The sequence below is a fragment of the Arachis ipaensis genome, chromosome B3, assembly GCF_059453495.1.
Source record: "Arachis ipaensis isolate K30076 ecotype BB chromosome B3, ASM5945349v1, whole genome shotgun sequence".
NCBI classification, from domain to species: domain Eukaryota; kingdom Viridiplantae; phylum Streptophyta; class Magnoliopsida; order Fabales; family Fabaceae; genus Arachis; species Arachis ipaensis.
Genome location: NC_142438.1, coordinates 143,105,347 through 143,166,005, shown reverse-complemented (window position 1 = coordinate 143,166,005; position 60,659 = coordinate 143,105,347). Strand labels below are relative to the sequence as shown.

General features: G+C 31.9%; 5 protein-coding genes across 13 annotated transcripts; 2 read left to right on the top strand and 3 right to left on the bottom strand.

Annotated features, from left to right (window-relative positions):
- Positions 1 to 3,783: 3,783 nt before the first annotated feature.
- LOC148572668 (plant/protein) lies at positions 3,784 to 6,024 on the top strand. The gene is made up of 4 exons (XM_088510236.1): positions 3,784 to 4,185; positions 4,356 to 4,482; positions 5,062 to 5,227; positions 5,639 to 6,024. Exons 1-4 carry the CDS (start codon positions 3,964 to 3,966, stop codon positions 5,856 to 5,858), a joined length of 735 nt encoding a protein of 244 aa, XP_088366362.1. The 5' UTR covers positions 3,784 to 3,963; the 3' UTR covers positions 5,859 to 6,024.
- Positions 6,025 to 12,642: 6,618 nt separating this feature from the next.
- Positions 12,643 to 15,978, bottom strand: LOC107633881 (putative pectinesterase 52). The gene is made up of 5 exons (XM_088507682.1): positions 15,743 to 15,978; positions 15,491 to 15,650; positions 14,885 to 15,115; positions 13,442 to 13,674; positions 12,643 to 12,823 (listed from the first exon to the last, which is right to left on the bottom strand). Exons 1-5 carry the CDS (start codon positions 15,976 to 15,978, stop codon positions 12,643 to 12,645), a joined length of 1,041 nt encoding a protein of 346 aa, XP_088363808.1.
- Positions 15,979 to 23,123: 7,145 nt separating this feature from the next.
- On the top strand, positions 23,124 to 29,173 carry LOC107631630 (chloride conductance regulatory protein ICln). Of its 2 annotated transcripts, XM_088508280.1 has the most exons (9): positions 23,124 to 23,297; positions 25,135 to 25,397; positions 25,507 to 25,761; positions 25,864 to 25,986; positions 26,074 to 26,188; positions 26,278 to 26,337; positions 26,427 to 26,486; positions 26,589 to 26,674; positions 28,895 to 29,173. In XM_088508280.1, exons 3-9 carry the CDS (start codon positions 25,600 to 25,602, stop codon positions 28,964 to 28,966), a joined length of 678 nt encoding a protein of 225 aa, XP_088364406.1. In that variant the 5' UTR covers positions 23,124 to 23,297; positions 25,135 to 25,397; positions 25,507 to 25,599; the 3' UTR covers positions 28,967 to 29,173. The 2 variants fall into 2 exon arrangements, with proteins under 2 accessions (XP_088364406.1, XP_088364407.1); XM_088508281.1 differs by lacking the exon at positions 23,124 to 23,297 and having other exon boundaries at positions 23,310 to 25,397; positions 25,507 to 25,760; positions 25,868 to 25,986.
- A 117-nt stretch (positions 29,174 to 29,290) lies between these two features.
- On the bottom strand, positions 29,291 to 36,031 carry LOC107631628 (dentin sialophosphoprotein-like protein). Of its 8 annotated transcripts, none has more exons than XR_015907242.1 (9): positions 35,783 to 36,031; positions 34,397 to 34,515; positions 33,236 to 33,756; positions 32,774 to 33,125; positions 31,395 to 32,057; positions 30,836 to 30,984; positions 30,304 to 30,439; positions 30,052 to 30,217; positions 29,291 to 29,728 (listed from the first exon to the last, which is right to left on the bottom strand). XR_015907242.1 is itself a non-coding variant. In XM_016335121.3 (8 exons), exons 2-8 carry the CDS (start codon positions 34,418 to 34,420, stop codon positions 30,104 to 30,106), a joined length of 1,959 nt encoding a protein of 652 aa, XP_016190607.1. In that variant the 5' UTR covers positions 34,421 to 34,515; positions 35,783 to 36,031; the 3' UTR covers positions 29,795 to 30,103. The 8 variants fall into 8 exon arrangements, 4 of the variants coding, with proteins under 4 accessions (XP_016190607.1, XP_088364403.1, XP_088364404.1 ...); XR_015907244.1 differs by having other exon boundaries at positions 31,395 to 32,051; XR_015907243.1 differs by lacking the exon at positions 29,291 to 29,728 and adding an exon at positions 29,795 to 29,910.
- Positions 36,032 to 39,402: 3,371 nt separating this feature from the next.
- Positions 39,403 to 44,508, bottom strand: LOC107631631 (uncharacterized). The gene is made up of 5 exons (XM_016335132.3): positions 42,459 to 44,508; positions 42,200 to 42,362; positions 41,101 to 41,264; positions 40,297 to 40,555; positions 39,403 to 40,041 (listed from the first exon to the last, which is right to left on the bottom strand). The coding sequence occupies exons 1-5, from the start codon at positions 44,090 to 44,092 to the stop codon at positions 39,934 to 39,936; spliced, it is 2,328 nt and encodes a 775-aa protein (XP_016190618.1). The 5' UTR covers positions 44,093 to 44,508; the 3' UTR covers positions 39,403 to 39,933.
- Positions 44,509 to 60,659: the final 16,151 nt, after the last annotated feature.

The window sequence follows — 60,659 nt, the reverse complement described above, 5'->3', positions numbered from 1 at the left end:
CCGACTTCACCGGTCTATGTACACCCTAGTTTCTTTGGTATGTTTTTTTTTATTATAGTTTAATATCAATGAACTTTTTTTTTATCGATTATATCTTATCTGAAAATATGCGAATTGTTTCGAATTCAGGGCTAAAAGACACATATATTATATCTATTCTAATCCGAAAATTTTAATGCGGATTGGATTAAAGTTTTGATACTTCAATATTTGATACTTCGTGTACATGTGGCTAACAATGGATGCAACCAGAGCTGCTTACGCCCACACAATGAAGCCAGTAAATAGTGAGGAGTATTGGGAGCCAACTGATGCCCCAAGGCCATTGCCTCCACCAATTAAACGACCAGCACATCGACCAAAGGTAAAGAGAAGAATCGATCCAGTGGAAACTGAGATGAATCCCAACAAGGTAAAGAAAATATTTGAGGTCACTTGTAACTAATGTGGCCAGAAAGGCCACTACTATAAAACATGCATCAATCCTCCAACAGATCTAAACTAGAAACCAATGACCAAAAAAGAAAGGAGGGCAAATGGAGTGAAGAAAAAAGCTAACTCGGTTGGAGTTGATGTCTCTGAAAACACAATCAATGTGCAGGTATGGAACTAAGTAGGGATCGATTTGTCTTTAAAGTTAACTGATTAGGGGTTTAAATGTCTCAATTTATTTTGGTCAGGGATTTAGCTGGCTATAAAAATGATGGTAATGTTCATTTGTTGTATATGATAGCAGGAATGAGGAGATGAAAACTGCAATGAGGCCACTAACGTGGCTGGAGTTGGTGTGAACTCTAAGGTTGTTTTGTTAGTTTTGTCCTAGCTGAATAGCATTTGTTATATGTAGTTAACTCTTGGTAGTGCTGTTGTTATCATTGTTAGGCAAAGGCTAAGAAAAATAAGAAGAAACTACCAAGAGGAGAGAAAAAAACAAGTGATGTAGGTCCAGAAGGTCAACTTCAAGAGATTCCTTTGTCACAAAATGCCCCACAATCAGAGGAGGTAAAGTTATCCTATATACACTTTAAAACTAGTTACCTTAGCTTCATAAATTATCTGAGACATCATAAAAATTCTTTGTAGGTCCAACATGCTACAAATTCCGGTAACATTCAACAAAGTCCATCTAATGTAGCCTTCACAACTCAATCCAATCCAACCTGAAGGTTAAAGAACCCTGTTGTCAGGCCTCCACCTCCACCAACCCAATATGTGCAATTTAGTCAACCACCTATAACAGATCAATCTAACCCAACAGCCAACATGTCAAGTTTTATGCCCACACCTCTACCAGCACTAAGGCCGACACTCTGGTTCAAATCTCAACCAGGACAAGGTCCAGCTCTGAGGTCTCATACTTCGGCAAATCCTACTCATGGCCCAATAGCTCCTCCAACAAACCCAACAAGTGGAGGTGATGCAATATCAGCAGAAACAATAGATGCTGCAAGCTCCGGAACCGCTTCAAGGCATTTCAAATTTGTGCCCACTCCCGAGTTCAAGCATCCAGGACTTAGGCCACCTAAGAAGACATGAACTTGGACCACCTTTTGTTGCTATTTTGTATCTTGGCTACAAGCCTTTAGAAAACATGTTTTGGTTCAAAAAAACCTCTATATTTTACTATTTAATACTACTGGTTTTAGGTATAGGCCTTTTGGTTGAGGTCTCTATATTTTGGTTATCTGACTCAGGGCCATGTTGCTGCCCATATTTTGAATGGCATATTATGTGTTAAGTTGTTTCAACAACAGTACTGCTCCTTTATTATGAATATATTAACATGCATTTTTTTTTAATGTAGATACTTACGGCTACTTAGCTAGCATGTATATTTTTTAAGTTTATTTCATGACATATATGCCAATATTTATCAATATAGGGATGAAATTTAACACATTCATCACAGGCCATGGTTCAAATTTAACAAATTCACCACAATAATTTTCATTTCATTCATCATCAAAAGTGTTGTTCACAACTCAACTCTATGAATATAACAAAATTTAGCTATCAAAATTCTACACACTTGCTCTGAACAAGCTTGCAATTACAATTCCACCCAGAAATGCTAACAAATTAAACTCATACCTAATACATCTATTTTCACCCATTTTCAATCTGCAGTAATCTAACTGATCCTCCAAACCAATTAATCTTTCTTCCAACTCATTAATTTTGTTATCCATCACATAACCATGGCCTTCCAATCGATTCTGCTTCTGCTTTGATGTCCCAAATGAGACAGCCTTGTTAGCATCCTCACCACATGAAGATACATAATCATCTAGCCATGCAAAGAAGTTGCAAAGCCATTTTTCACTCTACAAAATGTTTAACATTTGTTATCATATATGGAATAGAAATTGAAAACAAAAAATTAGTTAAACCCTAAAAAACTACCTTGAAGTTTGGGCAACAAAAGAATAATCTGTCTGGATTCTTCACCGTCCCTAACATGAACAATATTGCATGAGAACCACAATAACAAATTGGGGCAACCCATTTCTTCTTCCTCGGAGCTCCAGCACTCCCACTAGGATTCAAGCTCTAGCCTGAATTGTCTCTACTTCGTGGGTTTGATGATGAACAACACTCTCCACTACCAATCATGGTTTCCTAGGGTTTGTATTTGGGTTGGGAGAAGAGTGACAGATTAGCTGCGTGGAATCACTTTGAAACCATTGTGTTTCAGTGAAGCCTAAAAAGAACGTAGTTTTTGGTTTCTAAAGTGGGACAGATCCACCCCCTACCATTCTTTAATGGCACGGCGAGAAACTCGAAAATGACGTAGTTTTATGTCTCTAAAGAGAAACAGATCGACCCCTATCCATTCTCTAACGGTCAACGTGAAACTTAACAGAATGTTAACTTCCAACTCAACAACGTTAACTGACACGTAGACAATTTTCGTTTGTTTTGATCAGAAAAAATGACAGAAAGACCGGAACGTTTTACGAAAGTATGAAACAGGGATCGATTTGTCCCTTTTTTTTGGACTAGGATCGCGATGTCCATAAAAAGAAGGACAGGGACCAGACTTAGTGTTGATTCTAATATATAACACACTATTTTAATCCTTATAAAAAAAAATAACCCTCTGTCTATCACACATAAAAGGAAAAAAAATGACAAAGAAAAAGAAGCAATAATAACACTAAGAAGGACCTTGTGTAGGGGTGCACAAGACCCGGTCCGGCCCGAAGATCCGGACCGGACCCGATAACTTCGGGGCTAATTTGGCTCGGTTTTGTTATGGTCCGGTTAGACCCGAGGTTTCAATAGATGGCCCCGGTTATTTATTAAATCGGGTTCGGGCCAAGCCTTGAGTCACCCGGCCTCGGCCCGTTAGACCCGTGTAGTTGTTTGCTACTTAATATTTTGTTGTTATTGGTTGGTATGACACTATAAATTATTATTATTATGTTAATCTTGTGTTGGTTGTTAACTTTGTTTTAATTGTCTTTTGAACTTTGAATGTTTAATGTGTAATTGATATAATTATTATTATGAAACTTTAAATTATTATTATTAGATTCTAAATTATTATTATGCGAATGTTGCATTGTTATGGAATAATTATTTTTCAAAATTTAGAGGTTCAAAAGATGTAAAATTTAATTTTTGGTGATGTCATGATAAAGTTGATCAAGAATCGGACTTCACCCGGTCTAGACTCGGCTTAAGTGTGGCCTGAAAGGCTGAAAGTAACACGATTTCATCGGATCTAAAATCGAGTAAGGATTTCATAAATAGACCCGGTCATTATTTAGGGTCGGATTCGAGTTACGGCGAACCCAACTTCACCCGACCCATGTGCAACCCTAACCTTGTGGATGCTATTACCGTCGGGTTCGTGTTGGAGTGATTCAGTGAGAAGAAGAAAAACTGAACAATTTTAGGGTTAGCTTTCTGATCCAAATCCTTCTTTTTTACGCTCAGAAGCTGCAACCTCTCTTTAAAATGAGCTTGTCTCTCATACAAGGCTACTCTTCTGCCGAAGAAGATGATCACCCCCACCTCCATGATTCTTCTTCCGACGACGACGACGCCGCCCACCACGATGCGGTCGCTGCCGAACCCTCAGCGGCTTCCCACCCATCACTGGGCGACCGATCCATCTTCGACCGCCCCCAACCTTCCTCCGCTTGCGGTCTTCCTTCTGCATTTGATGCATTCTCCGAAGTAAACACTCCCATCCAAGTTCCAGTCTTTTTGCTTCACCCACAATTCTCTATTTCTGAAACTTTGGGAATTAAATAATAATAAACATTTTTTTTCTGTAGTTAAAGTAATTATCTTCAATTTTATTCGGTATTGTTGAAGTTTGGGTGTTTGTGTAAACTTGATGGGAGGTTGCAGGGCCGCCCCAATTTCTGAACAACAGCGTGGAGGAGTATAATCCGGCGAAAGATGCTGAGCCGCAACAAGGGAGGCATGGCAGCAGGAGGAATCGTAGGGATAAAAAGGATTTACCAACAGGTATCTATTATATCTCTAAAAAGGTTCATGCTTGTTATCTTTGGTTTATATATGACAGAGTTATGGTTATCAGAGAAGAACATTAAACTAAAAGCTTTCAATCTAACTTTACCGTAATTAGTCTTATTCCACCATTGATTTGGAATGGAGATTTTATACTTTGAACAAAATTAACACACGTGAAGGGATTGAATAGTTCTTCTGAGTTTCTGGTTTCCCCTTTGCTTCAGTTGTGTGTTTGTTATAAGCTCTTTTTATTTAAAAAAAATAAAAATCCATACTTGCTTGTCAAGTTTCAGTTGCTTATGTTCAAAATGCTTCTGGATGGCCTCAATTGAAGTGCTGGCCTTAGGTGCTATTTGGCAAGGGGACACGATCAATGATCAGTGAAAATGATATTTTTTTCCTAGGGTTGGTAACTAGGTATATTACTCTGAGGTGTTAACTCAGCTGGCAGCTACTGTAGCTGATATGAATGAAGAGTCTTTAGTTAACCTTTTGGACTTTAATTTGGTTCCAATAATTGGTGTGTTCTTGTTCATTTCAAAATTTTAATATTTGTTGATACACTTGTTAAAGGTGCGGTGGTAGAGGCAAAGCCTCAACTGGTTGGGATCCATGAACGAGTAAGAAGTGACAATGGTAGTCAACCACCGGCATCAGCTCCATCAAGCACCCCAGAAGGAGGCAAGCGGATGCCAACGGCAACCAATCCCAATGCTGAAGATGCTGCAGATCTTTTGAGGTATGCACCATTCTATAGCAAGTAGTAAATAAGGACCCAAAAGATATCTACTTTCCCATTTGAATTGTTGCATGTACTTAGGAGTCAGGACTCTAAACATAAAGCTCCTTTGCAAGTTGAAATAGGTTCATAATTTATATCATGGAGGTTTTTATAAGTACTCAAATAGAGATATCTAAGAACTGCCATTGTATTGCCTGATCATTCTTCGGGGTACTCAAGGAATGGGTTATGGAGTATGTACTAATGTATCATAATACTCCCTCTTACCCTTTTTGTGCCTCATTGTCCAAGAATGTTAAAAAAATTGGGAGACAAATTCAAAAGAATTGAGTGTGTATCTGTGGTTAGGTTATTTTTCTTTGTTCCATTTTGTTTCTTTCAGTCTGAATGCTTTCATTTCTTGTATAGAATGTGCTTGCAGTGTGGGATTCCAAAGACTTACTCCAGCACGCGGGGAATGGTGTGCCCCGTATGTGGCGATCGCCCTCCAAAGGATCCCAGCATAGAGAGCAAGAAGAAAGGATCAACTGTCAAAGATAAAGAGAAATCCAAAAGGATGAAAGGGCAGTCATCTCATGCAACCTGGAAAAGTGAAACAGAGATGCAGCTAAGGCAACATTTTGATTAGGCAGTGTTTGCGGAATTTTACTTTGTAGGTTACTCTGATTGGTGTAAGCTGAATGGTTTAGGACTGCTTGATAAAACGGGAACTTTTGTTGTCAAGAATTTCAACAACACAAGTACAAGTTGTACGATATTGTATTAGTAATTGAAGCTAGGTCTCTTGGTTAAAATTTTTTTCTGTCGCTTTAAAATCCAACTTAATTATGATTAGGAGATATCGCTCATTAGGAACAGATTGATCTAAGTGGGTGAAATAATTAACAAGGTTTCCCCCTCTTCTTTCTATCTGCCTGTGTCTGCATGAGTGCAAGGTATTGCCACCACTCCAAGGTAGGGGTGTACCGTGTACCACTTATTAATGTTTTGCGGGCGTTTTTTCCACTTTGTCTAGTTAAGAGTTTGTGGGGTCTGTGTCCGGCATGTTGTTTTAATTATAGGACAACTAAATTGAGGACCTACAGTTAAAACTTTGTGGTGTTAGTTTACTTTTTTTTTTTTTTTTCCTAGATTGGACAATGGTACGTACAAGTTTTGAAGAAGGAACCTTGAGAGGAGTTCTAGACAGATCAAAGATTGACGAGATCACTTGGTTTTTTTAGATTATTAATATTTGTGATGTGTAGTCATAAAATCTGAGCTTAGTCTAATTGCATACTTTTTCCATCAATTAGAAATGTAAATTTAGCATTAATGTTTTTTATTGTTATGTCTATATCAAAATTTATATATTTAGACTTAGATTGGTAAAATTTTTTTAGGAGGAGTTTGTGTTTTTCGAGAATACAGTCATTTTATTTTGTATTTGGTAAATAAAAAAGGTTATGTACTTGTATTTGTAATTTTTAAAAGATAGAAGTGTTTTTAAAAACACCTAATGTGGAGTTTTTTAAAATTAGATTGGAATTATCAAAATTAAAAAGTCTAATATAACTTTATATATTAAAAAGTTGATAGTCCTTATTCTTTCATACTTTTCAACCTTTTTTTTTTTCTTGAGTCCTCTCAATTGCAAACAATTTCGCTCGTTATTACATGTGTGTGTTTGGATTACAGTTTGTAAACGAGAGTTTGTATAGAATTGATTTTGTAAAATTGATTTTGATGAAAAATAAGTTTGTGTTAACGTGATTTATGTTTAACAATCTTTATATTAAAATGGATTAGGGAAAGTATGAGGAGCCAATGGATTATAGTAAAATAAATGTTGTTTGGATTATGCTACTCAAAATCACTTTTGGAGGAAAAATTACTAAAAGAGACATCAATTTAAATAATTTTTTATATTATTCTATCATTTTACTTTAGATATTTGAATAGATCTTATTAATTCATTTTATAATAAAAATATTTATCATATAAATAAAATAAATACAATAAAAAATAAAATTATAAAAGAGAGTACGTACTATACATTCTATAATGTCAAACAAAAAGAAAATGTTCTATAATCTTTTTAGTACGTTATTACTCTTTAATTTATATCATTTTGGAATATACATTTTTATTATTTATGAGTCTTTTGTTACTTATAATTAGTGTATAATAAAAACTAAAATAAAATATAGTAAAAAATACAATAAAAACAAAAAAAAGAAAAAAAATTCATATCAAACATAGTATATAATAATTACAACCAACAATATGTATCATATGAACAAAAAAATTACAATAAGAAGTAAATAAAATTCATATGAATAAAATAAAATAAAAAACAAAAAATTTTATACACAACATAAATATAGTATAATAAAGGATAGAAAAAAAAAGAATTTATATAAACAAAAAATAATAAAAATATCATAAAAATTAATAAAATAAGAAGTTATATCAACAATAGTTGTCATATAAATAAAAAGTACAATAAAAATATAATAAAACACTAAAAAAATAATATCAAAATACTAAAAAAATATTATAAAAAATATTTGTCGTATAAATAAAAATATATAATAAAAAATATAAAAATCAAAATATGAAAGAGAGTACTAAAAATAATAAAAAAATTTAAATTTTTTACTTTGGCAGTGATTGAAACAGATCTAAAAAATTGACAAAAATAAATCAGAACAAAGAACATACACAATAAATGAACGAAGAACTACTGGGAAAGTTATGGACTTGCATCCTTTTTATAGAAGAGAATAGAGGGTAGGGTTGGTAGAAAGGGAATAAATTTTTCACTTAATTCTTCCAACAGTATCAACTTTTTCAACGTGAACGCAGAAAGATAGAAATTTTAGCTTCACGTTCAGAGGTGAAAGCACTTCTGGGTTCATCGTTTTAACAAATTGCCAAACATAAAAATGAGACGTTCAAGACACTCAAACAGATTTCTCTTTTCTCTCACGTGAATTCCAAACACATCCATATGACCTATCGCTATTGCGTCTAACTTCATCCAACCTCACAGCAAAACTATGTATCATTACATAAGCTTGTAAAATTGATAGATAACATCCTCATTTGTAAATTCTAAGTTGCATGATATCTTTTTATGACAGCATTGCTATTCTCTTAGCTTGATATCTATTTTCATCATCCCCCGAATCATCATCTAAAAACTTTTTTTTTCCTTCTGGGAATTCTTTATTGAAGTGTGTTCCAAAAAAATTGTTATCGAATAACTCAATGTCCCAAAAATTAGCACACATCTACATTTTATAAAAATACTAACAAATCACAACACAATTAACATTTCACAAATATATATAAATTAAAACCACCATCACGAATCCACATAAAACTACCTTCTAAGCATCTAAGCCATGTTTATCACATTATCTCTTCTCAAGATTTTTCCATTCAATCTATTAACACTTCTTACAAACTTATTCAATAATTTATCAATTAACTCATCTGGTATTGTTTATTCATATCATTTAATATTCATCTAATTCACTTGTCATTATTGCACCGTGTCATATGCTTCCATGTCTTGTGACTTTTTTTCTAATTGCCAATAATCAATTAATTTTTTTCCTTTAAAATTTTGTTTTTTTATCTACCATAATAACTTAAACTATATTTTTTCTCTTGCCGTTCTCTTGACTAAAAGACATATAAGCCTAATCAAGTAGGAAAAAAGTTTCCAATAATAAAACAAATATTAATAAATAAAGATGATATATAATTCCCATTCAAATGAAATAATAAACATTATATAAATAAAGAAAAAGAGAAAAAAGACAGAAAACATAAATAATTAAGATAGAGCATATCATATATGGCTTGGGTTAGAAATTCAAATAAACTTGAGTCATTAATGTCTAAATTGATTGATAATTTAGATATATTAATTGATTTTGTTTCTATCAATGTTAATCTTTTACTAATTCAATTATTAAGTTAGTTAGGACTTGTAGATTATGTTTAATTAAGTCTAATTGACTTTTTTCAATTTGTAGATGTTGATGAATTGAATTTGCTCTTTGTAATGATCATGTTGTAATTAGTGATAAGAATAGTGATCCTAAATTCTCAACTCTTGTCAAGATCTTTTTAGCATTTGAATTTACTTTCAATTCCTAGTTAATTACTTTAATTGTCCTTAGTCTTATCGCTTTACTATTTAATCTATACTTCCTCTTTTAAATCTTATTATTTAAGTTTTTGTCAATTGTGGTCAAACTCCCAATTTTTTCATAGCCAATGATAATACACTTGATTGTGATTCTTAGAGAAAACAACTCAGGATTAAACTCCTGGTTATTGTTTTGAATTTGTGACACTTTTTACTAAACTTTGAGGAGTGTTCAATTTCAGTTTAAAGCTACAACGAATCTTGAGATTTAAACTTGTAAATTTTTTAAATCGGTGTTTAGCACTCATTAAGTTTTTGACACCGTTGTCGAAGAGTTGCAATGTGTGCTTGTTATTGATTATTGTTAATACGTAAATAGTGTGAATAGCTTACTTTTTACTTGTTTTTTTGTCTTTGCTAGTAGTTAGAGCTTGTCTTTTTTTTTCTCCTTGATATCTTTTGTTTCTATTTACTCTTTTTCTATGAATTCTAATTATTGTAATTTTGAGTTGTATGATTATGAAAATATTACAGGAAATAGCAATTTCAATACTAGTTGGCACCAAAGAACCAATTATCAAATGATGGGAGATGTTTACATTTAAGATCAATTTTTATGGCATCAACTTCCTATATCCCACTATGATCACAATTCTCCCTATGATGCATGTCAATCAATGACTATAGTAGTTCTTGCTATGATTATAAACCTCAACCATCATATTCATATGACTTTTATCAATATTGTCCTCAACTGCAATACTCTCAAGTCCCATCCCACCACCATCAAATACCTCCATGGAACCTAAATCTATATACACCTTACCACCACTACCACCCTTATAAGTTTTATGAACAACTATCCTTTAAACCACAACAATTTCAACATCTTTACTCTTATAGTTCTCTTGAGACACTACCTTTCATACACCATAACTTCCTCTAACATGACCAACCTTTTTTTTTTCTCACAATCCTTGATGGAAGAAGCTTTCCCATTGTTGATCCATGAACAAAAGAAATTTTAATCTATCATCAAAGGACGAGATGAGCAATTAGACCCCCTCAAGAAATTGATGGATCAGATTGCTACAACTCTACCGACTACCTAGCCTCTCTTCTCTTGTACTACCATTGAAGGAAAACTTGGGATCTCAAGTGAAAGAAGAGGAGTTGACAAGTGAGTTGCAGCAAGAAGAGGCGAATAAGTGCATTAAATCGGAATGAGTGGTTGAAGGTTTAAGAGGAGTTGAGCAAGGAACGAACTTTGTCATTGAGGATGATTTCGCATCAACCAATCATCTCGATGAGTTTGTTGAACTTTCTTCCTTTGGATATGAAAGCAATGTTGAGGAGGAATGTGCACAACCTCCAAGATACAACTTGAGCAATGAAGATGATGTGGAAGAAGACAGTAACTAAGAGGTGGAGATTATCAAATAAGTGTCAAAAAGAGTAAAAATCACATTGATAAATTCTTTAAAAATCTCTCTTATTAAGTCACCAGCTAACGAATTATTTGAATGGATAATCTTTTTTATTAGGTGCTTTCTTGGTCCACATCAATATGCTTTGTTAAAAACAAATGATCAATTTCGAATTATTTGTGAATTGGAGAATAAGAAAGAGTCAAATATTAGTTCACAACAAAAAATAAGGCTAATGGTGAAAGGAATTATGAGATTTGAGTCCCAAATATGGAGCCAAGCTCAATACAATAGATTTCGGCTAAAAATTTGAATGTGTTCTTTCTCTTTATTTTTTTTTGATATATTTCGTTGTTTATTTCTTTTCCTAGAGAAGATGAAATGTTTGACATTCTAATATAAATAATATAAGTGGACTAAAAAATAATTTATAATAAAATATTGTAACATTATATTGTTTGAGTCATTTATACAATTACATTATTAGGATAAATCTTTATTTTTTTTTTTACCAAAGATAGGAGACTCGAATCCGCAACCTCTTAATTGAGTATGGGGAGATTATGCCATTTGAGTTATACCTTATTGGCAAAATTTGAAAAGATAAAAAACTCGAACCCGCAACCTCTTAATTGAGTATGGGAGCCTATGCCATTTGAGCTATTACTCATTGGCTAGGACAAAGCTTTGTTGTCGAAGTAATAATCAGTTTATTCTCTTCATCTTCGTTTTCATTTCTCATCGATTGAATTCTCTTCGTATATACTTCACAAATGCAATTAATTTTTTTATTTATTATATGAAATGAATATAGCTTTTTCTTTTGTTTTTTAAAGTCCACGCACAAATTGGTAAAATACAAGAGTGAGAGAATTAAGGTAAATGTTGTTGTATCTGTATGCAGAGTTTATTTTGTGATTTTAAAGATATTTAATCCCTAAATTTTTAAGTTTATCAATAATTTGTACGTGCACTACTTAAGAAAACAAACAATTTCAAATTTTTCTTAAAAAAAAAAGGGTTGCCTTTATCTTATTTAGCTAGTTTCGATTTAGAACATAGCATGTTGATTATTTCATTATTTTTAAGGGTCTAATTTGATTATACCTTTTTTTCTACGAAGGAGTATATTATTTATTATTGAACATGATAATCAGTCTCTCAATTAACATGTTAGCTGATTCGAAGTTATCACTTGTTACCGTTTAATATAAGGTGATAAATAGGTGTATTTGGGTTCGAAATTTAACTGAATTCAGCAGACAATAATGCTTTTTATTAGTATTACGTGTGTGAATATAGTGTTGGTGGGTATTGTGATGGCTAAAAATTTTATATATGAATAATTTTAATGAAAAATACAAAAATATTTAATTATTTTAGTGTTCTACACGGTTGTGGTAATAGCACAAAATGTAATTGTCGTTTTGTAATAAAAATATTATTTTAATTATTAAAATATAAAATATCATTGACGTTTTGTTAAAAAAATATTATTTTAATAGAAAAAACACAAAACGTCATTGACGTTTGTACATAACTATAGTAGTGTTTAATACACAACTTAGTTCATCTTAAAGAATTTCACCTCTAATAATACAATATTAAAAAAAAAAATTCTATTGTGATATTGTAATATAAAAAATTAAAAATTGTCCAATTTATTATCTGACGAAAAAAACAAAAAAAAAAAAAAGAAAAAGGTGAGCCAAGAAACTAAAAAAGTGACAATGATGGCTATTATTCGTTTGTTAATTTTGCTACGTATTACATAAATATAGTGAGACATATTTTACTTTGACATCCTTATCAAAAGTGGTTTATCAAAGTGTTTGAGTGTGTCATGTTTCACCTATGGTCAAAGAAGTTTGCTGCTGTAAAATCCAATTATCATGGTCTACGAAGGATGATCTTGAAAATTGGTTTAGCTGTGTAGCAACCAATTTCTTCTCCCAAGGGACCCGCTTGGACAAATTTGCCCCTGCTCCCTTACAGTTAACTTCGCCATACGTGAATTTATCCCTGAGTATTTGCTCACAACTTGGTTAATCACAATGCAAGCTCTATTAAACAGAAAAAAGCGTACAATTTTTCTTAACAAATTTATTAAACCGTTAAAAGAAATTATTTATATTCATGGGATATGCTATTTTTTTTTATGGTATTTTTTGATAAGTCAAAAACTAATTTTTTACGGATTTAAACTCTATTTTTAAGAGTATTGTTGGCCAATGAATTAGAATTTAAATTTATAATCACTTGACCAATCTAAGTTGATTTGATATATATATATATATATATATATATATATATATTCCTCATTTATTTACCTACTTCTAAAATAACCACTCAAAACATGTTTAAGGATAATTTGACATTTTAGTTTAATTTGAAAATGGACATTGTTAATGTATGTATATATGTATGTTACAACATATATTTGTTAGCAAAATGTAATAAAAAATTATAAAGGTGTGTTTGGAACAAAATATTTTTGCAATAGATTTAATTTGACTTAAAATGAATTGAAATGAAAATAAATGGGTGTGTTTGAAATGAATAATACAAAATAGGAATGGATCTGTTACAAATTGATTTTTATATTTGGATTACAAGTTATAATAGATGTGTGACACTTACTCGTGAGTTGCAAAATGCCAGGAATGCCAACCTTTAGGATGAACCACAGAACCCAAATTAGTTCCATAAAAGATAACTCGAGAATAGGGACCATAGGCTCGTCCCAAGAAAGATGAAGCAGGGTTGGAGCCAACCACAGAACCCCCTTTGAACACAAAACCACTTGGGTCATTATCTGATTCACGCCCTTGGGCTGTTATGAACCCTGGGGATGTTGCATTTATCACACAATCCTAAGTCAAATCAAAATTCCCATCAGCTTTCATTCAAATCATACATTTTACATGAATAACAACAAATTTCCATAACTATAAAAAATCAGTCATAATAATTTATGACTAAATTAAAACTAATAATTCTATCAAAAGAATGACTAAAGCTAGTAATTATATAAACAAGTTTATATATATAATCCTTAAATTAAAAATTATAATTGAAATACCAAATATAATGCCCGAATCTTCTAAAATAGTCTAAACTTGGTATCGTATCTAGTGTTATTTTAAAGGTGTATAGCTAGTCCAAAATTTAAAACCAATGAAATATTTAAATAAATAATTTTTATGTTTATGGCAATATATTATTCCATATAATTATTTCCTTTATGAAAGTTTACGTATAAAATAGAAAGATAAAATATTGATCTTAGTATGATTTGATTTTCTATGTTAATTTTTTTATTTAATAAGCATATTTAAAACTTTTCTTTAATATAAATATAATTAATTTGTTGGACTACGTAAAGAGCTCTAAACTACTAGAAAAATTTTAGAAAAAAATTAAGTAAAAAACATAAAATAAAAAAATACCGCACAAAATTCAAAATTTTAAGATGTCAATTTAATAAATTTTTCTTTTTATAAACTTCTCATTTTTCTTTATTTGCTCTGATACAAGACTACTTCATATACTCCTCATTATACTTGCAATATTAACATAATTAAATATAATTTAAAAAAAATAGTATAAGCATAGAACTTGAGCTTATATTCTTTTTTCGTAATTGAAATTTCACCTTTTTTATTTCTCATCTTTGTTTTAAATTTTTTCTAAAATAATAATAATAATAGACAAACAAATCAATATAATAAATGTGCTAATAGTTCCCTCTCTTGATGGTAATAGTTTGAATCTTCAATCACCCTATATTACATAATGATATTAATTAACATCAAATCACTTCTTGATCACATTATCCTCTTATTTACTTTTATTTGATATTTTTAAAGATAACGTCAACAAATATGTAGTTCTATAATTTTTTAAGTGAAAATAGTAAAATTAAAGAACATATATAACATACATAAAACTTTGACACGCATGGAATATCCAATGCAAAAATATTGATATGATAAAAAAAAATTTATTATTATTATTATTATTATTAATAAAAATAAAAAATTTGATCATGGCGTATGTAATAATAATAATATATATAAATACCTCGAAATAAGACTGACCACTACCAAATATAAAATCTACAGCACCTTCGATAATACAATTTTTGTAATAATGACGACCTTCCACATCCCATAATGTATCTTGATATCCCACAAACCTACAATCATAAAACCCAGATTTGTCTCCATATATTCTTGCTGACAATGCTGGCACAACATCATTTCCATCTTTTATTTCTTGCAAACTCAACATTTTCCCCACATCGAACGAGTTCTGCAAATTAACAACAACCATAGAAAATTAATTATTTTATAATTTTTTAGGACTAAACAAATATAAATTTTTATAATTTTTTTAATATCATAATTAAAGATATAATTAGTCATTCATGTTATTTTTTTATGAGCTTGAACTTTTGAAAAAAATAGTTTCATTACATAATATTAAAATTCTATTTTCGAAAAATTTAAAAATTGATTTTTAGTAAACTTAAAAAAAATAGCATGAAACAAATAAAAAAAATAATGCAAAAAAATAAAACAAACCAAAACAAAAAAAAAATCTATTTTAAGAACATATTAAAAATATAATCATTCATATTATTTTTTTCTATCAACCTAAATTTATTGGATAAATAGTTTATCTCACCTTAAATGTAATCTTGCTTGCAACGACATTGTCTGGAGAAGAAGAGAATGTGGCACTTTCATCAGTTGATTGGTGATCATTGTATGTAATAGTAGTAACGTCTATGCCTTCCCCTTCCAAAAAAATGCATGGCTTCTGACATGGAATATGAACCTTCTCTCTACACAAAACACAAACCATAACAAATTAATTCATTTTAATAATAACAATAAACTGAAAAAGAATAAAAACAATTAAATAAAAGTAACATACTTGTAGGTTCCAGCATTGATGTGAATTTTCACCCATTGGTTGTTATTTTCAGGTATTGAATCAATTGCAGATTGAACGGTTTTAAATTTTGACTTTCCAGATTGATCAACTATAATAGTACGTGAAATTTGACTCTTACAATTCTGCGCCAAAGAAACATTGATATAACAGAAAAGGGAGACAAGGAGAAGAAGAGGTAGGATAACAGTAGCCGTTGTTTGTGCAAACAAATTCATTGTTATATGATAAAGTTTCCAATGAAAATGATCAATATAGTGTATATTTAAGGAAGAGAAAATGGAACAATTTAATATTGTTATTAAGAGATTTTAATTTCATTAATGTTATTATATCATGTTTTGATTGTGATCAAATTTTTGTAAGAATATTTAATCTTAACAAACCAAAATTAAGAAATTTTACATATACATATACATAATATTATTATTATTATTATTATTATTACAATGTACAGAGTTAAAGATGAAATATTGTGATGACTTAAAAATAAATATTTATATGATATAAAAATACAAATTATTAAATAAAATACACCTTAATTAAAATCATATATAATTATAAGAATAGGAGTGCAATAGCCTTGGACAAAGAATGATAGTCCTAAAAATTTCAGATGTAATAAATTACAATTATAATCATGAAAGATGGCCTCTGTGTGCCAAAAATACCCAAACATTAGTTACATAATTGGTCCGTTAAGGTATTTTTTTTTTTGCGTTATTTCCTCAAATGTTGAACAATCTTTCATCATTCTTATCCTATCTAAAATAAGGACCAATTTGAAAGATCCATCCGGATTATATATATATACAGAGTAAAGTATCATTTTTGTCCTCAATATTTAGGGTAAGTTTTAAAGTTATTCCTAACGTTTTAGTGTGTGTTTGGATTACAGTTTATAAACTGGAGTTTGAATAAAATTGATTTTGCAAACTTGATTTTAATGAAAAGTAAGTTTGTGTTAAAGTGATTTATGTTTGGTAATCTTTACATCAAAATGAATTATAGTAAAATAAATGTTGTTTGGATTCTACTACTCAAAATCACTTCTAGATAAAAAATTACTAAAATAGACACCAACTTAAATAAGTTTTGTATATTATCTTATCATTTTAATTTAGATAATTGAATAGATCTTATTAATTAATTCTATAATAAAATTAATATTTATACACTAAAATAAAAATAATATATAAAAATTAGCAAAATATATTTTTAATTAAAACTAACAAAATATAAATTTTAGAGAGTACTAAGAATAATAAAAAAAATTAAATATTTATCTTGGTAGTAATTGAAATAAATCAAAAAAAATTTTATGATATTTTTTATATAGTATATTTTTAGTACTCTTAGTACTCTTTTTTAGTATGCTATAATTTATTATTATTATTATTATTATTATTATTATTATTTACAATTAATTTTTTATTTAATTTACTTTACCTAATAGAATCAATAAATTATATTATAAAAAGATAATAAAAATAATACAAAAAATTACAATTATAAAAGTGTATAATATCAAATAAATAATTAATAAAAAATAAAAATAAAAATAATAAAAAAAGAGAGTTCATGTAAACAAAATAATAAGAATTCCATAAATAATATAATAACATGTATAAAGGATAAAGTTGGTAAGAGGTAAATAAAGATGGAGTATTGATGGCTAAAGCCCGTTTGTAAAACGCAGAAGCTTAAAATTGTAGCTTCTTGAAAACCAAGGTTTTGAAAGCAAAATCACTTCTGCGTTCATGAATCAAAAATTTGCCAAACCAAAAATTGAAGCTTTCAAGAAGGCTAAACGTGCTTCTTCTCTTGTAACGTGTTTGCCAAACACACCCTTAATCGTCCTATTTAAGTTCCTATCGTTTCAGAATTGACTCAATGTTGTCCTGCCATTAGGGATCCGTTAACAAAATTAACGACGGGACAAAATTGAGACGATTTTGAAACGTTAAGGACTTAAATAGGACAAAAACGTTAGGGACAAAAACAATACATAAAAGTAAATTTTAATTTAATTTTATCTTTCACTAATATTAATTTTTTTTTGTACATAGTATTCAATTATTTTTTAATTATATCTAAATAAATTACACTTAATCACATTACTTTCATTTTAAATAAATTTATTTTTTTATAATTTTAAAGAATTTTGATACATTAGAGACAAAAGGTATAATTTATATTTTATTGTATAAATTATTTTTTTCTTTTCTGCAAGTTTATATACTAGTCATTCTACAAACATTTCATGATAACTAAAAATCTTTAAGAGTAAAATTATAAAAAAAAATTAATTTATTTAAAATGAAAGTAATATAATTAAGTGTAATTTACTTAGATGTAATTAAACAATAATTGAATACCATGTATAGTAAAAAAATGATATTATTGAAGGATAAAATAAAAATTTATTTCTATGTATCATTTTTGTCCCCAACGTTTTCGTCCTTTAAGTCCTCAACGTTTCAAAATCGTCTCAATTTTGTCCCGTCGTCAATTCTGTTAACGGATTCCTAACGGCATGACAACATTGAGTCAGTTTTGAAATGTTAGGGATTTAAATAGGACGATTGAAACGTTAGGTACAATTTTAGGACTTACCCAAAACGTTGGAGACAAAAATGATACTTTACTATATATATATATATATATAGGGAAATGCTAGTTGTACAATATTAATCAGCCTTTAATCAGCCTTTAATCAGATTTAAATAATATTTAATTATTTTTTTAGTGTAACATGTTCCTATTTTATAGATACATATCTATAATTAGATTTTAATTTTAATTTAAATTTTAAAACCCATCCACTTCATTGGTGGTTACGGTGACTTTACTTTACTTTCGTAACTTCACGTAACAGATACAGTTTTTTAAATTCCTTATTCTACGGGATATTCACACGCATTAGTGAATCCCAAACCAAAAAGGACGCTGCCAGCTGAATTCTCCATCTCATCTTCATTGGTGAAGACCATCACCACCTTCAAGCTGAAGCACTCTCTCATTTTGCATTAGTGAAATGTATCATTATTTTCCACACATGTGTTTATGTAATTTGTTAAGAAATATCATGTTCAATATTTTTAATTATATTTTAATTTAAACATAAAAACACTGTTGTTATTTTTTTATTATAATATATCTGATAGGATGATATTTTATACAAAATATTTTTAAAACACATCTAAAATCAGTCAACTTTAATAATACAATATAAATGTTAATAATACAATTATGAATGGTCGAATATAATTATATACATAAATTAAAATATTTTCAATTGTAGTTTCTTTTTCAATTGTAACACATCTAAAATATTAAGTTATACAAAAAATAGTTTTAAAACACATCCAAAATCATAAATCTAAAATTTAAATTTAAACATTAAAAAATAATTGTAACACATCTAAAATTGTGAAGTTATACAGAAAATATAAAATCATAAATCTAAAATCTAAATTTAAACATTAAAAAATAATTGTAACACATCTAAAATTATGAAGTTATACAGAAAATATTTTTGAAACACATCCAAAATCATAAATCTAAAATCTAAATTTAAACATTAAAAAATAATTATAACACATCTAAAATTATGATGTTATACAGAAAATATTTTTAAAATACATCCAAAATCATAAATCTAAAATTTAAATTTAAACATTAAAAAGACAGCGTTGTAAATGAGCGCCGAGAAGGAGGAAGGCAGCGTTGAGGATGAGCGCGGAAGAGGCGGAGGATGACTTCTCGATGTGCACCTCTGAGTTTTCCATGTGCGCCTCTGAATTTTCGACATGGCGCAAACGTGACTTCTCTGCTTCTTTGAGTATTTTGTACGAGTTTAATTAATAATTTGATAATTTAAGGTTTATTTTATATTTTTAAAATCAAAATTTTGAATTTTGAATAATTTGATTTTTAGATATGTATTTAAATTATAATATATTAATAATTAAATATATTAAATCTGAAACAAAAATTTAAAATTTAAATTTTAAATTTCCGTTTTTTTAGATTATATTTTGAATGTGTATTTAATTTTAAAAAGACAATAAATCTATTTATAATTTTTAGTTGTGTTTGTTTTAATTTTTTTAATTATTGTAATAAAAGGCTGAATGTTGTACGATTTTTAAAGGATACCTAGTTGAACCGATAATGCTAGTTGTACAATATTAATCAGCCTTTAATCAGATTTAAATAATATTTAATTATTTTTTTAGTGTAACATGTTCCTATTTTGTAGATACATATCTATAATTAGATTTTAATTTTAATTTAAATTTTAAAACCCATCCACTTCATTGGTGGTTACGGTGACTTTACTTTACTTTCGTAACTTCACGTAACAGATACAGTTTTTTAAATTCCTTATTCTACGGGATATTCACACGCATTAGTGAATCCCAAACCAAAAAGGACGCTGCCAGCTGAATTCTCCATCTCATCTTCATTGGTGAAGACCATCACCACCTTCAAGCTGAAGCACTCTCTCATTTTGCATTAGTGAAATGTATCATTATTTTCCACACATGTGTTTATGTAATTTGTTAAGAAATATCATGTTCAATATTTTTAATTATATTTTAATTTAAACATAAAAACACTGTTGTTATTTTTTTATTATAATATATTTGATAGGATGATATTTTATACAAAATATTTTTAAAACACATCTAAAATCAGTCAACTTTAATAATACAATATAAATGTTAATAATACAATTATGAATGGTCGAATATAATTATATACATAAATTAAAATATTTTCAATTGTAGTTTCTTTTTCAATTGTAACACATCTAAAATATTAAGTTATACAAAAAATAGTTTTAAAACACATCCAAAATCATAAATCTAAAATTTAAATTTAAACATTAAAAAATAATTGTAACACATCTAAAATTGTGAAGTTATACAGAAAATATAAAATCATAAATCTAAAATCTAAATTTAAACATTAAAAAATAATTGTAACACATCTAAAATTATGAAGTTATACAGAAAATATTTTTGAAACACATCCAAAATCATAAATCTAAAATCTAAATTTAAACATTAAAAAATAATTATAACACATCTAAAATTATGATGTTATACAGAAAATATTTTTAAAATACATCCAAAATCATAAATCTAAAATTTAAATTTAAACATTAAAAAGACAGCGTTGTAAATGAGCGCCGAAAAGGAGGAAGGCAGCGTTGAGGATGAGCGCGGAAGAGGCGGAGGATGACTTCTCGATGTGCACCTCTGAGTTTTCCATGTGCGCCTCTGAATTTTCGACATGGCGCAAACGTGACTTCTCTGCTTCTTTGAGTATTTTGTACGAGTTTAATTAATAATTTGATAATTTAAGGTTTATTTTATATTTTTAAAATCAAAATTTTGAATTTTAAATAATTTGATTTTTAGATATGTATTTAAATTATAATATATTAATAATTAAATATATTAAATCTGAAACAAAAATTTAAAATTTAAATTTTAAATTTCCGTTTTTTTAGATTATATTTTGAATGTGTATTTAATTTTAAAAAGACAATAAATCTATTTATAATTTTTAGTTGTGTTTGTTTTAATTTTTTTTAATTATTGTAATAAAAAGCTGAATGTTGTACGATTTTTAAAGGATACCTAGTTGAACCGATATATATATATATATATATATATATATATATATATATATATATATATATGCATTTTCAATCATTTGGCTCTAGGCTCCGGTTGTGAACTATGATGCTCAGCGCAGATGAAGGATCCAAGTGTTGTGGCGGTTGGATAGAGCTCAATTTGTTGATTAATCTCCGATTAATACGGTGTTGAAGGCCGTGGTGACTGGAGAGGTTTTGGGTGCCATATATGCCTATGATATTCCAGATCTGCAGATCATGGATCCTATCACTATTCATGAAAGTCGTACTACCAATTGGTAATCGAGAAGCAACTTGAAACAAAATCGCTTTTTCAATAAAATTATATCCTTAACCACTTTTTTAACCCATTTAACATTTAACATTTGATAAGCATTTTAATCATTCATAAAAGGAGTTGTATCATTACGGGGAAATATTGATGCATCTGAGGGCCTATGAAAAAGCAAGTGTGCTATAGACCGATCAATGGGATTTGTGTTAGTTTCCACATCCATGAACCCAGTACACCTGAATAGAGCAAGGTGTTATAAAAACTACTCTACAGTACAAGGTAAGTGCAAGGATGAGCAGATAACTAAACTACTATAGGGGAACAACATGTCAATGTGTATGCAGTGAATGTTTAGTGCCACGAAAATACATATCTGATTATGAAGAATGAATAATGCAGGTGATACCTGTCTGCATCCTGTGTCATTAATGCTTTCCGGGTTTCAATATCATCACCAAGTTGACCATTCACATTTGCATCCGTATGTCTTTGTTCAGTACTCTTAGCTAATCGGTACAGACTGTCCCTTATACATAGTTTAGTTCTTATATCCAACTGCATTCAAGTGAATTGATCCAGAAGCTGGAAGCAGGGAAGTGTAACTTGGAGTATGATTATAATCTCGGTGAGTTAAGGGAGTCCGCATCTGTACACATCCTAAAGAATCAGAATCCATGTTTGGTGTATGTTTATGGATGCTATCCTGAGAAGTAACTGCACTGGATGATGCTCCAAAGGGTTGCTTCAGATGTGGATATTGCTCCGTCTGAGAATAGGGATGAATGGAATCACCATTTTCTAGGTACACATTTTTCCTCTTTCCAACTGATGGCTTTGACAGCTTATCCTGAACCTTTAATACAATGAGTCTCTCTGGCATATACAATTACGAATTAAGGGACAGTATACATTAATCTTAAGAAATAGAGGAGGCAGCCAGACCAGTTTCCAGTTGCTACAAAACATACATTTACATTACTAACCAGAGTAATACAATCAATTAGCCAAGAAAAAATATAGTTCCCTTTCTTATTATTAGGTACAACTCCAAGCAGGGAAAAAAATTTCTTATTACATGAATAGACCATAATATCATCTTGAAGACTAAAAGTTTTAGATATTTTGATTTTTATAGAATTTTGAAGTCTCAAAGTTTTAGCCAAGGTTCTAAAAATCGGATCGAATAGGCCGGTCGAACCGGTTTAACCGGAAACCGGTAATGAAAACGATCCGATCCTCCTCTAATAACCGTTGTGTTGAAAATCGTTGGAAACCGTTGAACCGGCCGGTTGGGCCGGACTGGTAACCGGCCGGTTCCTCTAAAACGACGCCGTTTTTGGCTAATTTAAAAAAAACCCGATCCACTCGTTCGTGAACCACCCGTCCCGTCCCGTCCCCCCCCCCCTCTTCCCCCATTCATTCCTCTCAGCTCACTCGTTCGGTCGTTCGTGAACCCTAGCCCTCTGAAGCCAAGGAAGAGGAACCCCGTACCCAGTACCCTAGCTCTCCGTCGTCGCCGCGGTTCCCAGGTCGTCAGCGCCGCCGCCATCCCCAGGTCCTCTTCGTCTTCGCTGGCCTCTCGAACCCAGGTGAGTGGTTCCTTGTCTTCATCTTCTCTGAACTTCTTCTTCAATTTTTGTTCCATATTTCTTCAATTCTTCTTGGGTCTTGGCTTGAAGTTTGGTTCTTCAATTCTTCTTCTTCGTTCTTCGGTCTGCATTCTGCATTCTCTATCACATTGAAATTAAGCTTTGGATTCTCTTATTTCGTTTTAATTTTACCGCACTCAACATGTTTGATGAAATGCTTTAACCATATTTCTGATTGGTTTTATAATTTCTAGCTTTTATAATATCTCTCCGTCAAGGTTAGTGGGCTAAACTCATGAAATTTCAAATTACTCAAATATGCAATTTCTGAAATTAGGGATTTGTGAATATGAACTCTGAAGTTAGTGATTGATTTCTGATATATTACTGATTCTGTTCTAATATGTGCTTTTGTTACTGATTCTGAAATTGAGTAATGGATTTGTTACTGATTCTGTTCTATGGTCTCATGGATGATTATTGGATTTCTAGCCGTTCTATTGCTGTTTTTAATTTGGATTATGATTTATTGATTTTAGTCATGGATGAAAGTATTAATCAAGCAGCAGTTGCTGATAATGCCTGTTTGAATAATAATTCGTCTGCCAATCCTCCTAATTCAAATGATTCTGCTAATCCTAATCCACTTAGTTCGAATAATAGTTAGTCACAAGGTTCTAATTTTTGTTGTTGAATGCCCTGTTTGTTGCTGAATGCTGTTGGTAATGGTGTTTTTGCTGCTGAATGTCCTGCTGTTTTTATTTCTTTGTTTGTTGCTGAATGTTGGCGGCAGAATTTAAATATGGTCATGTTGATAATTTTTTGATTTTTCAATGTGCTGTGGCTAGTCTTTAATTTCGTATCTGGTAATGGATACTTCTTTGTTTTGTAGTTGCTGGTTTTGCTTTGATTTGTAGTTGCTGGCTCCTAATTATTGCTGGTTTTGCTGCTTTGTTTGTTGCTGAATGTTGATGGCAGAGTTTAGATATGATCATGTTGATAATTTTTTTTATTTTTCATTGTGCTGTGGCTGGTCTTTAGTTTTGTTTTAATTAATAAAACTTTTATTAATTTCGAATGATGCTGCTAATCTTAATCCTAATCCACCAAAGCAAATTTGCAACAAGTTCTTGCGGATTTTGATGATTGATAAATCATGATGTTGGGATTTAATATTTAGATATGTTTTTCTACTATTTAATTTTTGAGTTCTTATTTTGATAAGATCATATGGATTAGGTTGATGATATTTTATGTAGTGTTTTAAATTTCAAAAATATTTTAAGATTTATATTAGACTATAATTATATTTTAGGATGTTTATTTATAATTTATTTATTATTTTATTCTAAAACGATTTTTTCGGTTGAACTACCAGTTGGGCCGGTTAAACAAGTAAACCAATAAACCAATAACTAGAACGGTTTGATGACCGGTCCGGTTCTCAGAACCTTGGTTTTAGCCCTTTACAGGTCAATAGTGGTAGAATATATAATATTGTTGCATTGACTAAGAAACTTTTCAGTACCAATCTTTGATTATATTTAGATATAAACTGAATTGGGTTATAGAATACTCTTGGACATTACCGCAGTGAAACGTAAAATAGAATCAGGTCTAGTGCCAATATAGTATACGTGTAACACTTAAGTAATCAATTTCAATGTGAATGATCTTCAAAATATTGAGAGACCAATATCAAAACTTATTTTGTCACATTCCTTGGAGAGGGAATTATGTGAGCTTATATATTTCTCCTTATGTGTCATGGTAAGTATAATAATAATAAAAAAAAAACCCCCTAAATCCCGAGGATTCCTGTTCTGTGAATATCCAGTTCTCCACATCTCCTCCATCCTCCTCCAGCGACACCAGCCTGCCATTCCGGTCTTCTCCAGCCCCAGCCGTCACCATTCTTCCGGGCCCCTGAGCTTGAAGGCTTGATTCAACTCCAGTCCGCTGAGCTCTGCCGTTGCCGTCGCCTTCACGTGGTGCTCGCCAGCCGTCACCTCCTCTAGCCGTGCATTCGCCTCTCTTCTGTTCTGCTGCTCCTCTCTGTTCTCCCAATCTGCTTCGCTGCCTCTCCTGTTCTCGCTTTAAGTATGCCATTTTTTTTAATTATAAATTTACTTCTTTTGTATAAATTTATATTTCTGTGTTTTGTGTGTGTGTGATTCCTGAAATTGTAGTATGATTCTGTTAACAAAAGGTGAGCTTGAGCTGACCTAACCGTGTGCAACCGTAATAGCTAAGCTGAAGTTCGTTCTAAGAGTCAATAGATATTCGCAGAATCGGTGACAAAATGGGTTTAGGGTTGAGAAACTTCAGTGAGAGAAACAATAATGGACAACCTGTCCTGGACACTGAGAATGGGGAGGAACTCATGCACATGCAGCGTGGTGTGGACCTTGTGCTTGCCAACCTCCCTCCCATCTCCTCCGGCACACTCTATATTACTACCAAGTAACTAAATCACTTGTTATTTTCCATAGCTCTTTCCTTCCTTTTACAGTTACATACTCAATTTTACTAAACATCACAATCTGGTGACTCTGTTTGTTGCGGGCAAGTGATATGGCTCAGCGATGTAGACAACACCAAGGGATATGCTGTTGATTTCTTGTCTATTTCCCTCCATGCCGTCTCAAGAGACCCAGATGCCTACCCCCATCCTTGTTTATACACCCAGGTATCACCTATCATTTCTTAATTAATGTGTTACAGTTTAGTCGTTTTGTTATTTTCAAATCTCTGACTAGTAGGGCGCTTCCTGAAGATTGACACTAATGCTGAAGAGGATGGTTCTGAAAACTCCGACTCTGAATCCAGTGACATACAGGATTTATTCAGGATCACAGAGATGAGGCTTATCCCCTCTGATCCTTCTCAATGTATGTTGCCAATTTACACTTTGGTACTTTTCTTGTTGATAGATTATTAGTTTGTTACTCTGGGGTTTGCTTATATGTATTTTTTGCAGTGGATACTTTGTTTCAAGTATTCTGTGAGTGTGCAGAGCTTAATCCAGAACCAAATGATGGTTAGCGCTAACCTCCCATACTGTTATTAATACTCTGTTTTTACTTTTTACTCCTTTCTGAGTTGTTTGTGCTGATATTGTTCTTTTAGAGGAAGGAGAAGAGCGTGATTGGGTTTTCAGTGCTGATCAGATGGAAGGGGAAGAGGAAGGTATATGCGGGGCTTTTTACCTTGTTTGTTAAAATTTGGAAAGGTTTGATCCCGTAGATTGTTCTAGTTGTTACGTTGCTAAAGATCTTCATTTTCCCCCAGAGGAAGAAGGTTATATCTCTCATAATCCAGCGAACTCTCTTGGTCAGTCAAATGGACATCATGATCTAGCTCGTACAGTACTTGAGGTTGGTTGCTCTTCCTCATAGTTCCCTATCCACTTTTGTTTGTGCAGTCTCACATTCTAACATATAATCCTGCATCTTCTCTTGTGATTAAGTTTCTGCAAATTCAGTTATGGATACTTAAAAGTTGTCTATCACTATTTTATGTCTAACCTTCAAAGTTTCTGTAAATTCAGTTATGGATACTTTAGGTTATTTGTTAATTGTGCTTTCTCTTTCATTTTGGTGGTTGTTTTTATTTTTCCTTTTATATGGCGTTATGCTTGAGTCTTGATCTACTGAGTCTCTTGAATCAATTTTAAAACTTGCAGATTAATTGTTCCTCTCTTGATATGGAATAATTATCATTTGCTTTCTGTTTTAACACATTCAAACTAGAACTTCATTCTTTTCTTGCCTAAAATCCTTTAGTGTGTTGTTTGGATAGAGTATTTTAAAATTTTTGAAGAATTTAAAATATTGTGTAACTAAATTGATGTAATTCTGAAATGTCTTGTTTGTGCAACAACAAAAGATGATATATATGTATCAAGTTTGAGAACAAATTTGTTGTCCATCAAGTTTTAAAGGAAGAGATAATGGAAGAATTTTGAGAATTCCCTCTCTTATGGGGTATTTTAATTTCTTTATTTAAACTAAACAAAATTACTCTATAAGATACTTTTGTAAGTTGTAAAATTCTTTCTATTAATATCCAAACATCATTTCCAATGAAAGGATTTAAAAGCCTCTTAGAGAATACATTTCGTCCTCCAAATGCTTTATTCGAAGACACTCTTAGTTCAGCCACTTCAGCACTGTGGGTTATTGTTAAAGAGTTTCCTCACTAATTCCAGATTATCAAGAGGTACAGTAGCATATAATTAACAATTAGAGTAGTAAGGGGTGAGAGATAGAAGTTAGGGTAGAGAAAGGTTGAGGTATCAATGTGACACTCTCAAGAAATATTATTCAGAAAAGAAGGATGAAGAATGAGTTATGAAAGAAGATTCACTTGGCATTCGAGAGGCCAAACTCTCCACTAAATAGTCACTCCACTTATTCCCTGCCTAAAAGCTTTTCAGCTTTCTTATTTATAATATCAAAATTCTAACTACTTTCCTAAACATGTGGAATAACAACAATTTGAAGTTGTTAATTAGTTACGTGTTTTCCCCTCCTTCTATAAGTAAATTTAAAAGGAGTTGAATCCCAATTTTGTCCCTCTTGGTTTGTTACAGTTATTGAATGGTCTGTGATATAGGGAGAGACCAGGTCAGGAGGGAAGACGTCAGATGTGTTTAAATTGTTTAAATGCTTGTTGCTATTGCAAACATCATGAATCTTGTTTTGTTTTGTTTCCTTACTTTTTTTAGTATCTAGAACAAATTAGGTTACTATATACTATTTGGATCAAGTACCGTTTTCTGAATTCTGATTAAAGGAGAACCTTAGGCATGACCTGAATATTAATGTAAAATTCATTGCATTTTATGACTATTAAATATTAAGGAGTTTGGCAAAATCTTTTTGTTTTTTTCTCCTCTTTTTATTTTGATAGGCTCGAGACACTGAGCTAGATATGGATGCGAAAAAGTTGTTGGCAGTCGCTATAAGAACAAGAGAGCCACACATATCATTTGGTCTTTATTCTACTTGTTTAAGGGGGTGGCTATTTATTGTGTAGTGCCTTCACTGCATCTAGTGTATGAAAGTTTTCCAACTGATTTTACTTCCCATTCTCTAAATAATTTTTTACCAATAACTGGCTTGTGCTTCGGAGGGGTAGACCACCTATCTTTGTTGCAAAAATTTTGATAAGTACAATTTTAGGATATTTGAATGATTAGTGCTATTTTATGGAATTTCATTCTATTGACACTTTCAAGTTCATGGTAACCTAATTTCTAAATTCAAATATTGGAATATAGTTTTTTGTTATTATTTTGAAAATTTGAAGCAAAAATGATTACACAGACAATTTATTAACTGGTTGAGGGCATATTTTTATTCTATTTTGTGTATTGATGCGGATAAACACAATGCTGGTTTGTAATGTGTTTCTCTGTACCGGAATCCTTATCTATTCTCATGACTTGTGAGGCTTTAATGCTTCATATTGATGATTTTGTATTTGGTTATGGCGAATTGTCGATCAGTTATATAAGAAACCCATGTTCAGTACCAGATTTTAAATTTGTTTCAAAATTATCCCTTATTTATATTAAGTTTGATTGATTGCAGCTTCATATCAACGATCAGCGTTTTGAGGATGCAGAAGAGATGGAGCACGATGAGGATGGCACCCATAATTGAGTGGCTGTGTTTAGCCGAACATAGCATATAAACTGTTGGTTATGTTATGTAAATTAGTATGAAAATCTAATTAGGGGGTTATATACTGTTGATAATTGATGGACAATTATGCGCGACTAATGAATTTTGTTTCATGTTTAGAATGATGAAAGTGCTTTGAAAGTGTTAGCAGGTAACAATATTAAGCCCCCCTAGTTTTATTCTAAACCACTAAGAATAGGTGAATTGTGAGTAGATTTGTGCTAAGTCGTGGCTGATGATTGGTTTAATTTAAATAAGAGAAAGTCTAGGAGATCAGTACTTTTATTTAAATTTGACCAACACTTAATCATCAAGAGAAAAGTGAATAATTCTATATCATTAGATTAAATTTCACACCATTAAAAACATTAATAATGACGACAAATCACAAAACTTGCTGGTCTCCTAACACTTCTCTTTAAATAATTTCCTTAAGGCTTTAAAGTTTAAATTTATAGATTTAGGTCAGTATTTTGTCCATAATAATATTCGAAATTTAAATTTATATATATATGCATTTTCAATCATTTGGCTCTAGGCTCCGGTTGTGAACTATGATGCTCAGCGCAGATGAAGAATCTAAGTGTTGTGCGGTTGGATAGAGCTCAACCCCGTATATCTAAACGTAGGTCGACTTAAACCAGACTAAACAATTTGTTGATTAATCTCCGATTAATTCGGTGTTGAAGGCCGCGGTGACTGGAGAGGTTTTGGGTGCCATATGCCTATGATATTCCAGATCTGCAGATCAAGGATCGTATCACTATTCAGGAAAGTCGTACTACCAATTGGTAATCGAGAAGCAACTTGCAACAAAATCGCTTTTTCAATAAAATTATATCCTTAACCACTTTTCTAAAAAAAAACTAACCCAAAAAAAAAGTTGGGGAAGTAGCATTACTCTACATTGTCATATCTGCCACCTAATCTTGATCGGGAAATTATACATCGGTCATCAGTATTTATGATATCAGATACAAAAAAAAAAAAAAATCAGCAGTTAAGAAACAAGGGGATCTGAGTAAGCCTCCAATAAATACATGGTACACGATACGATGACTTACTTGAAAGAAAAACATTGTACACGAGGCTAAGGCCAAATAGCCAATGCTAGTTTCACTTTTTACTAGGTGTTATCGCTAAGGGCTTCTTTTCTACTCCACCCGAAGATCCTTCCTGGCAAACCTGGTTCTCAGTCATTACTGGTGGATTGATCACTGATCCATGTATCTGTTATTCAAACCACAACATGAGGACTAAGGCCGCGCCAAACATTTAACATTTGATAAGCATTTTAATCATTCATAAAAGCATACCATGGAACCCGATTTAAAAGGAGTTGTATCATTACGGGGAAATATTGATGCATCTGAGGGCCTATGAAAAAGCAAGTGTGCTATAGATCGATCAATGGGATTTGTGTTAGTTTCCACATCCATGAACCCAGTACACCTGAATAGAGCAAGGTGTTATACCAGTTTTAAATATTTTCAGCAAAACACCAATATTCCATACATATTAGAAGCTAAGATCTAGAAATCTAGAATGGACTATAAATATTTTTTAACGATATTATATCTGAAAATTTATTCTCAATATTAGTTACAAATGATATTGTCCTATTACCTAGTGTTATTTCAGTTCCCATATTCATCAATGTTTTATTTTTCACATATCAATATAGCATTCTCATGAATAAAATAAAAACTACTCTACAGTACAAGGTAAGTGCAAGGATGAGCAGATAACTAAACTACTCTAGGGGAACATGTCAATGTGTATGCAGTGAATGTTTAGTGCCACGAAAATACATATCTGATTATGAAGAATGAATAATGCAAGTGATACCTGTCTGCACCCTGTGTCATTAATGCTTTCCGGGTTTCAATATCATCACCAAGTTGACCATTCACATTTGCATCCGTATGTCTTTGTTCAGCACTCTTAGCTAATCGGTACAGACTATCCCTTATACATAGTTTAGTTCTTATATCCAACTGCATTCAAGTGAATTGATTATAAGTTTATAATCAATGAAGCGGAAGACTTGCAGCAAGGGTAGATAGATAAGATTTTCTTAGCATTCACAACACGGGACATTCTCTTTTCCCTCTTCCCTTTTTATAGTTTTGTTCCCATCTTTTTCAATATATTCCGTATCTGACCACCCATAGTAACAACCAACTTAATTCAGACTATAATACTTGAAAATAGGATAAGCACCATATTTCCAGCATCCACATGGCTAAGCATAATTAGGATGCTATGTTAACACCCACACGATAAAATCTTTCATCATGACAAACCATAAGTTAAATGCATGACATGTTAATTTTTAATTCATTGCCTAGGAGACACTATCACAAAACACAGGAACAAACTTCGGCATCAGAAAATATTCAAATACCTGATCCATGACCTGTTGGAGCTGCCTAAAGCTAGTTGCTTCAAGTGAGATTTCATCCAAAGCTGAGCTCATGGATGGGCTTTCTTGAGCATTTGAAGAATCTATTTCTTGTGAAAATCCAATGCTAACTCCTCCAACTTCACTATGGTCTTCATTTTCATTCTCAAACTGATGACCTACCCGCTGGCCTGAACCTGGACTTGGAAACGGTGTCATGTGACTAGCCATATTTTCACCTTTGATACCCCTACTTAACAGTCGTGCATCATAACAATTATATAATTTTTCCCTCTTATCATTTGTTTCCAAGCTAGCAGCCTCCAAAGGTTTCCCGTGAGGACTCTCCAAAGGAGACAGTTGTTTATTATGTTCAGACCTTGATCCAGACAAAGCTGGAAGCAGGGAAGTGTAACTTGGAGTATGATTATAATCACGGTGAGTTAAGGGAGTCCGCATCTGTACACATCCTAAAGAATCAGAATCCATGTTTGGTGTATGTTTATGGATGCTATCCTGAGAAGTAACTGCACTGGATGATGCTCCAAAGGGTTGCTTCAGATGTGGATATTGCTCCATATGAGAATAGGGATGAATGGAATCACCATTTTCTAGGTAGCCATTTTTTCTCTTTCCAACTGATGGCTTTGACAGCTTACCCTGCACCTTTAATACAATGAGGCTGTCTGGCATATACAATTATGAATTAAGAGACAGTATACATTAATCTTAAGAAATAGAGGACGCAGCCAGACCAGTTTCCAGTTGCTACAAAACATACATTTACATTACTAACCAGAGTAATACAATCAATTAGCCAAGAAAAAATATAGTTCCCTTTCTTATTATTAGGTACAACTCCAAGCAGGAAAAAAAATTCTTATGACATGAACAGACCATAATATCATCTTGAAGACTAAAAGTTTTAGATATTTTGATTTTTATAGAATTTTGAAGTCTCAAAGTTTTAGCCCTTTACAGGTCAATAGTGGTAGAATATAATATTGTTGCATTGACTAAGAAACTTTTCCGTACCAATCTTTGATTATATTTAGATATAAACTGAATTGAGTTATAGAATACTCTCGGACATTACAGCAGTGAAATGTAAAGCAGAATCAGGTCTAGTGCCAATGTAGTATATGTACGTGTAACACTTAAGTAATCAATTTCAATGTCATGAATGATCTTCAAAATATTCAGAGACAAATATCAAAACTTATTTTGTCACATTCCTTGGAGAGGGAATTATGTGAGCTTATATATTTCTCCTTATGTGACATGGAGGAGTCTAGAACAAATTGTACCGCATGATTTGAAACTCAGGAATTAGAATCCAAGTTATACAATTTAATACGAAATCAAGTAAAGGGGTAACTTACTTTTTCAGTGGGCACCAAGTTATCCGTATTAGTGGACTTCCTATTTGATTCACCAAATGCTGATAATGGAGGTGGTCCAGCATCATGATCAATATTCATTTGCGACATCAGTTTTTTATCAATAGGAGATGCTTTTTTGTTGGGATCATTAGTTGGCAGACCTTCAATATTTTCCTTGGGTGACATATTATAATCTGACATACTCTTCAATGGGCTCTCCTCAGATGAGGCAAACTTGAAGTCGGACTTTAATGCATCATCAGATCCTTCAGCTCCATGTGAAGATGAGAGCCAGCAAAACTCCTCTTCTTCATTATTGAGACTCCCCATTCCAAAAGTTAAGTCACAATTTCTGCAATTTCAAAAGTGCTATTCAGATATTTCTAGGATCATGATGAATTGATTCGAATTTCTTATAAAGGGGAATATTTAGAAAAATTCTCTCAAACGGGGGTTTCTTACAATGCCCTGTCAACATCTTCAAAGTTTCCTATATCCAACCACACATCATTATCAAGAAAACTGAGGTCATTATCAGTTTGTGATATGTCATTTATTTGATACTGAGACAGGCCATCATCCTCCACTATACACTTGTCTCTTAAGATAGCATCATCCACACTGCTAGAATCTGCATTGCTGCTCTTTAAATGATCAGACATCCTAGTATTATCAGATGTCGGTGTTTTCAGTTCTTTGCACAAGTCACCATCACATGAAGAAAAAAAACCCTCAGGCTTTTGAGACCATGAACCCTTTTCCAGCATTCTTTCTTTCAGGCTCAGATTTGGCAACAGTTCCTCTTGACCTTGAGGACCATAACTACTCACAACACCAGTACTTCTTTTGATACTATGCAATTCTTTAAGTGATTTCTTACAACTCTCAGCCTGTAATGCAAATTGCACCTTGTGGTCATCACCAGCATTGGGCACTACACGATCATCAGCTTCACAAAATTCATCCCACACATTACCTTGAAGCTGTAACACAAAACATGTATTTAGATTTTGAAAATAACTTGCAATTCCATGGCATCAAAAGCAATTAAAAGAAATCAGTGATAATCACTTCAGAGTTCAGAATTCATCTACTTCAGACAATGCCTGTGCTGCGCAGGGTGCGGGGATTTGAGTTTATGAAGGGAAAAAGATATTTTGCTTTCAGTAACAGTATTTATTTTCACAAGCATAGCATCAAAAGCTTCTAAAAGAAACAAGTGACAATCATTTCAGAAGTCAACTACCTCAGACAACATGCATGTGTGTGCATAGTGGGGTTGACTCCGCGAATGATAAAAATACATTTTGCCTTCAATAAAAATATTTTATTAATGCATTGCTAATATTCGCTGTCCAGCCAAAGAGTTATATATCATACCAGACAACATGGGTGCAGCCTCTCAATTTGTTAGGTATGGGGAAGTGACGAATTAGGGAAAAAGATGTATCTAAGCTTGAACTGGGAAGAAGTATGACCACTTTTGTGTTCACAATTATTTGTGGGTTGATACGTAATGATAGAGACTTCAGTCATATACAGATTAATCAAATCAGGCATGTGATCTATGGGTGTCCAAAATTTCAAATATCGGTGCTTGAACTGAACTGCAATGTTTAGTACCTCATACATAGAGAAGTTTGACATTCCTTTGAGATCTTCTATCCACCACTAAAGAAACAAGCAACTGCTTGATCCAGTGTCATGTTTCTTTTCCAAGATCTGTCCTCAAAGATCTTTCTCTATCATGAATAACATGCGAAAAAAGGAGCTTCAGTTGCAAGTTTTGACAAATAAACAAAAATTATTTGGATCATGACAAGGAAATCTCATGCTGAGTTCTAATCCTATTATATTTTGCATGAAATATTACAAACACAACACGTCAACCTGAAATACATATATAAAACCCTAGCATAACAGCCCAGCTTACAGATGAACTTTGCAATTGCACTCCTAATCACTACAGCAGCCAATGATTACTAACACCAATCCACAAGGGTTACATAGTTTCTCAACTGGTAAATTTTAAAAACATTGCCAATGTCATACCTTGTCTCAAAGTTACAACACAGGATATTCTGTTTCAACAGATACACAAGTTTTGAGTGCTAAATGAGTTCATATTCTGAAAGTATTTAAGAAAATTCCAAACTATTTATTGCCAACTTATGAATCATTATGACAGAAAAACCCATTAGCTGCAGAGAATTTCAGAATCTCTTCCGTATAATAATAACAGTATATAACTATAAACAGCCAAGCACATCTTAATCATAATGATGATACATTTAACAGCTTCCAACTATAACAGCTAAAGATTCCCTTAGGGGCTATGAACAATAAAGAGAAGGTGGCGGCACTAGAAATAAAAGGGACACCTCCAAAATCCAATCAGTGAAGAGGTATGATAGACATAAATTGAAAGAATTGCATTGGCGTTGGAGCTTTTTGCAGGTCCCCTACCAGAGTAGTCATAATCGCGTAGCAAGTACGATGTTGGGCTTACTCTAGAAAGGAGGAAAGCTTCATTTGATCCAAAGATGTTCCCCAATCCCCAATCACATGCCTGGAACAATAACCATGTCTAATCCCTACTGGACTATTGGTCCAGTAAACCAAAATCAGAGACCTTCAATTTTGTACGGTAATAAGGCCTAAAATAAATTCCCTTGATCCTTTTCTATTTTCCGATCCTGATCGGTGAACCAGAGTCATCAAACATCAAAACGCTAAAATTCCACTTATTTATGAGCCGATACTATAATTTTTTCTTTTTAAAAGTAGATAATTCAGGGCGCAGAATTCTGTCCCTAGCCGAATAGATTCCGAATCTAAATCACAAAATCTAAACTCCGAATTTCCTTTTCGACGTTCTCTCCATGCGAACATGGCACCAACTGTATCGTTAAGCTACAATTGAAGTACAAAATCCACAGCAGTAAAACCACTCACAATAAACACAAATTTATAAATAAATTAAAATAAAGGAAAGAAAATATTACAGACCTGACTTTGAACTGTATCAGCGTCCGGCTAACGGGAGAACCGAATTCCGCGGGAAAATGATAATTTTCAGAGAAAAACTGAGATCTGACAGGAAAAATAAAAGGAGAAAGTGCGGATTCTGTGATGCGTTGTTTCAGCGGCCGAGTTTTGATTCCTTGGACCTTCCAGAGCCTTCTTTTCCGTCGAACGCCACCAGCAAGCACACAGCTATTCTTTTTTATTTTTTCTACTCAGCAATAAAATATTATTATTTTTGTTTTAGTGCTTTTTGAATTTAAGCAAAAAGTATCGCGAAGAAGGCGACACGTGGCATCGAGCAGATTTCAGGATTCGTGGTTCGTGGACGGGAGGTGCGCGCTAAGATCCGATCAGTTACTGAATTCCTATTGGTCCACGCACCGTTGTTTAGCTAGGATCACGGCACGTGTCCCTGGTCCACACCGTAGAAATGCTGTGCGACCTCCTAGTGGGCTCCGCACGTGCCACTTTGTGGCTCGTTCTTTCTCTTATTTCGAAATAAAAAATGTATGAAATATTGAAATCAATTTAGTTTTGGAATATTTTAATTTTGATGAGTGTAATGAAATTTGCCACTTGGTAGTTGGAAGTTGGTGCTCCCTCTTTTTTAGGTTCCTCTTCGTCCTTTGCAGAGTTTTTTTATTCTTTTATCATTTTTGTTTTGTCCTTATTTCATGAAAACTCTCACACCCTTTCAAACGAGAATTTGATTTGATATGGTCAAGATAATACCTAGAGAGTTTGCGGTCAGTCATTCATGTATAATAAATTAATGGAACTGTTTTAGCCCACTGTGACGCAAATTAATTTTAACACCAGTGATGAATTTAAAAAATTTTAAGAGTGTAGACAAGATATATATAGCAGGGCCAATGAGTAATAGCTCAAATGGCATAATCTCTCCATACTCAATTAAGAGGTTGCGGGTTCGAGTCTCCTATCTTTGGTAAAAAAAAAAAATATATATATAACAGGGAATAAAATAAAAAAAAATAGTGGAATTAATTTTTATAATTTAATAAAGATAGTTATACATCATTTTTATATATTACTTAAAATATTTTTAAATTTTAGTGGGGTGTTTGCTCCTATAATTATACAAGTATATCTGTCCTTGTTAACAACACAGTAATATATTAATTCGATGATTATAATAAGCTTTTTAAATTTAAAAAGTAAATGATTAGTTTTTGAAAACATTTTTATAAGTGTTTTTAAAATATTCCTAGTTTTTTCAAAACTAAAAATACAGGTACTACCTAACTTTTTATTTACTAAATATAAAATAAAATATTTATGTTTTTTTAAACACAAATATTTTTCCAAAATAACTTTATCAAGTTGGACTTAAAATTAATAGTTGTTACGATGGGTAACCGGAAATTGTTGGGCTGGACTCGCTGGGTTGGCTCAATCGTCTGAGGAAGGAAGCCTTCGAACGGGTCTGCGTCTTGGGGGCCTCCGTCCGACTTGTGAGTATGAACGAATGGGGGTGGTACCTGCAAAAACACTCCGATGCCTAAGTCAGCAAGGGTGTGAGCAGGGCTAGAGAGTATTGGGACTTAGAGATACCTGAGAGGTGTCAGTGTATTTATAGTGGTGAACCAATAACCACCGTTGAAATAGTGCCACTTTTTAAAGAGAATAACCGTCCCTTTATCTTAGGGTCGTTGAGATATGGCTCTTGGAAGTGGTTAGAGAGATTCTAGGGGCAATTATCCTCTTGAGGGAGGGTTTATTTGACAGCTGATCCTCGTACCGACTTCAAGATAGCTGACTTCGTGGCATCTGGTTTGTGCAGTGTGAGGCTTAACTCCTTTGGGTTAGACCTTTTTACTTGGATCTTAGGTTTTAGCATTGGGCAGGGTATGAACAATAGTATAATTTTGTATTACCCAATCCTTCTTAAATGAATGTATTTGGACAAATTTTATCATCAAATACGTTAATGTTTTTAATAAATTTATGAAAATAAAAAAATTATATTTTCTCAAAAAGAGAAAGTATATTACAGTGCCAGTGCATGTGGAGTCATTGAAAAACAAAAATAATAATCTCAAACAAATGAAAAGTTGGAATACTACTTCTAACGAGATACGGATGGTTAAACGTGAGGTCTAGATTCTTTTGGAGATAGTGTCTAACGTCTCTCGTATTAAAGTGTTGTTATCCAAGTTTTTCGTGAGGAGGTGGGAGGTGATACCTGTAAAGAACTCTAATACTTAGGTTAGTATAAGTTTTAGGTACATTTTTAATAAATTGGGTTCGAAGTATATTTGAGAATGTCAAAATATTTATAATTGTAGATATAGAGTCAATCACCACTTTTTGAGTAATCTCGTCTTTGTTAGTGAATTTGTTATTCCCTTCTAATAAAAAAGTTGTTGAGATCTCATTTTTAGATGAATAGAAAATATTACAAGAGTTAATTACAAGTAGAGTTAGAATAACTCGTCACCTCCAACTTCTATGAAATCAAGTAGGTGTCGATCCAATTCATACCTGTTAATTGAGCTTTACTCACTTTAAATTTGAATATTAGATCAGAAAATGAACACTACTCAAACCAGTGTACCCACAATCAAATTTTTTCATCATCATGTGCTCCAAATTAAATAATAAGTTGACTAAAAGATTCAAATTAATTATGCGTTTAGTTAATAAAGACACGTATTAAGTTACTATTAATTAAAAATTTTAAATTATAAATACATTAGAAATTTCAATCAAATTGCAATGCAAGCATCCGTGTTTCTGTTCCATGCATTCTCAGAATATTTAACTATAAAAATTTCAATAATCATTTTGTTTCATCCGGACATGCTGAATTGCTGAGTCATGATACTTGTCTTTCTCTGTCCTAAAAAACATTCTCTCACCTTTGCCATTCTTGTTTGACTTGATTATTATATATGATACACACATTCACAAATCAGAACGTACGAGTCATCACAACTACATGCATCGAGTATAAGCAAGTAAAATATTTTGTTAATCATAAACATATTGTTAACATGTTTGTTCCGATCCTTTATTTGGAAAGCGACACTAAAGGTCTTATGATTTACGAGGAATATCAACGTATAACTCTAGCACTACTCTGACGGGTTCAGATTCAGTACTATTCTATCCGTTTAACAATTCTAAGTTACTTTTGGTACGTACTTTCATTTAATTTGAGTCTTGTTATATTTTAAAAGTGACTAGTATTAGATGGAGATGTACTGTGTCTATTTTTTTGAATATTGGATAAGAATTGGTATAATTCTTTAATATTAAAAGTTATCGTGTTTTGCAAAATTATAAAAGCTGTACAAGTAAATACACAGATTGCGTATTGTGCTTGCACAGAACAGCACCTCAGAACGCTGTAAAACCCCATTTTTTGTAATATTAACGTAAAACTGTATTCATTCTTCAATATTAAAATAAAAAAACCGAAGTACTCAGCAGAATAAGAGAAAGTAAATTGATTTCATGTTCTTTCAAAAGCCCTCCAAAAGGGGAATTTTGTGAAAACTTCAACAACTCTAGAGAGAGGAACAAGAACAATAAGATAAGATAAGATGAAGGAATGGAGAATCCATAATAAGTTTGAATACAGAATAAGATGTAGCATAATTCATTCCCTTGCAACCAAGGCAAAGGATGTTATTCTAAAAGCGCCCGAGAGAAAAGGCTATTCTGGAAGCGCCTTACACAAAATAAAGGAAGTTAAAGCTTCCTCTTAGTATTTGTACAAAGAGCAGCAAAAAAATCCTAAATATTCACTATACACTATACTTTCTCACACATTGAGAATACCATAATTAACAGGATGATAATACTCAAGAAGTTGAAATACAAGACAACAGAAATAGTACATTCATATTTGTCCAAAAAATAAAAATTAAATGTGAGCAAGACTTGTCTGCTCTTCTTTCCTTCTTTTTTTTTTTTTTTTTGGTTCCAAAACTACATGAGCAGATGGATAAGCACTTCTAAACAGATTGTGAAGAGTCTTTTTGTATGGTTATCAGCATCAGCATCCCAACTTACACTTAAATAACAATGCAAAACAAATAACTCTGGCAGCAGATTCCGACATCCTTATCAACAACAACAACACTTCTTGCAAAAGAGGAGAATATACATCATTTTCTCAAAAGATTTGGTGAGAAAATCTTCTTAGAATATGGGCTGTTACGAGAAATTGCCTTGTGGGACTCGATCGTTTCAACGAGTAAATTGTGCAAATGACCCTGGTTCGGTGAAGGAAAAAAAATGAGACTGAGAAAACAAAAAGAAACTCAAGGAAAAAGTTGCAAAGACAAGATTATGGAAATTATGTGCACTTCTCACACAGACAAAACAAGAACTGAAAAGATAATAACATTCTAATATATGACAACAATTTTTTACAGAAAAAAGCATGGCAAGATATTGAAGTTGAACTAAACGTTCTGTAATGGGTTTGTCAAAAGTGAAAAGGAAGATAAAGTGGTCTTGCTACAAACCTCAGAATGGCGAAGAGCTGATTGAACGACATAATTTGCATGTGGATCTTGAAGCAAGTGTTCAAAGTGAGGAGCAGAAAGCAGTTCATGAATGACTCTCGACCGATTCTCATCATTGAATACAGCAAGACATTTCTCAACCACATGGCTGCTAAACTTCTGTCTTGACAGGTGCACATAATTACCTTCAAATTGCAGAAGTATGGCTCCAGTGGCATGTGGAATTCCTAACTCCAGGATATATTGAACAACATAATTTCTGCAGCAGGTAGAAAAGAACAGAGAGATGAAACAGTAATAAAATCAAAGAGGTAGTAGAGGAATCATTCATCTCATAGTTTCAAGTACACTACCCTATCATCTAGAAATGATTAAGGTACGCATAGAATTGGTGATTTGTTAAAAACAGTCAACTTTTCTAAATGTAAATACCACGCAGGCACAGAAGCAAGAGTATTTAAAGAAAGAAATCTCATTTAAAATTACTCTCGCTGCTATCATCTTCTTTGCCACAATGACACTATAAAACAACACAAGATTATCATAAGAAATGCTCATTAGCACAAGGCACAGATGTAAAACAAACGATGCTGCATGAGCACCAAATTTTCTAGTCCCCATCAAATGTAGCCTCCAGTAAGTTGGGTTAAAATCTTCTACACAAATTACTAAAGATATTTCTAGCTTCTGGTATAAGATAGAACATAATCTGTAGGTAGACAAAAAGCTAGATGTGTCTTAAAAATTCAATGGAAGGCTTTAGCACATGCTTTATAATCTAAGTAACATTGTTGTAATTATTACCCAAATGGATCTTGAGATAGCAGAAGTGCATTAGCAGATATCTCTGCAATCAGTTTTTCTCGATGCTCCCCAGTTGAATGGCCGATGCATCTTTGTAGAACACAACATCCATGCTGATGAGTTGCAATGTCAACACAATACTTTGCAGCAGCAACAAAGATGAACTGCTTAATGCAAACAGGAAAAAATATATATATAATTTCTCCTCAAGGAATTAACAATGCCCTTTTCTCAAAATGGCCTGCATTAAATCAATTAGCACGGCTACCCGTAGAAACAAGAGGGCACTAGGAAAAAGAAAATATACCGTAACATCATCCATATAGTTCAATTCATACAAAATTTAACATACAACATAGATATGTGCCAAATGAACATTTCCATCACACAATATATATTAAACCTTAAACCTTAAGTTAAGCAATACATACCAAAAACAGATACCACTTCAATCATCATCACATTTTACAACTCTTCACCTACCTCAGATTATCACAGATTGATGATTGTTTTGGTTCATTAGTTAGTACTCTCTATAATCCTACATACATTATTTCACAATGACATGTTTGTTACATGCTTGATGTTTTCAATAAAAAGACAAATATTGCTGCAACCCATAATACATCAGTAAAACAATTTTTTTATCCAATATAGAACAGGAATCTTAATGCAACCCATAACACCTAAGCAAATGTAGTCTATCATTTGTCTTGGTAATGACCATCAAGAGCTTTTACTAAACATATTCCGCTGAATACAAAACTTCACGAACTACGGTAGCATAAAAATTGCAAGAGTAGCAAGTTAAATCAATGATGGCAAGAGCCAAGCCAGAAAAAAATGTGGAATCATGTCTTTCATACTTAACACGCCCCTTAAACGTCTCCCTGTAACTACCGATCCAAACAAATAAAGTGTTGCATGTTAAGCAATAAGTGTGATAACTTCCAGAATGAAATGAATCCGTGAGAAACAAATAATGTGCTCTTTCACATGAGATGATTAGTTATCATGATCCACCATCAACCGTTTATAAAAACATATCAAGAAGACTGAACTTTTATTTGCAACAATATTATGAAATGGATCATCATACCTTGTTATCCTCATTGTTCAGGCATAGCAAACAACGCTGAACTACATGGTTTCCATTTAGGTCTTTGATGAGAGCTAAGAATCCTGGTTCAAGAGCTGATACAACTAATGAGATTTGCTGCCTGGTTTTGAGAGTCTCAATCAGCTTCTGTACCACACGAGTGCTGATAAAAAGGGAGGAAACAAGTTAAGAATGATGTCAAATTGGATATCATATAGTCAATATAATACTGTAATATTTGCATAAGTTGCAGCACTACCCATGGGTGTTTAAAGAGATTCTAACAAGCTGTCCTCGTTCTTCAGTAATTATGAGTAGAATCTGCATTCTCTGTTCTTCACTGCATACATCCAATAACTTCTGCATAAGGTAATTCCCAAAGGGATTCATCATAAGTTCCACCACATGATCAATGATCTCATTAAATATCACTTGAACATCTTCTGGGGTACCCTCTTCAAACGTTCTTTGGAGGAACCTACACCCATGCTGATCTTTGGCTATTAAATATATATATCCTCGAGCTTCGGCTAGGGAACTATACTTTGGCATCAAAGGGAACGAGCAACCAATCCCGACACTCCTAGGACTTCCATGAGATCCAACAACCTGGTGCCGGGTGTCAAGTTCCGTTCTCCTTAGATGTTTACCATATCCAGTACCTCGCACAGCAGCCTTATTCTGACATCTTGAACGATCTGAGCCTCTGTTAACAACATAATTTAAACCTTCACCTTGTAAAATGAAGCTTCCCTCACTGGTGATAGAATCTAGATTCCCTTGTGGGATTCTTGCATCTGAAGGAAGCACAGTTCTTGCATTAGATAAAGGGTGGCTATGCTGAACACTCAAATAAGGTCTTAAATTAGTACAAAGGGAAGAGTTTGACAATCTTGACATGCATGTCTCTTCCATTAAATTCATTCCATTTTTCTGTGCACATAGTATAGCATCAACCACTGAATTTCGGGTCAAAGAAGCAGCAGGCACCGGTCCCTGATTTCCTCTGAAATAATAGTTATCTAGCATCTGCCTTCTGTGCCTTGGAGAATCCATTGAAACACCAAATCCATTCAACTGAGAAGGAACTGTCTCAGGCCATTTAGTACACTGTCTTGGTCCGAATAAATTAGCCATTTTGTAATCCTGGGTTAATCCTAATAATGTCGGATTTATATCAGAACCATGGTTGATAGGACTCCTGGGAAACAGTGACTGGACCGCCGCAGAATCTAAAAATTCCCTATTGAAATTGCAATAATCACCATGTTTGTTGACATTGATTGGAGTATTTCCAGTAAAGGAAGAATCACGAAACGGAACCCCATTCATACCCATTGAAACATCTTTGGAATCGTACGGACTGTCATGTTGATTTCCAAGGCACATTTGACTCAAATTGGCACAAAGGCCAAGTTCATCAGCGAAGCTTCCATTGGCACTGTTAATGGAAGCTGAATCAGGTGTCAGTGAATCCAAGTAGAAAGGATTCGGGTGACAAGAGCTTCCAGAAGGAATGGTGGATTTGAGATCCTCCAATGTTGGTGATCCAGTGTCAGAGAGGGAATGTCCACCATGGAGGAACAAGCTTGACGAAGAGCCGTCAGAGAAGCCACTCAAAGGTGATGAAACACATGGATACTGAATCTGAGTTGTTAACGGCTCATCAACATCATCATACATACCACACATTCCATGATTTGCCTGAGTCACAAAATGGCCATGATCATGATGATCATCATCACCAACACAACCACCACCATTAACATGGCGATTCCTGTGGTAAAGGTGGAGGAGATTGTGCGATGTTGCCCGAGGGATCTCATTCAACAACATCTCAAGCTCCTCAAGCTCACCATCGTCTTTCACATTCTCACTCATTTCTTTACCCATCTCAACACATTCACACACCAACGAACCACACAAACAACTGAAAGAACAAACGCAGAGAAAAAGAAAACAACAGAGAACACAAGAGGAAAAACTCACACAAAGCAATCAGAGAACCCTTTTCAGATATCGATTCAAAGAAGATGTTACGACTCTCTGGCCATCTGGGTCACAGTTTTTTTAGACAGAGAAAAAAATAATAAAAATGGTTCCTTTATGATGAGAATTGGGATTGCATTTTTGCATTTTAGAGAGAATCATATGAATTGGGTTAATGGGGTTTTGTTTTTGTGAGGAGTTGGTGAAGCATGCAAAGATTGAAGATTTACATGCGGTTACTGGAAAGCGTAGGTGTACACACTCAGCGTAGTCTCACACGCCATTAAAGCTGGAGCAACAAGAGACGCTCTGGGCTTTCTATTTTTCCCATATAACATTTGTTTTCCTTTTATATACTTTCACAATTTTTTTAATTATTTTTGTTATCAAAGATAAGAGACTCGAACCCGCAACCTCTTAATTGAGTATGGAAAGACTATGTCATTTGAGCTATAATTCATTGGTTTTTAATTTTTTTTTTTTACCGAAAATATAGAGACTCGAACCCGTAACCTCTTAATTGAGTATGAGGAAACTATACCATTTGAACTATTGCTTGTTGACTTTTAATTATTATTTCTTTCACAAAAGGATATAATCAATGTCATGCGCCCTTCTTATAATCACAACATATAGCTGGGATTATCGATTTTGGCACATCAAGTCATTTTTAGAAATAAAAATATATTTTTATTAGCATAAGAAGCAATTAAATTATATAGATATAAATCTAGTAAATATGTAAGTGTTATTTTTAATTAAATTACAAAAAAGTAGTCATACTTATGTATGAATAAATAAATTATATTACATAATTTAATTAAATATTTAATCGTTTTACATTTTAATATAATGTAATAAATATTTTAATCATTTGAATAATTGATAGTAAATAAAAGTTAACATCATCTTCGTATTCTAAATATTTAGTTTAAAAGATAAGAATATTTAATTTAAGTTAAGATATATAACTTTTTGTAGTATGTTTGTGTGCATATATAATTTATTTATTTAAAGTAAAATGTTCGATTCGCCTTTCTAGATAAATTGTAAGGACAGATTTGGGAAAAATTAATTATAAACCTTAATAGTAATAAATATTTATATTTTTTTTCTCTTCAACTGTTTCTGTCATATCTTTACCCGTTTATCAAAAAGTATAAAAATATGATTTATTTTTTGTTCTGTTTTTTAAAAAATATAAACAAATAGTTCATAAATAAAATAAATATTTGTTTTTCAAAATTTCTTTTTTAATCTATTATAAATTAGTACTAGTGACATTTATACATTAAAAAATAAGGGAATAGTAATTTTATTTCTACTTTTTATAATGTTATTTCTTATATAGTTTTTTTTTTTCATTATATATTTGTACGAATTTATGAAAAAGATGACATTATTATTTTAAAAAAATAAATTAGCCTATGCTGTTAACATTTGGCACAATGGGTATGACGACTAATGAGTAATGACCAACTGCTTTTATGCGTTTATTCTTCTTCAGTTTCGAGGGGGAAAAATTGTCCGTCAAAAACAGAGGGAAAAAGGGGTGGAGAATTATCTTTCTACTTAAATATATTAATATTATTTATATATATATATTTTTTTTACAAAAAAAAAAAAGACTCGAATCCCAACTTCTTAAGTGAGTATAAAAAATTTATATCATTTAAGTTATAGTTCGTTGACAATATTATTTTTATATTTATACTTTCATTTAATGTCAAATGTTATCGTTTTTATTTTCGTAAAACATTTAATTTCTACTCTTAAGTATTATTAATTTTTTTAAAAAGTCTAAGTAACTAATACTACTGCTAATAATTTAATAAATCAACCAATTTATAGCAAAATTCTGATTTTATATTAACAAAAAGTTGATTTAACGTTAATTTTTTTCGTAGTATCTCTTAATTTAATAGGTTAAAAATTAATTTGTCATAAATTTAAACTTCATTTAAGAGTTTTTTTTTTCCCCAAAGATAATACTTTTATTGCAATTAAATGATTCAATTACAATACCTACACAAACAGGAATAAACATATACAATAATAAAAATTTGGGGAACTCTCAGAAACAATAATATCAAGCTAAAGCAGTATGGATTAAAACAAAAAAGACAAGTTATTCTCTCCTCTTTAGTTTCAGTTGCTATGTCTCCCAAGTCGCTCAAATTCTTCCGCAAATGTCAGAGCTTGAGACAGAATTTTTTCAACTTCAACTCTGCAATTTTAAAAAATGAGAGCGTTCCTGGACAACTAGATCTGTCATAGAAGGTAACTTACTTGACTGATTTTTTCTTTTGAGTCTCTTCTTCTTCTCACTGCTTCCATCAACTGACACCACCACTCCCATGGTTCCATAGTCGGATCTCTGGGAATCACACTTGTTACTGGTGATTGATTCCAGACTTGCACAACTCCCAGACAGAAAATCAGAGCATGGAGGTGCGTTTCTGGCAGTGAAGAACATCGCGGGCATAAATTGGGGATCTGAGGTATCCTCTTATGAAGATTTGTCTTCACTGCTAGCCCTTCGTGAGCAAATTTCTATAGAAATGCCTTGATTTTTGGTTCGCATCGAACCTCCCAGATGCTCCTCCATAGTTGTCTACTTTGAAATCTGACATGAAAATCTTCCATAGGCTTATGAAAAAACTTGTAAGCTACTTCATATCCCGTTCTAATATTGTACTGACCTGAATCATGTTTTATCCATCACCTGACTGAATCTTCACCTTCTTCAATGTCTATTTGGCAGATTTGTTGTGCTATATTGGGACTGAACTTACTATGAATGAGCTGTGTATTCTAACCCCTTATCTCATTGAATAGTTGTCTTAACCAGATCAGATTTCTATCACTGCAGTCTTCTTCCTGTACTCGAAAGGGAGGTAAGTTACCAAACCATGGTTCTTCTTTGAATTTTACTATACCCTGTGTCGTGACTTTTTATTTGGTACCCTATTCCAGTACTTTTTCTGCCTTCCAATAAGCTCTGCCAAGCCCAAGATGGTCTCAGGCCTGGTTTCGCTCCTAAAAAAGAGGTAAGTCTAAAATATTTGCTTTTGAAGACTTTATAAAACATAGAATTTGGTTTAGTCATTAGTCTCCATCCCTGTTTTGCCAGCATCGCCAGATTACACGCTTTGAGATCTTTAAATCCCATACCGCCTTCCTCTTTAATTCTGCTCATTGTATCCCAGCTGATCCATTGAAATTTTTTTCATTATGTTTTTGACCCCACCAGAATTGCATCATCATTTTGTGAATATCATCTAATAGTGATTCGGGCAGTATAAATTGCTATATAAGAGTTTATTGCTTGCGAATAAATTGCTATATACATAATACAGTATTCACTTTTATTTAAGCAGAATAATAAACTAATCACTAAATCAACTCAAATTGATTCTTTTTTTTTCTTATATAATTCTTAGTAGATAGCTAGCAAACTAATTTTGACATTTATATTTATATATAATGCTTATTTTCTCGTCACTCCTCCTTTACTTTGCGTTCCTTTACTGATCATCAATTCTGCAATGTCGTGCATCTCTCTGACGCTGTCAATCCTCTAGTGATATGTGCACCTTTCCTACCGCCATTAATTCTGGACTGTTGTGTGTTTTTCTATCGCCATCATTTTTGTAGCGTTTTGTGCGCCTCCCTTACAGCTGTTAATTCTACAGCATCATGCATCTCCCTGCTACCGTCCCTCCTTCTGATCGCGGCGGCACTCATAGAAGCGTCTTTTATTGACAAAAAAAATATAAAATATAAAAAAATTCAAAACATAATAAAAAAGAACATCTAAAATTATTATACAAAAAGAAACTCTAAATCCTAACAAAATAGAATAATCAAAATCTATTAAAAAATATCCAAAATCTAGATAAACATTCAAAACTTAATAAAAGAAACATCCAAAATCTAACGAAAATAAATATTCAAAACATAACAAAAAGAAACATCTACAAATTATAAAAAAGAATATTCAAAAACTAACAAAATTAAACATGCAAAATCTAACAAAAATAAATATCCACAAATATAATAATAAAAAACACCACAGACGAAGACTAATACACACGATGCAAACTTCTGACGAGATAGCAAATGATGGTACAGACTTTGGACAAGACAACAAATGACAACGGTAGAAGACCGATTTTAGTGTGGTGGCACTGTGGCAGAAGCAGCCATGCGAAGGAGTATTGTTGCTAGAAAAAAAGTCGTGAGAGAGAAAAGAAAAGGTGAGGGTTTTGGATTTTTTTTTTTCAATGAGAGAGAGTAAAAGTGAGTTTTAGAGTGAATTGGAATGATAGTTAATTGTTAATTGACTGGTATTTTAGTTGATTACCTAGCATGATTGATGTTATTATACATGGAGCTAATATATTTATAGGGTAAAGTAATAAATTGGTTATTTACGTTTGGGTGTAATCCTGTTTTGGTCTTTAAGGTTTAAAATATTTTATTTGAATCCAAAAAAGTTTCATTTAGCTTCAATGTAGTCATACCGTGAGGTTGAAGTTAAATAATTAACGGAATGTCCTACATGACAGCAGTATAAGAACAAGATCGATAATTTGGAGAACAATTACAAACTCCAGAAGCACAAAATCAATCGTGAATGCATCAATACATTTATTTATCATTTTTCTTACAATTTAAATGAAATATTTTCTATAAAACTAAGGTGAATGATAAATAAATGTATTGATGCATCATCGGTTAATTTTGTACATTTGGAGCTTATACTTGTTCTCTAGATTATCGACCTTATTCTTGTACTACTGTCATATAAGACATTTCGTTAATTATTTAACTTTGACCTCACGGTGGGACTAAATTAAAACTAAATGAAATTTTTTTGGATTCAAATAGAATATTTTAAACCTTAAAGACCAAAACAGGATTTTGTCCAAACGTAAAAACCAATTTAGTAATTTACCCTATATTTATATATACATTTCATAGAATTTAATTTTTCTAATTTAATATTAATTTATAATTATATATCATATGAATTATTTGTATAAAATTATATGAAAAATTAATATCATTAAATAAAAATGTGATAAAATAGTTGACTTATTATATAAAATAGTATATTAAACAATTTTTTACCTTTTCTTTTAAAATAAAGGCTAAACTTTTCAAATATAATCTACCACATATATACATATAGTTGCTCCTTCCACATATATATTTATTCAAGATTTTCTTATTTTGCTGCATGTAGAAAGTGCCGAGGAAAAAGACCGAAGAGAAAAATTGAGAGCGAGAATGAGTTATGGAATTGATATTTTGAGTTTATGTATTATGGTTTCATGGTTTGTGGTTTGGAAATAACAAATTTAAAAAAAAAAAAAATTGAGAGCGAGAGGGATGTGAGGGAGTGATGTCATATGTTTTATTGGGAGTATTTTCGGCTGATGAGAGTTTTGGGCTAGTAACTTTATATATATATATATATATATATATATATATATATATATAATTAAATCAATTATTATGTATTTATATATAAAAATATATATAATTTAATTTATTTTAGTATATATTTTATATTAATAATTAATTTTAATATATATTTAACACAATTGTATTATATAATTTTGCTGTTTCTTAATTAGTTTAATTTTTTTAATAACTTTAGTTTTGATATAGTAATAATATAAAATATTTTATATTATTGTCTAATAATATTTATTCTCTTGAATAATTATTTATGTGATTAATATAAAAAATAGTTATTCTTGTCAATATGTCATTATATAATTATATATATATATGTAAAATTTATTTTAAATTGGTAGTATATCAAAATTATTATTTTTTTAATTGATAATAACTCTTTTATTGTGTATTACTTTTAAATTATTCCTGATTTTTATAAAAAAAAAAAACTAAATAGTAAATTGAAAAAAGAGTAAAGTATTATTTTTGTCTTTAATGTTTAGAGCAAGTTTTAAAGTTGTCCCTAATATTTAAATCATCCTATTTAAATTCGGGGAGAATTCGAGGAGGAATCAAGTGAAAAAACATAAGATGAGAAGACACCACATCCAACTCAAAACCTTAAGGTGTCAAGTTAATGGGTCTCTCATCTTATAAACTCCTCACTCTTCCTTACTTTCTTTGATGTGGGACTAACTTCAACACTCCTCACACTTGCAACACTAACAATCTCCCCCTCAAGTGTGAGTCTCCACATCAAGCATCAACTCCTTCTCTTTCTAGCTCCTCCACCACCACAAGTATTCGTCCATCACACCGCCGCAAAACACCGCGGGACACGCCGCCCGGACCACCTTTGCTGGGAAGACTTTCGATACTTCACCTTGAATACTCCTTAAAACCAGACCACTTGTTGGGCCAACCGTGGAGAGCTCTCGACAACCGGGGAGAATTCGAGGAGGAATCAAGTGAGAAAACATAAGATGAGAAGACACCACATCCAACTCAAAACCTTTAATATTGGGTTTTTCTCTCCTTTGTGAGGCCAAAGTCTAATATTTTGAGGGTGTCTCTTGCACCCATTGTGCCACAATCCTAGTTCAGATTTTGGGGGTCATTGAGTGTGAGAGAGAGTAGCCACCAAGTGAGAGAGAAGGGGAAAAACAGAATTCCCGTTTAGTTTTTCGCTGCTAGGCTCTTTCATACTGCTCTTATTGGGCCAACCGTGGAGAGCTCTCGACAACCAGGGAGATTTCGGTGAGGAATCAAGTGAAAGAACATAAGATGAGAAGACACCACATCCAACTCAAAACCTTGAGGTGTCAAGTTAATGGGTCTCTCATCTTATAAACTCCTCACTCTTCCTTGCTTTCTTTGATGTGGGACTAACTTCAACACTCCTCACACTTGCAACACTAACATATATTACTCTTAGAAAAATTAATAAACCAAGTAAAATAAAAGTGAATTTTAACTGAATAAATTACATTACAAATTCAAATTTTTATTCATCATGAAATGCATGTAGAATGACTAGTAAATAAATTTTCGAAAAAAGAAAAAATAACATGATACATATACAATAAAGTATAAATTTTTTTTTTTTTTGTCTTTTGTGTATCGAAATCCTTTTATGTTTAATTTAATAAATTTTACTTTTAACTTTAAAATAAATTTTAATTTTATCTTTCAATAATATAAATTTTTTTATAGTATTTAATTATTCAATTATTTTTAATAATATTTAAAAAATTACTTTTAATCACATTATTTTTATATAAATAAATTATTTTTTAATTTTACTATTATAGATTTTTACTCATCATGAAATACTAATAAAATAGTTAGTAGATAAACTTTTAAAAAAAATAGTATGGTATATTTATAATAAAGTATAAATTATATATTTTTATCTTTAATATACTAAATTTTTTTAATGTTTAATTTAATTAATTTTTATTTTTAATTTTTAAATAAACTTTTATTTTATCCTTCAATCATATTAATTTTTTACCATAAATAGTTATTCAATTATTTTATAATTATATCTAAGTAAATTAGTCTTATTAAATACATTATTTTCATTCTAAATAAATTTATTTTTTTACTTTTACTGTTAATCACGTTACTTTCATTCTAAGTAAATTTATTTTTAATTAAGAGTAAACTTAAAAAATAAATTAAATAATTATCTATCGTAAAAAAATTGATATTATTAAATTATAAAATTAAAATTTATTTCATAATTAAAAAAAATTTAATTAAATTAAACATGTAAAAAGTTCTGTATATTAGATACCAAAAGTACAGTTTATATTTTATTGTGTATGTATCGTGCTCTTTTTTTTTTGTTAAAAGTTTATTTACTAACTATTTTATAAGTATGAGTAAAAATCTTAAATTTATAATATAATTTATTTTGTTAAAATTTATTTTTATTTTAATTTAAAATTCTTCTAAAATAATATATCAATTTTGTCTTTAATATTTTCATCTTTAAGTCCTAATATTTTAAAATTATCTTAATAAGATAACATAAAAATTACTTTAACACGTTAAGTAATTTTGATAAAAATTACTTATTAAAAGAAGAGTAGTATTATCAATTTTGATAATTAATAAAATCGATATATATATATATATATATATTAGCGACTTAATTACTCTTGAGCAGGAATAACTATTGACTGTATTGAGTGGTTTATGACGCGCAAGATGCCAGAAAATTAATCCTCCTGAAATCATTCTTATGAGTTATGAGTTATGACCATGAAGATTGAAGTGTGTTAGTGTGTTACGCTACCCGGTCACTAAGCCTAATCAATAACTATATCCGAAAAGTGGGTCATGCAAAAAAACCAAAAGCTGCATTGCTTTCAAAAAAATCTTTTATCACCAATGGGTTTAACAAAATCAAAATAAGGATTAATAGTTATATTATTCTATGAAAGAAGAAGCGTTTTTTAAATTTGATATTAACAAAATTTATTAATTAAATTAATCCTTTAAAGATTATGAATTAATTATATTTGTCTTTCAATAATTGTAAAAATATAGATTAAAAGTATATGATTAGATTATTAGACTAAAAAAATTGAACTGATGACTAAAATGATGACAAAAAATAATAAATTCTGTTGATTTTATAATATTTATCATTTTCATAAATATATCTAGTTTATATGCAATTAGACGTGTCAAATATTATGTATATTATCAATTAATATTTTATATCATTAATCGTTAAAAAAAATTGTTAATAGAATAACTGAAAGATAAATATAATTAATTTATAGTTTTTAAAAGACCAATTTAATTGAACAAATTTTTTAAAGACAAATTCAAAAAATAAAAAAAAATCTCATTTTTAAAAACAAATTTAACTATTAACCCATCAAAATAATTTTAATATACATTTTTTCTCTAAAATATATTTGGGTTGTTATCGATCTAATGATATAATAAATTTTAATTAATTTAAATAATAAACATGTAATCCCACGTGCATGTGTATATGAAATCGCATCTTGCTATTTAGACATGATTAACTTTGTGATGCGGGTGTGTCATTTACAAACCCAAAAAAATTACCAACTCTAATAAGGAGGTGTGGAATATCATGTATTATATTGTATATGTATTATCGTTGTTATTATCAGTTTGGCATTTAAAAAAGGACATGTTTGGAACTTTCGGATTTCCGAAGGGTAAATTATGAACAAGCGAAAATTTAAAAAAGTTCATTTGGGTTTAAAAATAAAATAAAATAAAAAGCGACAAGTGACAAAAATCGTTTTATTCGTTTCCGTATAAGGAAAGCGAGAAGCTGCATGGGTCCACATAGCCGGCAGCTTTATTTTTAGGACTTAACTATCCTGTGTATGGTTATTAATAAATTTTTTTCAATTTTTTATTTAATAAATATACAATAAACACATTAAAAATTTAATTTTACATTTTTATATAAAATTTTTAAATTAATAAGTTTACCTTATATCTTTAGAACTTTTGTTAGCTAAATCATATTTTTTATTTATAAAAAAGAATTAAAGAAAAATTTTATAAGATAATATATTTCTCACAAATTAATTTTTATACTTTACATACATGTTTGATACTTCAACATGGAAAAAAAAATGCATATGGCTATAATCTGATTTTTTAAGTATATTCTTTTTTTTTTTCAAAATATGAGGACAGTTGAACAAAAATCAAACTCAAAATATATGTTTTGCAATCTTTTTAAACTCGGCATTCAACAAATCGGTGGGTCTATTATTTTTAATATTTTGAATCTTTTAATTTTGTAAAAAGTGAAATTGAAGGGTCTTTTTTCAATATAAAAATATTTTAAAATATATTTTTAAAATAAAATTGAAGAATTTGATTTTAATTTTTAAAAAATAATAATTTTATAAAGACAAAATTAGAGTGTTCGATTTTAATATAATTAAATTTTTTTATTTTATAAAATCAGATAGTTCAATTACTTCTAATAACTATTACATTATATTTATGAAAACAATTTTGCTAAGTAATCAATTAAGATACTTACTAATTCCAATCAATTAGTTTATGAATTGTATAAAAGAAGTCCACTAAGAAGAAAAAAAAAACAATTTACACTGCGATCCAAAACTGTGCTACTATGCTGCGCCGCCCACCACCTTTTCTCGCTCAGAAGTCGTTTGTACCACCCACCACCACCCATGCTTAGAACTGTCCGCGTCACTCACCACCGTCTATCGAGTCTTTTTTTTTTTAAGGAATGTTAATTCAAGTTATCATATGAAACATCCAAAACCAAATAAAAATAAACATGCAAAAATCTAAAAAAAAAAATCTAAAATCAGATAAAAACAAACATCCAAAAAACATCTGAAAACTAAAAAATGAAATATTTAAAACTATTAAAAAAAATCCAAAACCTAAAAAGATAAAAAATTCAAAATACAATGAAAAAAAAATCTAAAACATACAAAAAATATTACATCCGAAACTTAGGAGAAAGAAACATCCAAAACTAATAAAAAGAATCATCCAAAACCTACAACAACAAAAAGAAGGAGAATGCTGTGTGTGGCGTAACTGCGACATTCGCTCTCTTATGCATCGTCGATCGTCAAGGACGCGTTTCTTCTGCCGGCGGATGACTGGTGCACAATGGACGATGATGGGCGGTGCATATTTGGCATGGCATGGTGGCTGCTCGAATGGAGGAGACACTAAATGACGTTTCGGCGAGAGGATTTCCATGCGGCGGCATCGCGATGAGAGTAAAAGGAGTTGGAAAAAGATAGGGCAGCGTTGCGACGAAAAAAGTTGGAGGAGAAAATGCGACGTTGCAGCGAGGATAGTAGGAAATAGGAGGCTCAGTGCTGTAGTAACAGAAGACAAACCAGGAGGGCACGGCAGCACAATGACACGACTTGGAAAAGGAGTACACGAGGTCGCGGCGAGAAGAGTTGGAAGAAAAGGTTGCGGCATTGTGTGGTGCTATGAGTTGGAGTGGTATCATACATGTTTTTTGATCGCCGACCTAGTTTTATAAAAAATTAAAACCATGCTTTTTGAAAAATTAACTATGAGATTAACCATTTGGTTCCATATAAAGTTAATTACCTATACTTTCTCTTATAAAAATTATAGCATTGATGTCAATAGCATAAACATCAATTGAAATAATACTATCATATATTATTTCTTGTCAAGAATAATAATCGTTACATTATTCAACCATAATTTAATTTAATAAAAATGTTTGGTAACAAAAAAAAATTTAGATAAAATCAATCAGAATCTATTTTATTTAGTATTCATTAATTGTTGAAGTAATAAATAAATATTAAATAAGACAAATTTTAATTTTTTTTATCTCTCTAATATTATCGTTAATTTAAAAACTAATTAACTTCTCATTTTATATTTGACTAACTTTTTCATTTTAAAAAATATTTAACCAAATAAACAAAACACTACTTTTACCGATTGTGCCAACTGGTAATCTCATCATTTACGTATGTATTATCATTGTTATGGTAGTCACAGTATATAATTAGACTTATACTAAAAATGAAATGAAAAAACCGGAAGTTCTATTAATTGATTAAGAGGCAAGTGATAGTCAAATTTCAAGGTTAACTTGATTGTGATAGAAAAGGATGCATGAGTTGACTAGTTGAACTGTATGCTTAACAGTTAACACAAATTAAAATGTGCAGAAAGCTTATCTCTCCTAATCCCTTTATGTGTTGGTCCATTTCCCATCTGTTTCGTTCATTGGCTCTTGGGCACGAGGAGAATGTGTGCGTGTGTTCCCTTTTGGGTCTCTCTCTCTTTTCGTTTAAGGGATTGTCCATTTACAAATTTGAGAAATGTGTGTGCCTCTTCTGTCATGAATAATCCATATCCACCAGCCCTCAAAACGTGTTTCTACTGCTACTATTCTAACCTGGGTTGTATATGTTTTGTATGCAAAAAATCAGCAATAATTATTCAGCTATTGTATAAACTATAAAGTAATATGAATTTGGTATTTTATAACATTTTTTTATTATATTACTGTAAAAAAATTAATAATTTATTAATATTAAGATTAATTATTCTATAATAATATATTTAATTATTTAAATGGTTAATTATTTAATTAAAAAATAAATCAATATGTATAAATATACACAAATATATAATAATTAATAATTTAATATAGCGATTAATTTTTTAGTGTGGATGAAATATTTTTATATCTCTTTATATAGAGATATAGGTGACTAATAATATGTATTAACTAATTCCAGAGTGTGAAAAAACAAAATCTTATATATCATATAAAATTTGGACATTTACTAAAATAAGAAATTTAAAAACTTTAGACTTCTGCATATGAAGGTTCAAAATATTGATAAATTTACTGACAAAAAAATAAATTTAATTTTGTACTCATAAAAATTAATTTTAATCGACAAAATTATTTATACTCTAAAATATTATTCAAAATTTTTAAATCGCTCCTCCAAACCTAAGTTAATTTAAACCACTTTTAATATCTAATCCTTCGCTGCTGCTATCCCAATCTCTAACCTTTTACCACCACCACCATTCAAAATTTTTTCATCAAACTCTTATATTTAACTACTAACATTTTTACTGTTGTCGCCACTAACATCATCGTCTTCTCCTTTTTTTTAACTATTATTATTAGTGTTACAACTCCGCCTATGTTATACTTGCAGTACATAGCCGGTCCTAAATCCAGATAAAAGAGAGAGTTGTGTTAGGTCTTCGACAGCCAACACAAAAATTTAGTCGAATCTTCATGACATGAATCAAAGACGTTACTGTGCTAAAGTTAGGTCGTTGCCCGGAAGCAACGCGCTGTATGGCTCGCGTACAGTGTCAAATAAGCAAGAGCCGCTTCATCGGTGCCCAGGTGTAGTGTTAAATGAGTAAGGATTTTTGCGTTTTCGTGAACGGACGAGGGTAAATAAGCTAGTTCACAAAGAAAAAGGTAAAGGTCGGGTCAATAGAAGGTTGAGATTTGGGACATGGAACATAGACACTCTAACAGAAAAATCCATGGAGGTGATGGATGCCATGACTAGGAGGAAGATTAACGTCATGTGCCTACAAGAAACAAAATGGGTTGGTGCGAAGGCTAGGGAGTTGGATACTTCCAGGTTCAAACTTTGGTATACGGGAAAGGTGAAGAATATGAATGGGGTAGGTATTATCGTGGATAAGTAGTGGAAGAAGGACGTAGTGGATGTCAAGAGGGTGGAAGATCGGATCATCTCTATCAAACTTGTGGTGGAAGGAGGTACTTTTCATGTGATTAGCGCCTATGCACTGCAAATGGATTCGGAAAAGCAACACAAGATAAGGTTTTAGGAGGATATCGAGAGTTGGTCCAAGACATATCTATGCGAGATAAGATTTTCTTAGGAGGAAATTTAAATGGCCATGTTGGATGAGAAGTGACTGGGTGTGAAAATATTCACGGGGGTTATGGTTTTGGGGTGGCCAATACTAAGGGTAAAACTATTTTGGACTTTTTCTCAACCTTTGTTCTCCTCATTGCAAATACATGTTTTAAATAGAGAGACGAACATCTTATAACCTATAAAAGTGGCATGACAAGCTCTCAAATCGACTTCTCCTTGTTGAGGAGAGTCGACCAAAATTTTGCATTAATTGTAAAATTATTCTGAAAAAGAGTTTAACAACACAACATAGGATGCTTGTCATGAATTTTTGCGTTGATCAAAAGTTAAGAAAAAGACATCATAGGAAAAATCCAAGGACGAGGTGGTGGCGGATGAAAGGTGTGGAACAAAGAAGCTTCTTGAGACGGGTAGAAGAAGAGGCAAAGTGGGATAGAAACGGAAGCGTGGAGGAGATGTGGAGAGAGATGGTAGAAGTTATTAGAAGAACAGTAAAAGAAAGTTTTCATGAATCTAGAGGGATAGGACCAAGAGAAAAGGAGTCCTGGTGGTAGAATGAGAGTGTATAAGAAAAGATAAAGGCAAAAAGAGTGTGCTTTAAAGAGTGGTCTTTGTGCCGCAATGCAGATAATTGGGAAAAATATAAGGCGGCTAAGAAAGAAACAAAAGTGGCTATAAGCGAAGTAAGAACAAGAGCATATGAGGGTCTCTACCAATCCTTAGGCACGAAAGAAGGATAAAAAGGTATATATAGAATCGCAAAGTGTAAGGTCCCACATCGGTTGGGGAGGGGAATGAAGCATGCCTTATAAGGGTGTGGATACTTTTCCCTAGCATGACGCATTTTGACGAGTGAGTGTGGGGTTTCGGCTATCATCCCTATCATCAAAGGCAAAACTGTGAGGCATTGTGTGCCAAAGCGGACAATATCGTGCTAGCGGGTGGTCTGGGCTGTTACAGATGGTATCAGAGCCGGATCCCGGATCGATGTGCCAGCGAGGGCGCTGGGCTCCCTTAGGGGGGTGGATTGTAAGGTCCCACATCGGTTGTGGAGGGGAACAAAGCATGCCTTATAAGGGTGTGGATACCTCTCCCTAGCATGACGCATTTTGACGAATGAGTGTGGGGGTTTCGACTATCATCCCTATCGTCAAAGACAAAACCGTGAGGCCTTGTGTCCCAAAGCGGACAATATCGTGCTAGCGGGTGGTCTGGGTTGTTACAGATTTTATCAAAACGGTTGTACGTGAAAAACCCGATTCTTACACAAAGAGCTGTGAAAGAAGAACGAGAGACTTGGATCAGGTAAAGTGCATAAAGGATAAATACGGGGAGGTGTTGGCTCAAGAGGAGAAGATCAACGAAAGGTGGTAGAGCTACTTCTACGAGATATTTAATGAAGGACAGAAGACTCTTCCGAGCCTTGGTCTGTTATGCATAAGGGAAGAAGATCAAAATTTCGACTACTAACAAAGGATTCAAGACTTCGAAGTAAAAGAAGCTCTAAAGCAGATGAAAAATGGCAGGACAGTAGGACCCGATAATAACCCGATTGAAGTTTGGAAGGGCCTTGGAGAGAAAGGCGTCGGTTGGTTAACCAAGTTTTTTAATGAGATTTTAAGGTCTAAGAAGATGCCAAATGAGTGGAGAAAGAACACCTTAATACCTATCTACAAGAATAAAGAGGATATACAAAGTTGCGAAAACTATAGAGGGATTAAGCTCATGAGCCATACCATGAAGTTATGGAAAATGGTGATAGAACGGAGGCTGAGACAAGAGACACAAGTAATAGATAATCAATTTAGTTTTATGCCAGACAGATCCACCACTGAAGCAATATACCTGTTAAGAAGGATGATGGAGAGGTATCGTAGTAATAAAAAGGATCTACATATGGTATTTATTGATTTGGAAAAAGAGTACGATAGGGTGCCAAGGGAGGTCTTATGGAAAGTTTTAGAAAACAAGAGAATAAGAATTACATATATTTGTGCAATTAAAGACATGTATGATGGAGCTACAACTAGTGTGAAGACTCAAGGTGGTGTGACAGCGAAATTTCCTATTGGTATAGAATTACACCAGGGATATCATCCTTAAATCCATACCTTTTCACATTAGTCTTAGAAGTACTCATAGAGCATATACCATGGTGCATGCTTTTTGCCGATGATATCATCCTTATGGAAAAGTCAATGAAAGACCTAAATAAGAAGTTGGAGTTATGGAAAGAAGCATTAGAAGTGTATGGTCTACACATAAGCCGTAGCAATATGGAATATATGAAATGTAAGTTCGGCATGCGAAGGAAAAATCCTAATATAGAGGTGAAGATTGGAGATAATATCCTACGAAAAGTTAAGAGTTTTAAGTATCTTGGGTACATCATACAGGATAACGAAAATATTGAACATCATGTAAATCATAAGATTCAAGTAGGTTGGTCAAAATGGCAGAGTGCGTCTGGTTTTATATGTGACGAAAAAGTACTTTTAAAACTTAAAGGTAAATTCTATCGCACTACTATCAGACTAGCTATGTTTTATGGTACAGAGTATTGGCGCGGCCAAAGGGGAGCACAAACATAAGTTAAGTGTAGCAGAGATGAAGATGCTGAGATGGATGAATGGTCATACGAGATTGGATAGAATAAGGAATGAAGATATAAGAGAGAGGGTTGGAGTAGCATCTATTGTGAAAAATATGGTAGAATCGCGTCTCAGGTGGTTCGGACATGTGAGAAGAAGATCGACAGAATACCCAATTAGGAGGATGGATGAGATGAAAGATGGATAAGGGGTGAAAGGTAGAAGAAGACCTAAGAAGACCATCCATGAGGTGGTCAAACGAGATCTACATGTAAACAGTCTCTCTATAGACATGATACATGATAGAGCTCAATAGCGTCGTTTGATTCATATAGCCGACTCCACCTAATAAGACAAGACTTTGTTGTTATTGTTGTATTATTATTGTCACACTAATGGAGTTAATAGTAAAAGATGATTTTAAAATAATATAATAAAATTAAAATTCAATGATAAAGATGATCATTGAGA

Bases quoted from the DNA above. Each gene is read 5' to 3' on its own strand.
- LOC107631628 (XM_016335121.3), bottom strand. From the start codon at position 34,420: ATGTCAAACTTCTCTATGTATGAG. The intron at 33,757-34,396 runs GTACTAAACATT...TTTGTGTTACAG, and splicing joins CAAACTTCTCTATGTATGAG to CTTCAAGGTAATGTGTGGGA. The intron at 30,440-30,835 runs GTATCACTTGCA...TGCTCTATTCAG, and splicing joins ATGACACAGGGTGCAGACAG to GTGTACTGGGTTCATGGATG.
- LOC148572668 (XM_088510236.1), top strand. From the start codon at position 3,964: ATGAGCTTGTCTCTCATACAAGGCTACTCTTCTGCCGAAGAAGATGAT. The intron at 4,483-5,061 runs GTATCTATTATA...CACTTGTTAAAG, and splicing joins TAAAAAGGATTTACCAACAG to GTGCGGTGGTAGAGGCAAAG. The intron at 5,228-5,638 runs GTATGCACCATT...TTTCTTGTATAG, and splicing joins GATGCTGCAGATCTTTTGAG to AATGTGCTTGCAGTGTGGGA.
- LOC107631631 (XM_016335132.3), bottom strand. From the start codon at position 44,092: ATGGGTAAAGAAATGAGTGAGAATGTGAAAGACGATGGTGAGCTTGAG. The intron at 40,556-41,100 runs GTAATAATTACA...TACCTGCTGCAG, and splicing joins CTATCTCAAGATCCATTTGG to AAATTATGTTGTTCAATATA. The intron at 40,042-40,296 runs GTTTGTAGCAAG...TCACCGAACCAG, and splicing joins CAGCTCTTCGCCATTCTGAG to GGTCATTTGCACAATTTACT.
- LOC107633881 (XM_088507682.1), bottom strand. From the start codon at position 15,978: ATGAATTTGTTTGCACAAACAACGGCTACTGTTATCCTACCTCTTCTT. The intron at 15,651-15,742 runs GTATGTTACTTT...TGTTTTGTGTAG, and splicing joins ATCAATGCTGGAACCTACAA to AGAGAAGGTTCATATTCCAT. The intron at 12,824-13,441 runs GTAAGTGTCACA...GCAAATACTCAG, and splicing joins TGGCATTTTGCAACTCACGA to GGATAAATTCACGTATGGCG.
- LOC107631630 (XM_088508280.1), top strand. From the start codon at position 25,600: ATGGGTTTAGGGTTGAGAAACTTCAGTGAGAGAAACAATAATGGACAA. The intron at 26,189-26,277 runs GTATGTTGCCAA...TATTTTTTGCAG, and splicing joins CCCCTCTGATCCTTCTCAAT to TGGATACTTTGTTTCAAGTA. The intron at 26,487-26,588 runs GTATATGCGGGG...ATTTTCCCCCAG, and splicing joins GATGGAAGGGGAAGAGGAAG to AGGAAGAAGGTTATATCTCT.